We start from the raw sequence: 70,969 nt of genomic DNA, 5'->3' as shown, positions 1-70,969 counted from the left end.
TTTTAAGGAACCTGCATACTGTTCTCCATAGTGGCTGTATCAATTTACATTCCCACCAACAGTGCAAGAGGGTTCCCATTTCTCCACACCCTCTCCAGCATTTATTGTTTGTAGATTTTTTGATGGCGGCCATTCTGACTGGTGTGAGGTGATACTTCATTGTAGCTTTGATTTGCATTTCTCTAATGGTTAGTGATGTTGAGCATCTTTGCATGTGTTTGTTGTCAATCTGTATATCTTCTTTGGGGAAATGCCTATTTAGGTCTTCTGCCCACTTTTGCATTGGGTTGCTTGTGTTTTTGATATCGAGCTGGCAGGCGGATTCTTAACCACTGCACCACCAGGCAAGTCCCATTCAGGTAGAATTTTGAGGCAACAGAGGACCCAGGACAGCCTCTCCAGTCAGCAAAAACTTCTCAAAGTAAGAACTAGTGTCAGGGCAAAGATAAAACACAGGGGCTGCCAGTTAAATAACGGCGTCAGGTCACAGATCATATCAAGGCTGTAAGACCTCTTTTAAGAGTTTGTAAACATTTAAGGTTTTTCTTTATAGACCCTCTCAGATAGACCAAAGTTTTCAGAAATCTTAAGGGAGTTTTCCCACACACCCTGCCATGCTCAAGGGAAAAAGAAATCTGTTTTGGAGAGAATTATGGGTGGGTCTTTTGGGACACAGAGTAAATCCCAATAACATGCATGAGAAACTTACAAAGTTTTTGAGGAGAGTGATTGGCGAAAGGATAATCAGCCTGGACTCAAAGAAAGAGAGATCGTTCACATTGAAAAGAGGTCTTTGGGATCCAAACTTTCTATAGTCAGGAAGCAAGTCAAGAAAGTTGCTCTGCTACAGGTGATGGGCCATTTCTTATGGAAAAGGAAAGACGACTCAGAGGGTGGACCCAAGAGCACAGAGGGTAGACCAAGAGCCAGTGGATTAAGGAATTACTCCCTAGTGAAGTAGCTTTTACTGTTTTAGAGCAGGGGAAAATGGTAACATGTGCTCAGCTGGATTTCCAGATTTTCTATGGACCAGTGACTGCTACGTCCTTCCCTTTCCTCCTCTTTTGGAATGGTTGCATCTATTACGGTGATCTCATCCCTGTCTCACCCTTGTCTACTGGGTGTGGGGGGCAGAAAATTTGTCTTTTTGTTCACGAGTCTCTGAATCAAGAGGAAACTGAACTTGAGGAGCTGCCTCTGGAGAGCCTCATCTGTGCCTGTATGATGGAGATGATGAGATCCTGGACCTTAAGCTTAATTGCAAAATGAAATGAGACTTTGGGGATCTCGGGAGGGAGAAGGGTAACTTATATGCGTGATATCTGTGGCCAAAGGGCAGACTAGAGGGGATTAAGGATAGTCACGAGTTCTTTGCATCTTCTCTCATCAAGAAGTGCAGTCTACATTCCCCTCTTTGAATCTGGGCTGCTCTGTGACTTGGCTTTGACCGACACAAGGCAGCAGAAAGCCAGCCATCACATAAAGACCTCTGATCACCCTGTCAGACAGAGAAGACCTGGAGGATGAATGACAACAAAGGGTGAGAGAGAAGCCCTGCCATTCAACTCACACTTCGTGGTGCCAGGGAGTGTTAGAAAAACCATCTTGAATCCTCTTACTTTAGCTGAAGCAACTTAGCCAACACCCCATGGAACAGAAATGGGCCGTTCCCACCAAGCTTTGCCTAGTTGCAGAATCACGAGCAGACAAACATTTGTTGTTATTTTAAGACACTAAATGTTGGGTTTAACACTAACTCGGCAATAGAAAACTGATACAGGAGTTATTACCAGAAGTGGGATTTGAACCCACACAAATGTTGAATCCACCGGTGACATGTGCCTCGCTGGATTTCAAATTGCTATGGCCCGTTGATGGCTGTGCACCTTCTGTTTTCTCTCTTGTTTTTTAATGGAAGCATCTACTGAAGTTATCTTTTCCCTATCTCACCCTGCGAGGGCACGCGAGGCCATGCCACTCCTCCCATCAAAATGTGGAATCTGTTTCTCCAAACCCTTGACTCTGGGATGTCCTTCTGACTTGCTTTGACCAACAGCATGGGTAGAAGTTACACTGTGTGAGTTTCTGAGCCTAGGCTTCAAGATGCCTTGTAGTTTCCACCTTTGCTTTCTTAGGATCCAACCACCCTGTGGCAGAGCTTGAGCTAAACCACTGAACGATGAGAGTCCACATGGAGAGAGAGAGTCCCAGCCAGGCTCCAGTCCCTTCAGTCCACCCCACCTGATGTCCCAGGCTTGTGGGTGACACCCCCTTGGTCTCCCAGCTGTACCTAAATCCCAGCTGAGTGTAGCCATGTGAGTAATTCTCAGATGACACCACACAGAGCAAGAGAACTGGCCAACCACCCAACCCAAAGAATCATGAGAAATAATATATCATTGAAGATTAAGGTTGAGATGAATTTTCCCACAGTGATAGGTAACGGAAACGTACCCCAGGAATTACCCCCTGGGGTTGGGGCACATCCTCCAACAAATCCCTCTAAAGAAAAATCTTTAACCTTCAACTTTTCTACCTCTCCAACTTTAACCCTCTTATAGCTTCCAGTGGAGGAGAGGCCAAGGGTCACAAAAGAGTTTTTTGACCCTTTCATTTTTGCAAGACCAGCATAAGGGATCTAGTGCAGGGGTTGGCAAAGTATAGCCGAAATCCAGCCAACCACCTCTCCTCTCCCAGTTTTACTGAGTTATAATTTGTTTACTGGCTCATGAGGTATGAGCTACAAAGCCTAAAATATTTAATATCTGGCCCTTTAAGAGAAATTTTCCAATCTAGAATCTCCCTTTGGTATGTGGGAACAGTTGGCAGCTCTTGTCTTGGACTCTCAGCTAAAAATTAGACGGAAATACTTAAATTTCAACACACTGTTTCAGGTGTTTGACAAATAGAGCATTTGATGGCCAAATAAACTTGAGAAATGCACAGTGGAAAAAACAAAATGTAAATAAGGTTCTTTCATTGCAGCCTTCTCTCCAAGGGGGCAAAAAGAGGCCTATAGTATGTTGTTATGCTGTTTTCCTAAATATTCTGGAAACGTTTCCACTGGAGGATCTTATGTGATTTGTATTCCACGTGACACACTTTGAGAACTCCAGTTTCCCGATGCAAAAGATGGTGGACGTTCAGAAAAGTGCCAAGGAGCCAGGCTGAATTCTTGATCCTGTGTCTTCGTCTTAACCATTTTGCTCTCTTTCCTCCCTAGGGTTAACTGGCTGCCTGCCCTTCTTGATCAGAGACAGTCTAATTCATACTAGGGTATGAGAGGCTTAATGTTCTCTAGTGGCGGGGAGGCTGGGGTTGGAGATTTCGCCTTTGAAGGATGACAGGGGAGGACAAAGTTGAATCCAGAGATGCTCACTTTTTCTATTTTTCGTCGCCATCAAAGTTGTGATTTGTCATCCAGCACCCCTCCCGTAACGGTTCTGCATTTTGCTGGAGTTACTTCTGAACAAATTTCTTTATGATCAGAAGGAATATTTTGTGCCAGGAGGAAATTAATCTGCTCTGGCTTGCTGCACATCCCCCTGACATGATGGGCTCCTCTGTCAAGGGATGTTTTACCTTCCAGCTTCTTCCTTTGATTACATTCAAAAGGCCCCGACAATGCTGAGCCATCATTTCAGCTCCCAAGAGCTTTTCTCTCTGTTTGCCATCATCCCAGGAACTCCAAAAGAATTAACTTGCAGTGGAAATTGTAGAGGAATGCTCTCTTCTCTTTGTAAAGCTAATTTTGGTCTGGAGGAAGATTTATGCAGGAAGATTAGAGAATATTTTAAAAAAGAAGCCGTGACTGTGTTTATTTTCAGCCGCATTTGCACATATGACATTTGCAGATGCTCCAATAGTAGGACCTAGACACATAAAGCTTTGATGATTTATCCCCAAACGGCAATCTTTTCTTTGATTGGCATAAAATTTCCATAAAATTTATTGGAATACTGAACAACCAAGAGGCATTTTGAGTGACATACACTGCTCTATATGTTCAATGGAAGTCAAATTAAGTGAGGCTTTACCAGGGGATGGGGGGGGAGGGATAAATTGGGAGATTAGGACTGACATATACACACAACTATATATAAAATAGATAACTAATAAGAGCATGCTGTATAGCACAGGGAGCTCTACTCAATACTCTGTGATGGCCTGTGTGGGAAAAGAACCTTAAAAAGAGTGGCTAAATGTATATGTATAACTGATTCACTTTGCTGTACACCTGAAACTAACACAACATTGTAAATCAACTATACTCCAATAAAAATTTTTTAAAAAACTAAGTGAGTCTTTCTTGGCCATAGCTACATATGTGCAGCGTTTGGTGGTCCAGGTGGAATTTAATGGAATTTGGGGCTTAACAATGGAATCATGGGGGTGATTCTTGGGCCTGGGAGCCCTCGCTCTGCAAATATAGATGAGGGAGCCTATTCATATGCAGCTGACACTATGAGTGTGAGTGTGTGTGTGTATATGTGTGAGTGTGTATATGTGTGTATGTGTGTATATGTGTGAGTGTGTATATGTGTGTATATGTGTGAGTATGTGTGTATGTGTGTGAGTGTGTGTATATGTGTATGTGTGTATATGTGTGTGTATGTGTGAGTGTGTGTATATGTGTGTGTATGTGTGTATATGTGTGAGTGTGTGTGTATGTGTGTGTATGTGTGTATATGTGTGAGTGTGTGTGTATATGTGTGTATGTGTGAGTGTGTGTATATGTGTGTGTGTATATGTGTGAGTGTGTGTGTGTGTGTGTGTGTGTGTGTGTGTGTGTGTGTGTGTGTGTGTGTGTGTATGGTTGATATCAAGTCAGGAACCTGTGGTTGGGCTCCTCCCGGGCTGGTCCTGACACTCCTAACTCAGCCACCCCCCCGGAGGTGACCTTGCATCTCACCGGCCAAGATTGGAGAGGGAGCCAGGGAGGGAGCCGGATTTATCCAGGCCTCGCTGTCCACCAGGTGTGCTGTGGTGCTTTATAACTGTTCCTCCTAGGAGCCTAACAAGCTGGCACAGGGCTGCACGTTTGACTCAGCTCTGGCTGCATTGGTCAATTCAACTCTGGAGTCTTCAACACCGAGGGCCAGACCCAGCCTGTGGCGTCTGTGCAGGACGGTCAGCCCCCTGCCACTCCCGCCCCATCCTCAGAGACCAGGCTGAGCAGCTGGTGCCTGGCGCTGGAATGCGGCATCACAGCTGGGCCCACGTACAAAACTTGCTGGGCCTGAGTCTCCAGTGATGGAGGGGCCTCTTCCCTCCAGGTGGGAAGGATGCTGCTTTGGGCCAGGTGGACCTCGCTGCCTGGGACCCTGCCCAGAGCAGGAAGGGCCTCGTGCACATCCCCAAGATGGAACAGGAGTGGTGGTGGTACCAGAAACACCGCCATTAGAGCTCAAATGTAGCTACCAGGCAGGCCTCTCTTAGTGGGAATCCATGTCTGGCCTTTCCACCATGTAGGCTGCCACAGAGGGGAATTGTAAACCAAATCCAGTAAAGATGGAAATTAGATCCCTTGACTCCCAACGCTCACCCCTCCAGTGACACCCCCATCACATGTGGAAGGAAATCCCAACTCCTTCCCAGGACCCAGGACCTGCAAGCTCTGGGTGTTTCCACCCACCCTCCCTCGGACTTCACCTCCCACCCTGCCCTTCCTTCTTCACTGTGTATTCCAGGGACTCTGGTGACCCTGCTGGTCTCGGGACACAATGCCACGTGTGTTCTTACCTTGGGGCCTTTACCCTAGCTCCTCCCTCCTCCTGGAACCTTCTTCCCCCAGATACCCTACCCTCATGGCACTCTCTAGAGCCTCATCAGGGTCTCTGCGCAAAGGTTGCTTCATGCGAGAGGCCATCCCCGGCCACCAAGTCTACGGCGGCATCCAACCTTCCCCTCCACTTCCCTCTGTTCACTTGCTTTTGTTTCTTCAAGGCTCTTCGGCTGCTTGCCTGGGGATTGCCTATTCATTTCTCCATCATTTGTCTCCCCCACTAGAAAGAAAACCTCAGGGGTTTCCCCAGAACTGACGCCTGGCAAAATGAAGCACTCGATAAATATGTATTGAATGAATGGATGGATCCTTGAAAGAGAGGAGGTAACTCAATATAAATGATGTCCTGGTGGCGGGACAATGGCGTTTCTTTCTTTTTTTTTATATTTAATGAAAAAAAATTTTTTTAACATCTTTATTGGAGTATAATTGCTTTACAGTGCTGTGTTAGTTTCTGCTGTATAACAAAGTGAATCAGCTGTACATATACATATATCCCCATATACCCTCCCTCTGCGTCTTCCTCCCACCCTCCCTATCCCACCCCTCTAGGTGGTCACAAAGCACTGAGCTGATCTCCCTGTGCTATGCGGCTGCTTCCCACTAGCCATTTATTTTACATTTGGTAGTGTATATATGTCCATGCCACTCTCTCACTTTGTCCCAGCTTACTCTTCCCCCACCCTGTGTCCTCAAGTCCATTCTCTATGTCTGCTGCTTTATTTCTGTCCTGCTCCTAGGTTCTTCAGAACCTTTTTTTTTTCAGATTCCATATATATGTGTTAGCACATGGTATTTGTTTTTCTCTTTCTGACTTACTTCACTCTGTACGACAGACTCTAGGTCAATCCACCTCACTACAAATAACTCAGTTTCTTTTCTTTTTATGGCTGAATAATATTCCATTGTATATATGTGCCACATCTTCTTTACCCATTCATCTGTTGATGGACACTTAGGTTGCTTCCATGTCCTGGCTATTGTAAATAGTGCTGCAATGAACATTGTGGTACATGACTCTTTTTGAATTATGGTTTTCTCAGGGGATATGCTCAGTAGTGGGATTGCTGGGTCATATGGCAGTTCTATTTTTAGTTTTTTAAGGAACCTGCATACTGTTCTCCATAGTGGCTGTATCAATTTACATTCCCACCAACAGTGCAAGAGGGTTCCCTTTTCTCCACACCCTCTCCTGCATTTATTGTTTATAGATTTTTTGATGATAGCCATTCTGACTGGTGTGAGGTGATACCTCATTGTAGTTTTGATTTGCATTTCTCTAATGATTAGTGATGTTGAGCATCCTTTCATGTGTTTGTTGTCAATCTGTATATCTTCTTTGGAGAAATGTCTATTTAGGTCTTCTGCCCATTTTTGGACTGGGTTGTTTATTTTTTTAATATTGAGTTGCATGAGCTGCTTGTATATTTTGGAGGTTAATCCTTTGTCATTTGCTTCATTTGCAAATATTTTCTCCCATTGTCTTTTCATCTTTTTTATGGTTTTCTTTGCTGCACAAAAGATTTTAAGTTTCATTAGGTCCCATTTGTTTACTTTTTTTTTTTTTCCATTTCTCTAGGAGGTGGGTGAAAAAGGATCTTGCTGTGATTTATGTCATAGAGTGTTCTGCCTGTGTTTTCCTCTAAGAGTTTTATAGTGTCTGGTCTTATATTTAAGTCTCGAATCCATTTTGAGTTTATCTTTGTGTATGGTGTTAAGGAGTGTTCTAATTTCATTCTTTTATATGTAGCTGTCCAGTTTTCCCAAAACCACTTATTGAAGAGACTGTCTTTTCTCCATTGTATATCCTTGCCTCCTTTGTCATAGATTAGTTGACCATAGGTGCGTGGTTTTACCTCTGGGTTTTCTATCTTGTTCCATTGATCTATGTTTCTGTTTTTGTGCCAGTACCATATTGTCTTGATTACTGTAGCTTTGTAGTATAGTCTAAAGTCAGGGAGTCTGATTCCTCCAGCTCTGCTTTTTTCCCTTAAGACTGCTTTGGCTATTTAGCATCTTTTTTGTGTCTCCATACAAATTTTAAGATTTTTTGGTCTAGTTCCATAAAAAATACCATTGATCGGGGCTTCCCTGGTGGCGCAGTGGTTGAGAGTCCGCCTGCCGATGCAGGGGACACGGGTTCGTGCCCCGGTCCGGGAGGATCCCACATGCCGCGGAGCGGCTAGGCCCGTGAGCCATGGTCGCTGAGCCTGCGCGTCCGGAGCCTGTGCTCTGCAGCGGGAGAGGCCACAGCAGTGAGAGGCCCACATACCGCAAAAAAAAAAAAAAAAAAAAAAAAAAAAAAAAAAAAAAAAAAAAAAAAAAAAAATACCATTGATCATTTGATAGGGATTGCATTGAATCTGTAGATTGCTTTGGATAGTATAGTCATTTTCACAATGTTGAGTCTTCCAATCCAAGAGCATGGTGTGCCTCTCCATCTGTTGGTATCAACTTTAATTTCTTTCATCAGTGTCTTATAGTTTTCTGCATACAGGTCTTTTGTCTCCCTAGGTAGGTTTATTCCTAGGTATTTTATTGTTTTTGTTGCAATGGTAAATGGGAGTGTTTCCTTAATTTCTCTTTCTGATCTTTCATTGTTAGTGTATAGGAATGCAAGATATTTCTGTGCATTAATTTTGTATCCTGCAACTTTACCAAATTTATTGATTAGCTCTAGTAGTTTTCTTGTGGCATCTTTAGGATTCTCTATGTATAATATCATGTCATCTGCAAACAGTGACACTTTTACTTCTCCTTTTCCAATTTGTATTCCTTTTATTTCTTTTTATTCTCTGATTGCTGTGGCTAGGACTTCCAAAACTATGTTGAATAATAGCAGTAAGAGTCGACATCCTTGTCTATTTCCTGATCTTAGAGGAAATGCTTTCAGTTTTTCACCATTGAGAATGTTGTTTGCTGTGGGTTTGTCATATATGGTCTTTATTATGTTGAGGTAGGTTCCCTCTATGCCCACTTTCTGGAGAGTTTTTTTTTATCATAAATAGGTGTTGAATTTTGTCAAAAGCTTTTTCTGCATCTATTGAGACGATCATATGGTTTTTATTCTTCAATTTGTTAATATGGTGTATCACATTGATTGATTTGTGTGTATTGAAGAATCCTTGCATCCCTGGGATAAATCCCACTTGATCATGGTGTATGATCCTTTTAATGTGTTGTTGGATTCTGTTTGCTAGTATTTTGTTGAGGACTTTTGCATCTATATTCATCAGTGATATTGGTCTGTAATTTTCTTTTTTTGTAGTATCTTTGTCTGGTTTTGGTATCAGGGTGATGGTGGCCTCATAGAATGAGTTTGGGAGTGTTCCTTCCTCTGCAATTTTTTGGAAGAGTTTGAGAAGGATGGGTGTTAGCTCTTCTCTAAATGTTTGATAGAATCACCTGTGAAGCCATCTGGTCCTGGGCTTTTGTTTGTTGGAAGACTTTTAATCACAGTTTCAATTTCAGTGCTTGTGATTGTTGTGTTTATATTTTCTATTTCTTCCTGGTTCAGTCTCGGAAGGTTGTGCTTTTCTAAGAATTTGTCCATTTCGTCCAGGTTGTCCATTTTATTGGCATAGAGTTTCTTGTAGTAATCTCTCATGATCCTTTGTATTTCTGCAGTGTCAGTTGTTACTTCTCTTTTTTCACTTCTAATTCTGTCGATTTGAGTCTTCTCCCTTTTTTTCTTTATGAGTCTGGCTAATGGTTTATCAATTTTGTTTATCTTCTCAAAGAACCAGTTTTTAGTTTTATTGATCTTTGCTATCATTTCCTTCATTTCTTTCTCATTTATTTCTGATCTGATTTTTGTGATTTCTTTCCTTCTGCTAACTTTGGGGGGGAGTTTGTTCTTCTTTCTCTAATTGCTTTAGGTGTAAGGTTAGGTTGTTTGAGATGTTTCCTCTTTCTTGAGGTAGGATTGTATTGCTATAAACTTCCCTCTTAGAAGTGCTTTTGCTGCATCCCATAGGTTTTGGGTCATCGTGTTTTCATTGTCATTTGTTTCTAGGTATTTTTGATTTTCTCTCTGATTTCTTCAGTGATCTCTTGGTTATTAAGTAGTGTATGGTTCAGCCTCCATGTGTTTGTATTTTTCACAGTTTTTTTCCTGTAATTGATATCTAGTCTTATAGTGTTGTGGTTGGAGGAGATACTTGATATGATTTCAATTTTCTTAAATTTACCAAGGCTTGATTTGTGACCCAAGATATGATCTATCCTGGAGAATGTTCCATGGGCACTTTTTTTTTTTTTTTTTTTGCGGTACGCGGGCCTCTCACTGTTGTGGCCTCTCCCGTTGCGGAGCACAGGCTCTGGACACGCAGGCTCCAGACGCACAGGCTCATCGGCCATGGCTCACGGGCCCAGCCACTCCGCGGCATGTGGGATCTTCCTGGACCAGGGCACGAACCCGTGTCCCCTGCATTGGCAGGCGGACTCTCAACCACTGCGCCACCAGGGAAGCCCCCATGGGCACTTTTTGAGATGAAAGTGTATCCTCTTGTTTTTGGATGGAATGTCCTATAAATATCAACTGAGTCCATCTTGTTTAATGTATCGTTTAAAGCTTGTGCTTCCTTATTTATTTTCATTTTGGATGATCTGTCCATTGGTGAAAGTGGGGTGTTAAAATCCCCTACTATGATTGTGTTCCTGTTGATTTTCCCTTTTATGGCTGTTAACATTTGCCTTATGTATTGAGGTGCTCCTATGTTGGGTGCATAAATATTTACAATTGTTATACCTTCTTCTTGGATTGATCCCTTGATCATTATGTAATGTCCTTCTTTGTCTTTTGTAATAGTCTTTATTTTGAAGTCTATTTTGTCTGACATGAGAATTGCTACTCCAGCTTTCTTTTGATTTCCATTTGCACGGAATATCTTTTTCCACCCCCTCACTTTCAGTGTGTATGTGTCCCTAGGTCTGAAGTGGGTCTCTTGTAGACAGCATATATATGGGTCTTGATTTTGTATCCCTTCAGCCAGTCTATGTCTTTTGGTTTGAGCATTTAATCCATTTACAGTTAAGGTAATTATCGATATATATGTTCTTACTACCATTCTCTTAATTGTTTTGGGTTTGTTATTGTTGGTGTTTTCCTTCTCTTGTGTTTCCTGCCTAGAGAAGTTCCTTTAGCATTTGTTGTAAAGCTGGTTTGGTGGTGCTTAATTCTCTTGGTTTTTGCATGTCTGTAAAGGTTTTAAGTTCTCTATTGAATCTGAATGAGATCCTTGCTGGGTAGAGTAATCTTGGTTGTAGGTTTTTCCCATTCATCACTTTAAATATGTCCTGCCACTCCCTTCTGGCTTGCAGAGTTTCTGCTGAAGGATTAGCTGTTAACCTTATGGGGATTCCCTTGTGTGTTATTTGTTGCTTTTCCCTTGCTGCTTTTAATATTTTTTCTTTGTATTTAATTTTTGATAGTTTGATTAATATGTGTCTTGGCATGTTTCTCCTTGGATTTATCCTGTATGGGACTCTCTGCACTTCCTGGACTTGATTGACTGTTTCCTTTCCCATATTAGGGAAGTTTTCAACTATAATCTCTTCAAATATTTTCTCAGTCCCTTTCTTTTTCTCTTCTTCTTCTGGGACCCTTATAATTCAAATGTTGGTGCATTTAATGTTGTCCCAGAGGTCTCAGAGGTTGTCCTCAAGTCTTTTCATTCTTTTTTCTTTATTCTGCTCTGCGGTAGTTATTTCCACTATTTTATCTTCCAGGTCACTTATCCGTTCTTCTGCCTCAGTTATTCTGCTATTGATTCCTTGTAGATAATTTTTAATTTCATTTATTGTGTTGTTCATCACTGTTTGTTTGCTCTTTAGTTCTTCTAGGTCCTTGTTAAATGTTTCTTGTATTTCCTCCATTCTATTTCCAAGATTTTGGATCATCTTTACTATCATTACTCTGAACTCTTTTTCAGGTAGACTGCCTATTTCCTCTTCATTTGTTTGGTCTGGTGGGTTTTTACTTTGCTCCTTCATCTGCTGCGTATTTCTCTGTCTTCTCATTTTGCTTAACTTACTGTGTTTAGGGTCTCCTTTTTGCAGGCTGCAGGTTCATAGTTCCTGTTGTTTTTGGTGTCTGTCCCCAGTGGGTAAGGTTGGTTCCATGGCTTGTGCAGGCTTCCTGGTGGAGGGGACTGGTGCCTGTGTTCTGGTGGATTAGGCTGGATCTTGTCTTTCTGGTGGGCAGGACCACGTCTGGTGGTATGTTTCGGGGTGGTATGTTATTCTGATTTTAGGCAGCCTCTCTGCTAATGGGTGGGGTTGTGTTCCTGTCTTGCTAGTTGTTTGGCACGGGGGGTCCAGCACTGGAGCTTGTTAGTGGTTGAGTGGAGCTGGGTCTTAGCGTTGAGACGGAGATCTCTGGGAGAGCTCTTGCCGATTGATATTACGTAGCGCCAGGAAGTCTCTGGTGGTCCAAAGTCCTGAACTCGGCTCTCCCACCTCAGAGGCTCAGGTCTGATACCTGGCCGGAGCACAAAGACCCTGTCAGCCACACAGCTTTTGGGAAGTCTGAGGTCTTCTGCCACATGTATATGTATTTTTGATGTATTTGTGGGGAGGAAGGTGATCTCCACATCTTACTCCTCTGCCATCTTGAAGGTCCTCCTCAAGATATTTTACACATGCCCATCTTTTGGGGCCACCAACGTAGGTGAAAGTAAAGGTGGAGTCTAAGTATCTGAAATTGGTCAGGGCGTAGTCATGGTTGCGCTAGGGATGCTCAAGGTGGGGGGGAGCCCGACCACAGTGGCATTTCTGAATGAAGGGAGGTGCCAGGAGGCAGGGCTTGACCCTCAGCCCTCAGGACAGATGGGGCGTGGCTACTCTCATCACTCCTCACTGGGGTGCATCTGACACACTGTGTTCACGACTCCAAAGTTTAATTTAGCTGATGCCTTGGCTGTAAGCAAGAGCTGGTAAATTTAGTTGGCGGATTAAGGAACATATAAGAGGCACAGCTCCTTAAAAGGAGCTGGATGTCAGGGGAGAAGCAAAGCCGATGCATCCCGAAGTTCGCCGCGAAGGTGGAGGCAGGGGGCCTCCCCGAGCAAAGCAGGCCAAGGGGCTGCATTCGCTGAATCTTCTCAGGGGGAGCATCCCTGCGTAGGGGTGGTGGAGGGTGAGCACAGGGATGGAGCCAGTCACTGAGTCACTGAGCAACCCAGAGCAACCTGCTAACAAGGAGAAGGACAGCTCTAAAACCACCAGGCGGCCCAGAAACCATAAATAAATGGATGGAAAAATGTGACTGGAGGAAAATGTAGAACTTCTGCGAGGCAAAAAAAAAAAAATGTATATATATACAATCAAAAAGCAAACAACAAAATGGACAGAAAAATATTTGCAACACGCACAATAGAAAAGGAGCTGATTGGTGCTGCTTTACAAAGAGCTCATAACCAATGAGAAAATGATGAACAATCTGATAGGAGCAAAGGGTCCTGAGCACACACAGGACGGTAAAAGGGAAAGAAATACAGGCGGCTAATAAATGTATTAAGTTCTGCGCAGTCTCATCAGCCATAAAGGAAACACAAATCAAAATGAAATGCTTTTTTTTTTTTATCAGATTGGCAAGAACTTTAAAGTATGATCCTATCCAGCAATGGCAATGAGGAGAGGAAATGTAAATTTCCCTTTTAGGAGGGAAATTTGGTGATTTCTATCCAAATTAAAAATGCACTGGGCTTCCCTGGTGGCGCAGTGGTTGAGAGTCCGCCTGCAGATGCAGGGGACACGGGTTCGTGCCACGGTCCGGGAAGATCCCACACGCCGCGGAGCGGCCGGGCCCGTGAGCCATGGCCGCTGAGCCTGCGCGTCCGCAGCCTGTGCTCCGCAACGGGAGAGGCCACAGCAGTGAGAGGCCCGCGTACCGCAAAAAAAAAAACGAAAAAAAATTGCAAAAAAGGCAGCTTGATCCTCTTGCTCCTCCTCCTCCTTCTCCTTCCCCTTCTCTTCTTCTTCTTTTTTTCCCAAGACTGGGGTCTAAAGAATGGTTACTGCCCCAAATCAAATCTACCTAGTGCCTCACCCAGGGTCCAGCCAAAAAGGAGAAAGCACAGTTGTTTTAATAGAGAGAATTTACTAGAGGGAATTGTTTAGACAGGTCTTACAACCTAGAGGTTCATAGACGGGACCCTGGAGAACTGAGATCTGAACCCCTGAGAAGGGACACTCGCCCGCTGGCTCTGGGATCTGAAGGAAATACAGTAGGGCTAGTTTTGGGTGCTGGGAAAACCCGGAGATGGTAACAAGTGATGCCGCGGAGATGAAGGGCCATTGCTAGGGTGCAGATGTGAGGCCAGGTGACGCTCAGGAGAACAGCCAGCAGAAGGGAAAACACGAACCCGCGTCCCCTGCATCGGCAGGCGGACTCTCAACCACCGCGCCACCCGGGAAGCCCTCTTTTTTGCGTTTTTGTCCATTTTGCATCAGAAAGAACTCTTCATAATGAAGAGCTGAAACAGATCTTCTCATATGACTTACTGAGCTGTCTCCTTCCTCCTGGTTTTTTTTTACAACCCTGACAGGAAGAGTGCGAGCATAGCGAGACGAAGGTGGAGCACAGAAAGTGCAATTTCCTCACAGGCATTGGACAGGGTCTTCCCTGGAGTCTGGATCTGTCATCACCTTTACTCTGGCCTCAAGAGCTGGGAAGGGGACACTGTGATCCCTTAATGTTCCAGCACAACCAGGGACACAAACTCCTTCCTACATTTATCCTTGGAATTCAGGCAGAATCATCCTGAAACTGTCAAAAGACTTCACTGAACCCCAAGGGAGAGCAGCTGAGAAGTACACACAAAGAGGACATGAATTTAGGCATGTCTTTTGCTCAGCTCATCTCCCGGTGTTTGGAACCTGCTCGCAGCCTGTCACGCAAGAGAATCCAGAGAAAGCCTGCTTTTCTTGGGTCCCTCACTAACTAGCTCTTGGCCTACTTTCCTGGGCTCAGTGCCATTTGCCACCCTGCAACCCTGCGATGTTGATACCAAGCAAGGGCTCTTGTGCCCGAGATGCAAAAAGCCAAACACTGACAGTGGGTGTTTGCAGCAAAGTAAGTGTTTATTGCAGGGCGCCAAGCAAAGGAGTAGGAGACAAGTCTCAGATCCCCTCCAACTTGGTCTTTGAGTCGGGGGTATTTTTAAAGGAGAAGAACAAAGAAGCTGGGATGAATCGTCATCTTCTGACATTTCTTAATCATAGTCTCAGGAGTCAGGATGTCTCCGGTTTACGATTCTCTGGCCAGGTGGTCCATGGCTCAGGGCCTGTTAACCCATCCTTCCCTGGACAAACAACCTGAGTTTGTATGTTAATGATGATGTCTACAACAGCAATTTTGGTACATCGACGATGTTATCAACAACAGCAATTTTAGTCATCTGACTCCGGTTGATTAGCGTTCAGTTCGCACAAGATTGAGGTCAGAGGGAGCAAGAAAGGGTTTGGGTAGAGACAGCAATCATGAACTCGGGAAGGGAAGTTGGTTTTAGAGGGGCTCGGTTTCAGGTGATGAGGCTGCTGGTAATGGTGGGTTAATTCATGTATTAACTCATTTAACCACCCTAGGAGACAAACACTACTCTTAGCCCCATTTTATAGATGACGAAACTGAGTCACAATGAGGCTAAGTAACTTTCTAACGTCACTCAGCTGGAAGGTAGCGTGCTAGGATTTGAACCCAGTTCATCTGGATCCAGAGCCCCCTCTCAGGATGTCCCTCTGCTCCAGGTGGTTCACCCTACAGGGACCCCCTCACTGCACTTGACCAAAAGCTTACCGCTTCACAAGGCAGCCTGTCCTGTTAGAACATGCTTTATATGGAGCTGGCATTTCCTTCTCTTCTACCTGGAATTTCCTTTTAACGACACACAGAATGAATTCACATCTCTTCAAAGCCAGCATGAGTCTCTGACTTTTCTCCTCTTCTCACATTGCCTCCTAGCAGCATGACCTTGAACCAGTTACTGACCCTTTGCCTTGGCTTCCTCATCTGTAAAATGGGAATCATAGGAATAGATACCTTATTGGTACTTTACGTGTAAAGCCCCTAGAGCAGTGCTAGAACACACAGCAAGCACGCCATATAGGTGGGCTACTTTTATTGTTCTGCAGCCCCAACATTCTCAACGTTTCAAATGGGGATGATATTGAACCTTGCTCCATACACAGTGTGGCTGTATGGAATCAGCCAGGGATCTTGGGATCCTGCCTTCTGTCTGTCCTTCTCCTCAGACCCTCCCCTAGATACAGACTCAGGCTACTGCCCAGTCTTCCAGCTTCTCGTCTTGCCCTGCTCCCCGCATCTTTCCCTTGGCTTCCCTGATGTTCTAGGTAAGACGCACATCCCATCCGGTCCCTCCCCTGCTCAGATCCCTCCCCAGGTGTTCCTGGGCTGCTGGATAAAGTTCAGTCTCCTTCGTTTGGCTTTTAAAGCCCTCCTTGGTCTGTCCCCTGCTGACCTCTCCGCCTCGCCTCGCCTCTCTCTCCGCTTCTGCTCTATTTGCAGCCAAATGAACCAACTCCCAGGTCTCTGAGCCTCACTTGACTTTGAGCTGCACCTCCATCCTGCCTGACTCCCCAGGGCCCAGCACAGGGCCTGGCACACGGCAGAGGCTCCTTGGTCCATGGAGGTGCCCATGGGCTAATGCAGAGAGCGAATGCTCTAAGCCAGCGTGGCATCCGTGTCAGTTAATGTCATTATTTTTTCAGGGGTCCTCTTCAAAATCTGTCACCACTTGTCTGGTCCGAAGCAGTGTCCTGGAGGCCACCTGATATACCAGGTGTTAACCCTTTAGTTGCCGCATTGTGAGGAGGCTCCAGAATTCCGGGGGGAGTGTTGGGAAGGGGGGGCAGTGCACAGGCACCAAGGGGCAGTGCTTTTTAACTGACTGGTGTAGAAGCATATCAATATTTTGACAATGGCACAGCTGTGCCTGCTTCTCTGGAAAGCTCCCTCCCCATCCCTGGCCCTGTTTCCTCCCCTCTCCCCAGCTTCCTTGCCCAATTGCTCTGTGGCCACCTCCAGCCCATTACTATTTGGAGACTTTTATTTTGAAGACTGTACAGCATTAGGGTGACCCATTTTTTTCCCAGAGTTAGTCCACAGGGCTTGGAAGTCCTCCCTCCCCACATGGCACTGCGGACACCCATCTGGCCTGGTTCTTTAGCCTAAAAGTCCCTCGGCTGGGGGCCACACACTCAGGATGGGGGCCAGGGAGCTCCCAGCCGGCTCCCCTCACCCGTCCCCAACACATGCTACACAAACAGCAGGGGGGCATGTAAAACAATGATTCACCACCTGAGACCTCCACCCAAATAGGTCTGCAAATTGGATTAGCTTTTGAGACACACTTTAGTCACTGCATTTAAGAATGAAGGGTGTTTTCTCTCATATGGTGAGAATCGAGAGCTCTTGGATTGATGGGAGCCAGTGACCTTGTACCAGGTACTCAGCCTCTCCAGGCCTCTGGGTCTCCTCAGGCCAGGGCGGATGACAGTCTCCAAAGGGAAACCCTCTCCTATGGTTCTGTTGCTTCACGGTCTCCATGGCACCCGATGCTTGTTGGATGCCTAAGCTGGGTCTGTTGGGAAATCATCTCTGAATTTGTGACAAAGTTAGAAATGTCTGTAAAAGAAGCATCAGAAAATCGTTGAAGTCAGCCCTTCGTGGAGGGGAACTGCCCTTTGAGGATGTGCAGTTTGTCACTCTGGCGAGTCTCAGTTTCCTTGTGTATAAACGGGGACCGTCGCGGCCGGCAGTGCTGAATGAGCCAGGTAAAGCACCTGGTCTGTGTGTGGCCCCTGCATCTGAGTTCTCCATCGAGGAGCGCTCTGGGGCCCAGGCCATGTGGTGTAGGGGAAGCAGCAGGCACTCTAAAATGAGAAGGACGGAACTCAAGTCCCAGTTCAGCTCTGTGACCTGGGCAATTCTTTCCCCTCTCCAAACTGCAGTTTCCTCATCTATGAAAGAAAACAGTATGCATTGCCAATTTGTTAAATGCCTGTTATGCTTCATTCCTGGAGGAGTTGGTAACAGATGATGACTTCTTAGTTCAGGAAAATACCTTGATTAATTTTTGTGTTGTTACTAGAGAGGCCCCCGGGGCAAAGTCTGGATGAAAGAGGTTTATAAACACAAAAAGCAATAAACTACTTTGTAGAAAAAAGGTAGCAGTGTTGGATTCTCCTCCCTCCTGAGCACGAGCTGTCGTTATAGAGAAAAAAATATAAACAGTGTAATCCCACAAGGACAAAGGGAATAGAGAGGGTGCATTGAGAGATGAGAGATTGCAACACACTTTTAGAAGAGGAATTTGTTTGGAATGATGGTAACATATTTAGAAGGCAGCAGAAACCAGAGCACACAGAAGGGGACTCCAGTGAGAGGAAAACGAGTGAGCCTCCAGGACCCCAACAAGGACCGGGACTTTAGGGGCGCAGGTGGAGGGGATGATGGGGCGAGTTGAGAGCCAGTAGGCAGGGGCTTACCCTTGAGCCTCCTGCAGGAGATTTATTCTCTGGAGATGGTGGAGGGGAGACTCTCAGGACACCAAAGCCACCAGCATGGCAGAGGACAGGGACCAGACCCAGGGCTGAAAATGGTATTAATTGGAATTTTACATTCTGAGTGGTCAGAACATCCTCCCTATATCCTCTCACCCCCAGTCCACACTTGCCCACTCCTACATTGCAATCATAGGTCAGCTGCAAGATAAGTACTGGAAAATTTACTAGAGAAACAGACTTATACATGCTATCTTTGTGAGGGTTCCCAACAACATAGCTGCCTCCCTGCCCTGACACCCAAATAGACACCTGTCAATGCACATGCCATCACCCACACTTGCAGAGCTTCTGATCAGCCTTCTTAGTGCATTTGTCTTAAATACTAATGAATAACCAAAGAACATTAGACACGTGAGGAAAACCACCCATGTGAAACAGAGATACCAGACTAAAATGATAAAAGAAAAAGAAACTGGAAGAAGCACTGTCCCACTAGATTGGACTCAAGAATGAATCATTGGGGAATTCCCTGGAAGTCCAGTGGTTGGGGCTTCACACTTTCACTGCTGAGGCCCAGGTTTGATCCCTGGTTGAGGAACTAAGATCCCACAAGCCATGTAGCGTGGTGAAAAAAAAAAGAATGATTCGTTGGATCAGAATGACTCCAGTCAAGCCACAGATGTATGAGCAAAAATAAGTTGCTTATTGCTATGTGCCACTGCGATTTTTGTGGTTGTTTGTTACACAGCAAAAGCTGACGGATACAATTCATAAAACAAGAATAGGAAAATACTGAACAATCAGAGAACAAGAGAGAGATCTTGAAATTTAACATAAGGTAGCTAAAATAAGTATTTCAGTAGCAGCTTTGGAAGATAAGTCACAGAAATATCTTTTGGGTATAACAGGAAGACATGGAGATGGAAAATATGAGGGGGAAAAACAGACTTAGAAAAACAGCTCAGGAGGTCTAACATTTGACTTAGAAGAATTAAAGACAGAGAGAGAAAGCAAAGAAAATTATCAAAGAAACAAAATTTCCACACACTGAAGATTGAGAAGGTTTACTGGGAACTAGTAAAATGGACAAGAAATAATCCACACCACAAACATCATCGTGTAACCTCAGAAGACTGGACCGGAGATAAAGAGAAGGTCCCCAAAGCTTCCAAATTAAAAAAAAAAAGTTTTAATCCATTGAAACAAAAATAAGAATGGAGTTGGTATTTCTGTTTTTCCCAAGACCTACACAGGATGCTAGAAAACAATGGAAAACTGCCTTTGATATTCTGTTGAAAATGATTTTCAACAAACAAGTCTCTATCCAGCTAAGCCCAAACAAGCATGAGGATGGAATGAAGACCTTTTCAGGTGTGCAAGGACTCAGTGCATTAACCTCCAATGCATCCCTCAAAGTCTTCTTCCTTGTTGTGAAATAAGTGTCTGCATCTTTTGTTCAAACGGTGACACGTCCACGAAAAGAAGTAACAGATGCAGTCAGAGCCACTGGGTGGGGAAGAGAGTTGGAAAGGAAGGATCATCCATGGGAGAAGATTCCTGCAGTTGGCCATGCATCTGGCCCAAGACAGAGAGCCAGCGAGGAGCCTCTCACCCCTCTGGTCAGGTCCACACCTTCCACCCTTCCATGGAAGCCTGTAAATGTGGTTTGGGGGGCAATGAGGGGCAGACCCATTCCCCACATGGGACACTGCAGGGCCCAAGGGGGCTGGGGTAGGGCTGGAAGGGTATGGCTGCAGGGTAGTAGAGATAAGGCCCCTCTTCCTCCTCTTTCTAGAAGAAGTGGACTCTTGGAAAGAATCAGGCTTGGGGGCTGGAGAAGGTCTAGATCCTGCCATTAAGTGAAATGGGGAAAGGATGACCCCTCCTCTCACCACTACACTGGTTGGAGTGGTCAGAGCATCAAATGTCATTATGAAGGTTAAGCCCACGCTGGGATCTGATGAAAGCAGTAACCATGCTTGTTGCCAGCACCCCCAGGGCTCTAGGGTCCCCTACACATAACAATCATAACCTCGTCATCTGAAGCACCTACTGTGTGCCAGGAGGTACCACATTTCTAATCCTTGCGACACATTTCCTGTAGATGGTACATAGAGTCTTTCAGGAGAAGTGGGAGTTGGTCAAGCAGAGAAGCTGTATACATGCTCGGGGACCAACCTGCAATGTGGGCTGGAGTTGGGAGAGGTGGGGAATGAGGCCGGGGAGTGGATGGAACCCACAGCCAGAGAGAGTGTGAAGGGTGAGAAGGGGGCTGAGGAAGTAGATGCTGCGGAGTCTGGGATGGAGCCCCCAGACCAGGAGGAGATGCTGGAGAGGCGGTGCCAGGGAACCAAGGCTGCTTCGTGGGCATCAGAAGAGGCCAAGGCCGGAGAAGGGGCCCTATGTAAGGCCTGAGGTGGATGCACCGAGAGCAGTACCGGCCACTCTGGCAGGAGGTCCCGGGGACTCAGGGGTGGGAGCAGATTGCCAAAGGGGGAGAGGATGGAAGGGCGGTTACAGAATTTCTAGGACCTCCTGTTGCAAAGCTGTCCGATTCCTGTGTGTACATTTCCGGGGCGGCGGGGCACTCTGGGAAGCTCTTGCACGTTGTGGGCTAGGAGAGAGGAAGCGCTTCTTTTAACACAGAAGGCAGAGCCATGAGGCAGAGGAAACGTACTACCTCGGTCACCAGGGTCCCAGCCTGGCCCAGGGAGAGGGGAGTTCCTGGGACCGGAAGCTCAGTCCCAGCCGGCTGCAAGCCCCTCACCTGCTGTGCCCCTTCTTCACCTCCTCTCTCCCACCAACTCCTGTTGGTCCTGCTTTGGACATTGGAGATTCATAGATGAATATGACACAGTCCTTGACCTGAATGTGCTCGTGGTACATAATCTTCGGCAGCAAGAGGTGGAAAGTCTAGAAGACGATCTGATAGAGACCCCCAACTCCCAGGAGCTAGAGAGAGAGGCCGCCCAGCCTTCAGGGAAAGTCTTTGACCAGCTTAGGTGATGCAGAGAATTAAAAGGATGAGGTAAAGCCCTAGAGTCACAGCAGTGGGAGGAAAGTGGGGAGAAGGCATGGAGAGAAGCCAAGTTGATCTGTAGGATACAGAAAAGGCAGGAAACAGGAGGAGAACATGCCCTGGGTGCTGGGGCTGGAGGGAGAGCCTGGGCGAGGGAGGCTTCCCTTTTGGTGCCTTAAGAAAGTCAAGTTAGAGGGAAGGGGGAAGGGCAAGATACGGATAGAGTATGAAGAGGTACAAACTACTATGTATAAAATAAACAAGCTACAAAAGTATATTGTACAGCACAGGGAATATAGCCAATCATTTATCATAACCATAAATGGAGGATAACCTTTAAAAAGCACGGTTCACTATGTTATATGCCTGAAACTTATATAATATTATAAATCAACTCTACCTCAATCAAAAAAATGTGAAAAAATAAATGGAATCATTAAACAACATCAATTACCAACATCGCCAGGCTGTACAGACCACAGTCAGAGGAGCCCTTCTTTTCTGGGGCAGAGTTTTAATGAAAGGCAGTGGCATCATAGTGGCACCAAGAAACAGAAGTAGATTCCCAGGAAGGAGGTGAACTTGGGTGGGGGCAGGACAAGCACTTGGGCAGCTGCTGGGCATCATCCCCACCTGAGCTCTCCTCGGCTCTTAGGAGAGCCTCTGTGAACTGTTATCAGGGAGACTCTTGGTTCTTAAGTCTGCTGCAGGGATCTGCAAAGTACAGACCAAGGGCCGCATCTGTGGCCTCTTTTTGTAAATAAAGTTGTATTGGAAGCCGGCCACACCCATTCAATTATTTATTGTTTATGGCTGCTTTCACGCTGTGACAGCAGAATCCAGTAGTTATGACTGACCAAGAACGGCGCCCTGCAAAGCTTAAAATATTTACTACCTGGCCCTTTCACAAAACACGTTTGCCAGCACTGCTGTAATGCGTGAAGTCGGACACAGGCTCAGCTGCTGTAAACGAAGGTCAAAATGTCAGCGGCTTGAACACAACAGAGATTTCTTTCTTTCTCATGAACAGGCTGAATATGAGTTGTGCAGCATGGGTCAAAGACCCAAGCTCCCTCGCCTTTGCTGTTCAACCATTCGCTACTCTGGGCCTCTCCAGCCAGCAGGAAGGGGAGGAGGGAAGTGGAGGATACGCCTTCTTCCTTTGAGGGCACAGCCCAGAAGTCGTGCCCATAGCTTCCCCTCCCATCCCACTGACCAGCCCTTGGTCACGTGGTCACGTGTAGCTACAAGGTAGATTGGGAAATGGTACCCTTACCAGGGGGACACGAGTCCAGCCCAACTTCCTTTGGACTTTATTACCAAAGGAAGAAGGGGAACATGGATTCTAGAACATTCTGTAGTCAAGAACAAAAGCACAGAGTGAGGAGGGAGAGGAATTTGCATTCCCTGTAAGATATTGGAATAAAATTTGTAACATGCCCAAACTGAGCAGGTGTCTGTAACTAATACAAAATGCCTCCTTCCCCCACTTCCTTCCTCAAATATTTATTGAGCCCTCAATTAGATCAGGCTCTAGCTCGGTGCTTTTTACAGATAAAGAAACTGATGGTCAGAGTGGTTAGGTGAGTTGTCCAAGGGCCCGTCCTTCTGCTCCCTGCACGAGGCTCCTCCTACCTGACCATCCTGCTTCCCTGGGGACATTCTAGCTGGGAGGTAGACTTGTGGCCTGCGAGGCTGGCTGGGTGTTGGGGAAACAGCAGACAAATTATTTTAGCAGTGAGAATTTAATATAGGGAATTGGTTGAACAGATCTCAGAAGACTGACAAGGCAAAAGGGGACACTGAGGTAACTAGATAGTAACTGCTTCCTACGACCATGGGAACAGGAGAAAGAGAGTAGGGTTGTCACAACCTAGAAGCTTGGAGGAGGGAGATGGTGGAGGGGGTGTTTTTGCCCGGCTGCTGCTGGTGCCTTAGAAGCTTGGAGAAGAGGCCTTAGGTAGCTGGAACTCAGAACTTCAGATCACTGCGGAGGGGATGAGGTGAGCCTCATACTGGGAATGTGGAAAAAACTAGAAACTAGAATCGATTGTTACTGGGACCACCTACGGCTTCCAGGGCAGCACTGCTGGGTACTGTGAACAAATATAAAGGAATAAATGCCTGTCTACTCTCCATCCTTCCGGCTTCCCTCTAGTGCCCCCTAGTGGCAGAGATTACTGGGACTCAGTTGGCAAAGCAGAAATGTGGTTTGGAGACCCAACCCCAGCTCAAGAAAGCTGAGCACAGAAGGGTAGGTTTGGAGCTAAGAGGAGATAATAACTAGCCCACAGGCTACGGACGCATTTAGACCCCTGGTCTTTACAAATCCGGTGCCCCCGTCTCTGAGCCACCGTGGATCTGGAACGTTGAACATATATGCCTCCTGTTGGCTGGCTGCAGGGAATGCAAAATGCTGCAACCACTTTCTAAAATGGTTTTCTTAGAAGGTTAAATATGCACCTACCATACGACCCAGCACCGCACTCTTAGATATTTACCCAAGAGAGATGAAAACTCATGTCCACACAAGCCTTTGTACGTGAATGTTTGTAGCAGTTTTGTTTTAATAACCCCAAACTTGGAAACAGCACTGATGTCCATCAACTTGTGAATAGATACCAAATTGTGGTATATTCATACAATAGACTGCTACTTGGCGATAAAAAGAATAAATTACTGATGTACACACCAACTCTGATGAATTATACCATGTGAAAAAAGCCAGAGACAAAAGACTACGTACTCTATAATTAATTCCTTTTGTATGAAATTTGAGAAAAGGCAAAATAGAATGATAGAAAACAGGTCAGTGGTTGTCGGGGCCTGGGGTGGGGAAGGCAGGGGACTGATGGCAAAGGGGCACAATCTTTTAGGGGACCTTTTAGGAATAATGGAAATCTCCTATATTGTGATGTGATGGTTACATAATTGTCAAAACCCATTGAATTACACTTTAAGTTGGTGAGTTTTATCGTATGCAAATTATACCTCGATAAAGCTAATTCTTAAAAACAATGCTGTTAGACTATGTGTTAGGCACATAGTCTGTTTACTTCCAAGGCCACCTCCCGTGAGCCACCGTCCAAGTAGCAGACAAAGGGATCTTTTAAACATTAATCACGGCTCCCCTGGTGGAGCAGTGGTTGGGAGTTGCCTGCCAATGCAGGGGACACGGGTTCGAGCCCTGATCCGGGGAAGATCCCACATGCCATGGGGCAACTAAGCCCGTGAGCCACAGCTACTGAGCCTGCGCTCCAGAGCCTGCGAGCCACAACTCCTGAGCCCATGTGCCACAACTACCGAAGCCTGCGCGCCTAGAGCCCGTGAGGCCACTGCAATGAGAGGCCCGCGCACCTCAAGGAAGAGTGGCCCCCGCTCGCCACAGCCGGAGAGAGCCCTCGCACGCAACGAAGACCGAATGCAGCCATAAATTTTTTTTAAAAAGTTAATCATATTACATCACTCTTTTTTTAAAAACACTCTCATGGATTCTCTCTCCCCTTTGAAAGAAATCCAGAGGAAAACTGTGGCCTACAAGTCCCTCTGCCCTACTTACGGACCCCAACACTATGGGGACTGGAGCCGTAGGACAAATGGAGGCCCGTGTACCATGTGTCTAAATACATAAGGCTGCAGAACGGGCCAACAAACCGCAAATAAAACAATCCTGCCCTTCTACCTTGACAAGCAGACCTTCATGGCAAGCAGGAAGGCCAGGTTCAAATTTAGAAATCTTGGAGTCTTTTGGAGTTCTGTGCCAGAAGGTGATGGCATGGAAGGCAGACCCTAAGCCACAGCTTGCCCACCCCCTTGCCTTTCCACCCTGGCTCCATCTGAAACTGAGGATACCTGCCAGGTCCCTGGAGACATTTGTGTTTGCAACCCCCTGGGGGCTGAAGACAGCATTGGGCATGGAATCAGGGAAACCGGATTCTTAACGTGTATCTCCTGGTTTCTCCCCGTATTGTGCTTTGTTCTGTATGCACGTGTAATGTGTGGGCATGCACGCATGTGTGTGTGTGTGTGTGTCCATGTGTGCGTGTGTACACACGTCTGTGTATGTGTGTGCAGGTGTGTATGCATGCATGCATATTTACATGTGTACTTCAGCAGGAGTGTGAGACCCCTGAAGGCAGCACCTGTGCCAGATTCATCTCTCTATCCTTTCTACCTGTGAAGAGTGGTTGCTAAATGCTTGTGGAATGAATAAGTGAATGAATGGGCCAGTACAGCACCGTTATTAACAGTGTGGGTTTGGAGTCAGCCAGATTTAAGGTCAAAATCTTCCTTTGCAGCTCACCCTCTAGGTCACTTTGGTTCAGTTTCCTAATCCCATAGAGCCTCGGTTTCCTCATTTTCAGAGTGGGGATAAAAATATGACCTACTTTATGGGGTCGGTGTGAGGATTAAGTAGCAATAATCAGAGCCAACATGCACTGAGCTGCTTTACGAGCCAGATACTGTTGTAAGGGCTTTGCAAGTGCTAACTCATATACTCCTGCAATTTTTTTGGGGGGGGGGGGCGGGCGGCTGTGTTGGGTCTTCGTTGCTGCACGTGGGCTTTCTCTAGTGGCGGCAAGCGGGCGCCACTCTTCACTGGGTGCACGGGCTTCTCACCACCGTGGCTTCTCTTGCTGCAGAGCACGTGCTCTAGGTGCACAGGTGCACAGGTAGTTGTGGCTCGCGGGCTCTAGAGCGCAGGCTCAGTAGCTGTGGTGCACGGGCCTAGCCGCTTCGCGGCACCCGGGATCCTCCCAGACCGGGGCTCGAACCGGTGTATCCTGAATTGGCAGGCGGATTCTTAATCACTGCACCACCAGGGAAGCCTCACTCCTGCAATTTTATGGTGGAGGGTTAGTTAAACAGTAAACTCAGAGCATCTTGGCCGTTATCATACTTATGATCAACGGAGAGGAGATTCAGGATCCTTAAGCCTCAGGGAGCATCTTCTCATGAATCCTGCTCAGATTCTGACTGATGAGGCCGTCTGGAGAAGGCTGTGAGATCCAGCAGGCAGCGCTCTGCCAGGCTCTCTCACACAATTTGACCCTCTGGTCGGACCGGTGGTTTTCTTGCGGTTTACGACATTCTTCCTCTAGGTAGCGAGGCAGAGTGGGAACTGGGCTTCTGGGTCGCAGCGCCCCCTGGTGGTCTATTTCCGTAAATATTTTGATTAAGTGCAGAGCCGTTTCCACAACTCAAGTGCAGTGATAGTGGATGATATATATGGGGAAAACAATAGAATTTGATGTGATAAGTTTTAAGTCAGAGGGGAGCAAGGTGTGCAGGGAGAGATAGACCAAGAAGGGACCAAGACCTACTAAGGAAATGATCATCAGTAATAACATTAACATCAGTGATTTACTGCCCACCTTCCATGGGCCAGGCATTGTACTGAGTGCTTGGCGTTCAACCACCTTATTTAACACACTTCCAGAAGGTATGTATCACAAGAACAATGACTTTCATCTGGAACTTAGCACACAGTAGGTGTCTGGGATGTAGAAGGTGCTCAATGAATAAGGCAATAGTCCTATGAAGCAAATTTTATCTCTATTTAGAAAAATGAACAAGGAAACTGAGGGTCAGAGAGGTCACAGAGCTCGTGTGTGCCAGAGCCAGGGCCCCTGAGTTCCAGGCCCAGCTCTGCTGCTGGCGCGTCACAGAGGAGGGCAGGGCACTACACGTGGCCTCACCCACACACTCTCTGTCTTCAAATACTGCTCTTGAGGGCCTGCCAGGGTGGCTCGTTATGGCTCAGAGAGGAGGTCCAGTGAAGCTCCCCTCATAAACTATAAAGAGACACGTGTGGGTCAGGGCTGGGGAATTCAGGGCATGAGGGATCCCCAGGGAACTTGTTCAGTCTAATCTGAGATTTCCCTTCTCTTCCCTAAGAGAGTCACTGATTCAGGCAGCAGGCTTTTACTGCGTTCCCATGATGGGCTTCTGGGAGCATCTCCTGGTCCTGCAGAAGCTGCTCACCTCCTCCCCAGCCCCTGACCATCACCACGCTCCCTTTCCTGCAGCTGGAGCTCTTAGCCCCAACAAATGGCTACTCAGAGGTAGGTTTTCTCATTTTATCTCACACACCCACAGCACCCGAATGAGTAAGGTTTGAAAAAGGCTGTGCATTTGGTGACATTTAGATCCAGTCCTCATTCAGGCTCTTGCAATCCCTCAGGTATGTTCTGAGTGTAGTGAAAGTTTCCTTGGAGACGTGGTTATGAATGGATATTAGTAAACCTTCATAATGCAGCGATGCCCCTTCTCTGGGTGGCCCCCGGCATTTGGTCCTTGAGCCTCTTTATTTTTCATATTGCATCCTCTTTGCCACTGTCTGAATGTCACTTTACTGTCATTGGCTTCCGACTGCCCCTAGCAGTTTTCTTCCTCCTGATTCTGTGCTTCAAACCTCTGAGCTGTTAGGTTTGGGTGTACCTTCAAAGTAACCTGGCGGGAAGGGAGGGCCAGCGTGCATGCTTCTGGGAATAAAATATGTGAGCTTTACTGCCCGGACCGGGAGCTACCGATTCGGACAGCTGGATGACTTGTGTGTGAGTTTTACTCACGGGGCTGTGGCGGGGGGAGGGGGAGGGGGGAGGTTATCACAAGTCAGTTCTCGAGATGCAGGAGGTCACTTCAGGCATTTCTTTGTATCTACCCAGAAAGGCTGGATACAGATGTGCTTTGCTGGAATGTGTGAAGGGTTTGGCTTCCCTTCCTGGCTATTCCTCTGCCTCGTTCTCCTCCTACGGCAGTAGCAGCAGCGGAAGACCAGTGGTGGAGGCGGAGGGACACGGGGAACCGCAGCGGCAGCGGGACGGAAGCCCGCTGCTGACAGTGTCTGGCCTCAAATTACACAGTATCAGAGCTCGGGCGTAAAATTAGCAGCAGTGTTCTGTATACGAGGAGCCACAGGGAAAATACCCATATTCAGCAGATCCACGGGCAGGGACAGAAGAAAGGGAGAGAAGGAGCTGGGGCGGGAAAGAACTGGCCCACCGCAGGCCCCTGGCCCTTCCCTGGACATCCTTGTCCCTGACCCCCTACCGCCGAGTCAGGGCCACGGGAGGCTTCTGGGGGTGGAGGGGGCCGGGGATGGGGAGGGAAGACCTTGAGAAACCTGGGAAGGTGAATTTGAGGGCTTGTTCTACCCTACACACACACACACACACACACACACACACACACACACACACACACGTACACATTGAAAACTTTGAATAAGATTTAGAAATTCCCACATCTAGGCACTTTTCACACATTTTTTTCTTGTTAATTCTTATTACAACGCCATTCGGTAAGCCTGTTTTACACATGAGTAAAGAAAGGATGAAAAAGGACATGTTAGCTCACCCAGGTTCACATGCTGTAAATGTATTCATGTTTATGGTCATTTTGTGCCCACTTAGATTCCAGCATTTAAATATATCCTCTCTGCAGCCACTATGGAGGACAGTATGGAGGTGCCCTAAACGACTGAAAATAGAGTTACCGTATGATCCCGCAATCCCACTCCTGGGCATATATCCAGAAAAGATGGAAACTCTAACTTGAAAAGATACATGCACCTCAGTGTTCATAGCAGTATTATTTACAATAGCCAAGACATGGCAGCAACCTAAATGTCCATCGACAGATGAACGGATAATGAAGATGTGGGATATATACACAATGGAATATTACTCAGCCATAAAAAGCATGAAATAATGCCATTTGCAGCAACACGGATGGACCTAGAGATGATCCTACTAAGTGAAGTAAGTCAGACAGAGAAAGACACATATCATGTGATATCACTTATACGTGGAATCTAAAAAAATGGTACAGATGAACTTATTTCCAAAACAGAAATAGACTCACAGATACAGAAAACAAACTTATGGTTACCAAAGAGGAAGGGGAGGGCAAATTAGGAGCTTGGGATTAACATATATGCATACTAAAGATAAAATAGATAAACAACAAGGACCTGCTGTCTAGCACAGGGAACTCTATTCAATACCTTGTAATAGCCTATAATGGAAAAGAATCTGAAAAAGAATACGTATGTATATATATAAAATGGAATCACTTTGCTGTATACCAGAAACTAACACAACATTGTAAGTCAACCTCAATAAAACTTTTTAAAATAAATAAATAAATAGATACATCCTCTCAGACTCACCATGTCACTACTGTACACGTCGCATGCTTGGATAGATACAGCGTAAACACACGCACACGTGTCTACACAGACTTGTGCGTGTTTATAAACATGTTTATATACAATACGTGTTTTTAACAATACACGTATGACGATACACACAATCACACGTCAGTGCCGGATCATACTTTCTGGCTAAAATTGTTGTCACTCCCTGTCTTTCCTGACTAACTCTAGGCCAATGCCCTCCTGGACCCCAGCCACGGCTCAGCGCTTGCACCTCTTGGAACTCACAGACAATGGCCACGTCTGCCACAAGTAACCCTGTCCTGTTACTGCTCATTTAGTTGTTTCATCCTCCAGGTGAGCGGAACCCTGAGACACCAGTGACTGGGTCGGAGTCATTGTTTGTATTATTTCTGGCTCTTTGGGTGTGAATTCTTCTGTACGTTCGGTCTATAAGCTAGCTTTCATAGTGGAGAGGCTCTTTCCACAATTTGTAATTTTGGTCTGTGAGCCCACAGGGCAGTTTCATTATTGCTCTGCAGGCTCATGGACTCCAAAGTATTTTGATGTAATGCTTCAGCTTGGGAATTCTATACCGTGTGGGCAGCTTAGATCTTAGATCAGTGCACGTCTCAGGCTTGAGGCTCTGATCTGGTGTATGTCTCTCTCATTCCACCCATGGCCTGGGAGAGTATCTCAATTTCTGCAGTGACCCCAGGCTGATAGCTGAGACGTTCTATTCCTTTCGTCGGTTCTGACACTCAGTTTCACACTGGGAGCGCAGATTTGACTTCCTGCCAACAGAGCAGGACCTATAGCCTGGACCTAGTCCCAGATTAGGCATTAAAATCTCAGCCCTGTGAACCCATTTCCACCCTCGGTTTTCCCATTGGGTGTGGCGTGCCTCTCACTGGTATAGATTTCCCCTCTCTTAAAATCACACTTTCTTGCTTTTGAGCTGGACTCTCTGTGTTTAAAGTACTTAAAAATTTATTATCTAGCAGTTTTTATATGCCTGGAGTAGGATGGGAAATTTCAACTTGTGTTCACCCTGCCATGTTAGTTTATATCTATATTCTAAATGCCTTTCTTGGTAAATAGTTGTTGATTGGGTATCTCTCTCCATTTTTCTCCTTTCTTGTCTTCTCTTCTGTCCTTCTCCAAAGCAGTCCCTGCCTCCCAAGGAGTCCATAAAGGATCTTGGTTTCAGAAGATCCTTTGGCCCTGAAGAGAGGGAGGGAGATCCTCACTGGGTCAGGACTGTAGTACTGGGCCCAGAGCATATTTCCTCCTGGGGACTCTGCCTCCACCCTGAACTCTATTGGGGGCAGAAGGTCCCTTGGGGTGGCTGGATAGAGCGGGACGAGGTTCAGAGGAAGGGCTTCAGGCTCCCAGCTGCCCTTCATTCTTGGAGCCAGACAGCCCTTGGGATCCTGAGAATGGCTCGTATTCCCAGTCCCTGTGTCTGGGAAATAACAAAGGAACTGCAGTGGGAAGTCCTGGTTCCAGGCTCCACCCAGCCAGCTTTGTCTCCGCAGAACCCTGTCCCAGTCCTGGGGGGTCTTAATTCAGCATGGGTTTGGGGCAGAGGGAGTCAGAGGGGCCCATTCTGTGATGGCACAAGGCACGGTTTCTCCATCATCTATATCCTCTTCCTGCTGCCTTTCTACTTTGTATCTGTGGTGCATGAGTGTCTGTGTGTGTGTGTGTGTGTGTGTGTGTGTGTGTGACCAGTTGGGGGTTCCTGGGTGTGGCTGTGAACTTCTAGGGAGAGCTCCCTCGGAATCCAATAGCCAGACATGTTAGAGGGGCCACAGAATCACCAGCTAGAAGCATTGTGTTCATCTCCTGAATATTGGGTAAGCACTTGCAATGTGCTAGGCACTGCGCTAGCTGGGAAGACAGTGGTCAAACATAAATACACACACAAACATGAAGTTACAATAGTTCCGGATGCTCTAAAGCAAAAGTACAGGGATATGGGAGAGAATATCAGAGAGAGTGTGACATATTTAGGGTGAGTGTTCAGGGAAGTTCTCCCTAAAGAGGTGACTTCCAAGTCGAGCCCTAAAGGAGACAGGGAAGAACATTCCAGCAGGGGAACAGCATGCACAAAGACCCAGAGGAGAAAACATCTTGGAACATTTTAGAAATGGACTAGAGGCCAGTGTGGGAAGGAAACAGCCCGGGAGAGGGGGCTGGGGAAGCCAGTAGGGTGTTCAGAACTTTGGAGGCAGACAGGACTAGAAGTTTGGACTTTCTCCTAAGTGCAGGGTGAAGCAGTTAAAGTTTAAGTAGGGAATGGTGTGATCAGGTTTGTAATGTGAAGCTCACTCTAGTTGACAGCCCTGTAGGGAGGATTGGCTATGGCAGGCCCGTGTAGGCCCAGGGATCTGGGGATGAGGAAAGTACAGCCCAGAGCTCCAGGAAAAGGGGAAGACGGAAGCATAAACCAACCTTCACACTCTAATATGACACAAGCACTTGTGAGCACTAACTTCGTTGGGGGAACCAGGGAGGCTTCCTGGAGGAGGTGGCTTCTGACCTGGGCTTTTGGGAAGGTAGAGGCCAGCACTCCAGGCCTAGGGAATAGGTTGAGTTAAGTCTCAACAGTGAAGGCGTGCAGGCTGGATTTGATGAGTCAGTGGATGTGAAGTGACTCCCCAAGGTTATAAGTCCCCATGGTGGCTGAGCCAGCACTGGGACCCGATCTCTGATGGAGAGGGGGTCTCTGATGCCCAACTGAAGCCTGGCCCCAAGAACTGACATCGAGGAAGTCCCCAACACCCCCCATATCAGTGCACTCCGCAGCGTCAGCAGGTGCGCACTTCCCTGCTTGTGGTAGAGCTGGGACGTGAGGAAGAGGAAGTGTGGGCCACAGGCCAGCCCCAGAGGGCCTGGGGGAGGAGCCTCTTCTAGAGTTGAGAGAAGCAAGGCTGGGGCTTCCCTAAAGGCGGCTCCTGACGACTCCTGGGACCACAGCCGAGACGCAGGGTGGCTGGAGGGAAGTGAGGGGCAAACTCAGCCTGGGCCTGGCTGGGAGAGAACCTCCGCCACCCCCTCCCCTGGACCACTGACAGCCATGGCCGTGGCCCAGCAGCTGCGGGCTGAGAGGTGAGTGCAGGGGCGCTGCCCTCCCGGGGCCTCCTCACTCTTCCCGGCAGGCCTTGGGGGATGGAGGCCTGCCCTCCTGCAGCCCCTTATCAACGTCGAAAGTTGAGAGGCTGGAGTTGAGTCAGAACCCAAATACTCAGAAATGCAGACTCTGAGAACTGTTTTCAGGAAACTCCAAGTCATGGCTCACCTCCCTCAGGCACGGATGAAGACACTGAGGTTCAGAGAGGGGGAGTGACTTTCCCAGGGTCACGCAGGAGTGGGTGGTAGAGTCTGGACGGGAACTCAGGTGTCCTGGGGCCCAGGCTGGGCCTTGCTGCTCCACGCTGTTCAGTAATGGCTTTTCATTTTCTGTCCAGACAGAGGCATAGAATCTGGCTCTTTTCCGGGGCCTGTCTCAAATATCACCTCCTCCGAGAAGCTTTCCTTGATAGCCGCCTCTGAACACTTGCCCTGTTTCCTTTTCCTGTGTAGCCCTTACATTACAGGCACAATAGTCTATACTCACTCATCGGTTTTCTTTACCACTGGCTCCCCACTTAGAAGCAAGTTCCATAGGGTATTTATGCCTTTTGATCACTGCTATATCCCCAGGATTTGAACGATGCCAGTACAGACTAAGTGCTCAGTAAACGCTGGTGAGTGAATGAACGAAGGAATAAAGGAATGAGTGGACCCCCGAGCTGGAAAATGTTCTTAGATCCTTCTGGTCCAATCCTGTCACTGTGTGGGTGAGAAAACTGAGCCCCCAAGGAGAATAAAGTACTTACTGAGGGTCACGTGGAATGGATGGCGAGGCCGGGGCTCAGAGCACAGCCTTGTCAGGGCCTCGCCTCGCTTCTCAGGAGGCACTTTCTGAAAGTTTCCTCAGTAGCCAGGCCTGTGCTCCGAGCTCTGGGGGGACCTGAGGACACAGGGCTTGGCTCCTGCCCTCCTGGATTGGAACAGCAGGTGACATCAGAGTGTGGTAACAGTGTGGAGGTGGCTCCGAGGGTCACTGGAGATGGGCCAGGCCGCTCTGGGCCAAAGTGGGCAGCAGAGGGCCTGTGGGGGAGTCTGTGGCTGGAAGTGGAACCCGGGATGGAATTCCCGAAGGCTTGTGTGTATGGCGGGAGGGGCAGCAGAAGTAAATGCTTGGAGTGTAGTTCAAGAATGGCCTTTGAGAGCCACAGAGGGTGGTGCTTGGGGCTGGGGTGAGGTTCTCCCACCAGATCCCAGCCCCTCCAGCCCACGAGTCCTCACTGGAGGCTGGGCCTGGCACGCCAACCCAAACCTTCAGAAAACAGCTCCTGTTTGAGGCTGGTGGCACTTCCTATTTCTCAGAGCACGTGGGTCAGAGAGGGGATGCCCAGAGCTGGCCAGCCAGACAGTGTGTCCCCTCCCTCCCACTCCCCGTCCCTTTGCAGATGTCCTGGGCCCTCCACGGAGAAAAGGCGCCCTGCTCCCCTCCTTCATGGGGCTGTAGAGCCAGGCCCTGGGGTCTCTCAGCCTCCCTGCACCTGGATGCCTGTCTGAAAGTGAGCCCCCGATGCTTGAGGCCGAAGCGGAGGATGTGATGGGAGGGCAGTAGATTTCTGGCAGTAGGACTTTCTAAGACCCGAGACGTCTAAAGATGGAAAGGACTGTCATGGGGGGAGGGAGTTTGCTTCCCACCAACATGTTTTGAGCACCTACTGTGTGCGGGCAGCACAAAACCTGAACTAGCTTCTGCCTCAGGGTCTTTCCACGCCTTACTCAGCCCTTCCCGTGCAGGCCCCCAAAATGCACTTCTCATGAGCGATATGAATCTATGGGCTCTGAGTTGACTTCAGCTCAGAGGGGTCCCAGCTGAGGTGTCTAGGGGGCAGCTATTCTAGTGGGACTTGCAGCCGGGTTTGTTGCACCCCCGGCGTCGCCCTGATACAGCAACTTCCAGGCTCAGCTCCCCGCACCCAACCCGCTGGCAGCCAGACTATTTCCATGTGGCCCAAAGCGGACTTGCTGAAAGACAGACACAGGGAGTGGCCTTGCGTCTCCCTGAGCACCTACTATGTGCCGGGGCTGTTCTGGGCCCTGGGGATGCAGCAGTGAGCAGGGTCCCTGCTCTCGTGGGGATTCTCCAGCTGTGCTTGTTACAGATGTGACCTCTGAACCCTCCAGGGATGTAAATACTTCCATGGTCCCCATTTTGGAGTCGGGGAGAGGCCAGAGTGCAGAGAGGAGTCTCCCCAAGCCTGCTGACCTTGGTGATGGCAGAGCGGGAATTCAGGTCTTCATCTTTCACCTGTGCTGTCTCGCCCCATAACACACAGGTCTCCCGACGTAACCCCTTCCTCACCCCACCACCGAAGGGTGAGGCTCAAGGGCCCTTCGTGAGCAGGCCCTGCCTGTCTCGCTGGCTTCGTCCCTCATAACTCGCCTCCTCTTGCATGGCTGGGGGTCTTTGCACTCGCTCTTTCACTTGCCTGTCACCCTGGGGCCAGGTCCTCTTTACTTCTCCCCCTGACCTGGTGCCACTTCTTCTGGGAAGCCCTCCCTGACCATCCTCGATCGGAGCGCACCTTGTCCTATATACACAGGACCCCTGATTCTCTCTCTCTGATAAACGTCACCCTCATCTTAGAATTTTCTGCTTGCCAAGCTTTTTTGCCCACGACTACCAATTCGTTGAGGGAATACAATAATGGCCAGACTCCTGCTGCAGCTCGAAACATTGTGGGCTTTTCCTTCACAGCTTCTAGGACCACTGAAATTATGTAATTATTTGTCCAACTCCTCCGCTCAACTATGAGACCCAGGAAGGCAGAGGCCATGTCCTAGTGTTCTTAGAACAGGGTCTGAACTACAGTAGTACTAGCAACTTTATTATTATTATTCTGGATGGGGTGACTGAGGCTGGGAGGGGCTGCGGTTTATCTGAGTTCACACAGCAAGCTGTTGGGAGCTTTCAGGCCAGGGCCAGTGCAGCAGTGTTTGGGAACAAAATTCTGGAGCCAAATTCCAGCTTCTTTACTTACTTGGGCAAGTTTGTTAACCTCTGTGTGTCCCAGTTTCCTTGACTGGAAGAAGGTGACGCTGTCTTAGAAGGGCACCTGGTGTTCGGCGTGTGCTCAGGAAATCATTAGCTGTAGTTACTATTACCCAACCCTCCTGATTCCACGGAAGGGGCCATTTCTACCTCTCTGGTTTCTTCCTGCCCCACCCCCATCCTACTGCAGGTGAAATACCCAGGAAATGCACAGTCTCAGGGGAGAAAGTGGAGGAGGAAGCTTCTCCCATGGGTGTTACCACAGGACCATGTGTGGAAAGTGAGTGGGGAGGTTGCCAGCCGCCACCAAATTGCTCTGGAAGTGCTGGGGATTTCCTCTTCCCGCCCTCTGGCACCCTGAGTCACGTCCCCGCCAGCCTCCAGAGTCCTGAGGTAGCCTGAGATCCCAAGCAGCCCAGGTCACGTGGGGACCAGCAAGGGCTGGGACTGGGTGTGTAGACTTTGAAACCAATATCGACTGAGGTCCCAGCCAGCTCTGAGGCTCGGACGGGGCAGCCCTGCCCCCGACTCCCACTCTGTTTCCCAATCGCTGCAACAGTAACAGGATTGCTAATTGCTTCTCATTTCCTCATCTGTCCACAATCGGCTGGACTCAGAGACCCCTAGCTGTTCCTTCTCCATCTCCTTGGCGGTCCCTTTCCTCTTCCTCCATCTGTCCCTCTCAGTCCCCTCCTCTGCGCAGTGATTGCTCTTCCCTGGGGGTCTTAACCACCAGTCACAGGGCAGATGGTTTTTACCACTCCCACTCCAGTGGGGTTCAGCCCCATCCCCGCTGAACTCCAGAGCCACACACCACCTTTTGCCAGACCTCGACCTGTGTGCCCAAGGGACCTCTCAGATTAGCATGCCCCAAACTGAGCCCATCAACCAGGCTCCCCCCACTCACCCATCCTGGTCAGAGTACGGGTGACACGTGGGTGTCATTCCTGACACTGCCCTTTCTTTCATCTCCACGTCCAAACCGTCTCCAAACCCTGCTGGTCGTAACTCTGGAATGACTCACAAAGTAGTAGTGTGTCTGTCAGATATGCATAAGGCTGCAGAGAACAGAGGAACTGATAGTGGCTGAAACAAAGAGGGATTTATGTTTTCACATAATGAGAAGTCCAGACGTAGAGGCCACAACTGGTTCTGCAGCTCAGTGACTTCAGGACCAGCGTTCCAGAGATTCCTGTGATCAGTCTCATGGTTTTGCCTCATGGATGCAATGTGGCTGCTGCAGGTCCAGATGTCTCACCTGCTTTCCAGGCAGGCAGAAGGGGAAAGGGCAGGAGACCATGCTAGCCTTGTCCAATCCTCTGGATCTTGAAGTGAACACTCTCCTAGAGGCTGCTACAGCCTCTAGGTTTCCTCTTAGGTTTCATTGGCCAGAACTGCTCGTATGGCTGCTCCTAGCTGCAAGGGGGTCTGGGAAACAGCAACGGGATTAGTATGTTTGGCTCAGACCAATAGTCATCTATCACCTTGGGGCTAGGCATTGCCACCCTGAAAAAAATTGGAGCTTGATTAGCAGGAAGAAGCAGGGGACACAAAAAAGGAAGAGTGTCTGCCAAGGGTGGTGTCCCTTGTGTGTGTCCTCTCCTCCCGTCCCCACTGTCTGGCTCAGGGCCACATCTTCTCTCAGCTGGACCACTTCAGGGCATCCCAGGGGCACTCTGTCCCTTCAGTCTCTGCCCTCCTTTTCCTCTCCATGCAGCTACCCCAGTTGGCCTCCTAAAGCCGGGGTCCTTTGTGTTTTCACTCTCTTCTGAAGCTCTACGTGGCTCCCCGTTGCCTATAAAACTCCTCAGCTCAGCACTGGAGACCCTCCTCAACCTGGCCTCATCCGCCTGTTCAGTCTCTGATCACACCAGACTCCAGCCACACTAGACCTGGAACCACTCCTGGGGCTTCAGAGCCTTAGCACGTGCTGTTCCTTCTGCCGGAAGGCCCTTCCCCCTCCCCAGTCCTACCTGGTGGACTCTTATTCAGCCTTCTAGACCTGGCTCCAATGTCACCTCCTCTGTGAGGATTTTCCCAACCTGGGTATAATGAGCCATTCTCTCTGGGAGGTGTGTGTTGACTTTGTTTACCCCTGTGATCCAGAGCCTAGAACAGGGTCTGATAGGCAGGGGTGCTTGATTCCCTGTTCCCGGATGAATAACACAGCCCCAAAGCGATTTGCTAGACTCTACTATGGCTGTTGATATATGGCTCCGATTCCAAGTGCCTTCACTGTCAGGGTCTGGTCTGTGTTGCTGCCTGGCACGAGAGGGGTGTTGAACGGGGGAATGCAGGTACACGGGTTCACTTTGCACGGGGCCTCACACCCAGGGGCCACCCAACACAGCAGGGTGATGACCAGGGTTTCTTCTCCTCCCGCCTCCCTCAGCGACTTCAACCAGCTTCCCGACGACATTGCCACCTCAGCCAACATCGCCGACATCGAGGAGAAGAAAGGCTTCACCAGCCACTTTGTAAGAGAGACCCCTGGACCTTCACCCTCTGACCTCTGAGCCTCCAGCGCTCTCCTCTCTTCACTTCTATCCCAGGGGTTCTCAACAGGGCGATTGTGCCGTCCAAAGGACGCTTGGCAGTGGATATCTTGAGACAGGTTTGACTCTCACAGCTTGGGGCAGAGCATCTACCGCCTGGAGTCCGGGGATGCTGCTTCACGCAGTGCGGTGCACCGGACAGTCCCCACGACAAAGAATTACCTGGCCTCACATGTGATACCGAGGTCGAGAAATCCTGCTCTGACCCTAGGACCTGTGGACCTCTCCCCTGCTCTGGCCCTGGCCTGCGATGCCCCACCCCCTGGTCTGCAAAGGCCCACCCCCTGGCCTACGAGGCCCCACCCCTTGGCTTGCGAGGCCCCACCCCCTGGCCTCTGTCCTCCTTAGGTTTTTGTCATCGAGGTGAAGACGAAAGGGGGGTCTAAGTACCTCATCTACCGCCGCTACCGCCAGTTCTACGCCTTGCAGAGCAAGCTGGAGGAGCGCTTCGGGCCGGAGAACAAGGCCAGCCCCTACACCTGCATCCTTCCCACGCTCCCAGGTAGGCCACCAACGGGCTGCCCGAGGATGGAGCGGCGCCCGCCAGCCTCTCCTCCCAGCTCTGCGGGCGCTGTTCGGTGCTTCTATTTTAGCACAAACCCTTCTATTTTAGTGAAAACCGTTCATTTAGTCCACGGCCCCCCTCCTGCCAGCCATGGGCTGCCACCTCTGGCTCTCCGGACTTACAGCCCTTGACCCCCTGCTCTCCAATGAGCGTTACGGCCGCCCTGCTTCAGCGATCCACCGCCAGCTTCGGAGCGCATCAGCCCGGGCCTCTCCTCTTCGAGATAGGAATCCCCGTGTCTCCCACGTTAAACACAGACTCATCTTCCAGCCCTCCCTCTGTCCCCTGTGGGGGAACTGCCCTCTAGCTCCCCAGGTCCCCGTGGATCCCCCTGCTTCCCTGCTCTGCTGGGACGCTGTGGGTGCGCACCTCTGCTTTTGGACAGTCCCCTCACCCCACGTCTCCTGACCTGCCTCCCCCGCTCAGTCCTCACCTTGGACAGGCCCAAACCTCTGGCTTCTCAAGGCCAGCCTGCATGAGCCCAGCAGGAGAAAACTCCACCAGAGTGGGGGTTCGGGTACGCGGAGTGGTCTTGACTGTGCCCTTCACACGCTGCAGGCTGCATCCAAGCACCGTTCCCCTAAACAGCAAAGATACTTCCTGACCTTCGCTTCCTCAAACTCCAAACCCTGCTTCCAGCTTGCTTTCCTCTCTGCCTCAGCCAGTGCCCGAGGTTCCCTGCCTCCAGGGTCCAGCATCCAGCCCCAGGGAGGAAACTGTCTCCCAGGGGTTCGCCCATTCCCTGGCCCCGCCCCGCCCCCTCCCCCTCTCTGAGCAGCAGGGAGGAGGGGTCCCTCTTGATCTCAGCTGACCTCTCCTCCCTAACAGCTTGTTCCATGCGTTCCCTGTAGACTCACCTTCTCCTTTATCTTCTGATTCTCTGCCAAGCCTCACCACGGGAGGGCTCGGTTCTCTTCTGTCTTTAAACAAGCACGTGCCCTAAGTGGGCATTCTGGCCACAAGCCTCCTTGAGCCCCGAGGACCCTCAAAGATCTCTGCCTCCTCTGGTGCTCCTTGGAAGGCGGGCATCCTCTGTACCGTCATCCTCAGTTTTGTCTTCTCACTCCCCCATAGGCAATCTGACCCGTGCCTGTGATTTTAACCGCCCTTTTCTGGCTACTAATTCCCCAATGTCTCTCCCTACCCCAGACCTCAGACGCTACCCTCCTTACACCGCCAGACATCAGCCAGTGTGTCTCACAGGCAGCGGGCAGCAGGAAGCTGACCCGTCTCACATTCGCTTTCTGGGGGGCTCTCTGGGTGGGCAGTTCTCCCAGGACCCGCACCTGAGGCTCCTGGAGAGGATATTTGTCTTTGGTCAGCCGTCATCGCTTTCCCTTTCCCCACAAACACTCTGCCTTGCTTGTGAAGAATGATTCACCCATCCACTGCACAAATATTTATTAATTTGGGCGTTATTCTACACCATGGTTCTTAACCTTGGTGACATATTGGAAGTACCTTGAGATTTAAAGAATCCTGATGGGCTTCCCTGGTGGCGCAGTGGTTGAGAGTCCGCCTGCCGATGCAGGGGACGCGGAGTTCGTGCCCCGGTCCGGGAGGATCCCACGTGCCGCGGAGCGGCTGGGCCCGTGAGCCATGGCCGCTGAGCCTGCCGGTATGGAGCCTGTGCTCCACGGCGGGAGAGGCCACAGCAGTGAGAGGCCCGCATACCACAAAAAAAAAAAAAAAAAAAAGAAGAAGAAGAATCCTGATGCCCGATTCCCACTCCCAGAGATACTGATTTAATTGTTCTGGGGTGAGACCTATGCAATGAGATTTTAAATGCTTCTCAGGTGACACGAATGTGCAGCCGGGGTGATGAGAACACAGCTGTGAGCATTGCAAAGGTCCTGTTCTCTCAGAGCGCAGAATTGTGTGTGTGTGTGTGTGTGTGTGTGTGTGTGTGTGTAGGAACAGGCAATACATAAACAATTAAAACAAGAAAAATATCAGCTGCTGATAGTACAACTCAGAAAATGCACGTTGGATGGTGGCCACCGCAGCGCTGTAGGAAGAGGAAAGGGAAAAGCGCTGAGCCAGTGTGGAGGGTTCCTGGCCCGGGTGGGCAGCTCCGGGCCCAGAGACCACACTCTTGGGTCAGATTCCCAGGACAGCTCTTTGTGTCTCCTCAGCCAAAGTCTATGTGGGTGTGAAACAGGAGATTGCCGAGATGCGGATACCCGCCCTCAACGCCTATATGAAGGTAACAGAGGGGCCAGGCCAGGGGGCCCCTGGGAGGGCCCAGGATGCTGAGGATGGGCGGGGCCCAGGTACCATCCCTGGGCATGGCTTTGGGGACTAGGGCTGGCTCTTCTGCTCTGATGGTCCCCATCTTCAATCCTTAAAGGCCAAGCCTAGGGAGAGAAACAGGATGTGTTCTCAGGGTTCCGGGGGATGGGACAGGAGCAATGGAGAAAGTTCAGAGAGCCACACTTTGAACTGACAAATCTAATGGCTGTGCCGGGTGTCCTGGTACAGAGGAGAATAGGATCCAGTGCCTGCCCCAAGGTCCCCGCTGTCGAGGGGGAATACAGACAGGTGGGTCATGAAACCATAAAGGGATACGGTCTGTATAACAAGGGCACGGCAGACCAAGGCCCCGGCTTTCTCACATAGCACCTTTGTATGAACAGGCCACAGGCTGGATTTTAGTTGCATCCATGGGCCTTGGATGGATGCCCTTGTGTATTCCCCAACCTGTAAACTGTCTACCTCCTCAGAAGATGGGAACACAGAGGAAGGAACATCTTAAAGGCAGAGAGCCAGGCTGGTCAAGAAAGACCTTCCACCAATTAGAGCTGGGTAAGAGAAGGATAGTTTTCCTTGTGAGGTAGTGAGCACCCTATCACTAGAGGCATGCAAACCTTGGCTTGATGACAACCTTAGGAAACTGGGGAGAGAAGCCCTCTTCATAGCCCAGAGGCATCGTCACAGACAGTGAGGCCTCCCTGTTCTACTCTTACGGGAAAAGAGCACCGAGCTAAGTGCTCTGGTCTTTGCTCTGACACTGAGTGGGTGATTTAGGGCTATTTGCTCATTATTTCTAGGACTTGATTTTCTCACCTATGAAATGGAGCCATACCCCCAGCTCTCCTGTCTCACAGGAGGGGAGTGATGTTGGGAGCTATCGAGAAAAGGACAGGAAGGTGCTTTGTAAACTGTGAACCTGCTTCCAGAATGTGAGAGAGCATGACTCCTAGTGGAATGAGGGGACCCCAGGAGTATAAAGGGGGTGGGGGAGGGAGGAGGTGGCCGCCTGCCCTCCCCAGTGGCTGCAGGAATCCTGGGCTCTGGGCAGAGGAGAGGTAGGGTGGGAAAGCCCACGGGCTCCAGTACTGGAGGCATCTCCCCTCCAGGGGGCGCTGTGACAGCTGCTCCTTCTGGGCAGCCGGCGGCTCCACTCTCCTCCAGCGGGGCTGGAAGGAGGGAGCAGGGGCTGTGGAGCTGGAGCTCTTCCATCCACGCCTGGTCTTGGCAACCAACAGCCTGAAGGATCTCATCTCTGCCTGTCTGTGTCAGAGTGGGTTCCTCGAAGCTCAGAGGTCAATCAGTACTATGGTAACCTCACCCTGGGCTTGAAATATTCAGAGACGGGGAGCTCACTACCACTCTCCCCTCACCCAGGCTGCTTGTCCATTGTCGGACAGCTATTAGAAAAGCCCGACTCCCTGTGACTTCTACCCACCGGTCTCACCTCTGTGCTCATGAAGAATAGGGCTCACGTGACAATGACAATTGCCTAGAACTATGTGGAGTGCTCTGACTGGCAACAAGGAGGCTCTTGATATACATTTATTGGATAAATAAATAGGCTTATTTAATTCCCTCAATAACCTGTGAGTTCAATACTCTTATCCCTATTTTAAAGTGAGGAAATGGAGGCACAGAGAGGTAGAGTCACTCACTCAGTGTCACAGAGCAGTTAGGTAGGTAGGATGGGATTTTTTTTTTTACATCTTTATTGGAGTATAATTGCTTTACAATGGTGTGTTAGTTTCTGCTTTATAACAAAGTGAATCAGTTATACATATACATATGTTCCCATGTCTCTTCCCTCTTGCGTCTTCCTCCCTCCTACCCTCCCTATCCCACCCCTCCAGGCGGTCACAAAGCACCGAGCTGATCTCCCTGTGCTATGCGGCTGCTTCCCACTAGGTATCGACCTTACGTCTGGTAGTGTATATATGTGGTAGGATGGGATTTGAACCCACATCTCTGTGACTCCAGGGTTGTGCTCTCACCCACTGTGCTGTATTGTAATAAAAGTAACAGCAACAATGATAATACCCAGCTTGGATAGGGCCCTTGCTACATGCCCGATGCTGTTCTAAGTGTTCTGCACGTATTCACTTATTTAATCTTTACACAATTCCACAGGGGAAATAATATCACCTCCATTGTATTAATGAACATACAGAGGCACCCCTGCTCCAGGTCACCCAGATGGGCGGCAGAGCTGGGATGCTACCCCGGGCATCGCCTGGCTCTCTCTATACCCTTGAGCCCATCTCTGGGCTGGCCCCCTGCCCTCCCTATGGGACAGCCGTGTCTTTTCCAGGCTCTGCGTTCCCAGTTCCTCTGGAGAGGAGTTCCCGGCCCCTCCCTGTGCTGCTGCCCTTGTGGAATTCTCTGAGGGGGTCTGGGTGCCTCTGGAGCTGTAGCGCTCAAAGCCAATCACAGTGCTCCTGGGGACCCGTGCAGTGGGCAGCTTGGGGGGAATGACCCTGGCAGGTCCTGGGCGCTCTGCATCCTCACAGCCTGAGGGTCGTTGCGTTGTGGTGGGTGTAACCAGCACCTGATTGAGGGGCCCGACCCCACCACTTCCTAGCTGTGCCCATCGGCCCGGGCACTTTCTCACTCTGAGCCTCAGTCTCCCCAACTGTGATATGAGATGAAGTAACAGGAAGCACGTTTTTAGGCTGTAATTCCACTAGCTGTTGTTAATTTGGGTTATTTGGGGAATACTTCCCCCACCATTGTCTCGTTTTGATCTAAGGGATGAGCCTTGGTGGCAGGTGGCTCCGGGTGTCACTCGCTAGGCTGTGTGGCCCTGGGCAGGTCCCTTCACCTTTCTGGCCCTCACTCCCAGGTTATTGTTAGATGGAACGAGGTCACACCGTGGGGCACTCAGTGCAGTGCCTGGACAGTCACCACCACATCACGTTACCTGTCGTCACCATTATCGTCATGTCTGAAGGCCTTTGGGTCTTTTCCAAATGAACTGTTCTCAAGCAAGTTGGCCCCCTCCTGACCTTGAACCCAGGGGCAAATCTTGTGACGCGTTACCCTCAGCCTACTGAGATTTTAAATATGTCTTACTTGTTATCAGACAGAGGACCATTAGTGGAGAGAGGCGGGCCCAGCATGGGGGACGGGGATGCAGCAGCTGGGCTGCGATGTCGAGAGCTTTCTGCTGACCACCCCACCTGTCCTGCATGCTCCCCAAACGCAGCACCTCCTCAGCCTGCCCATCTGGGTGCTGATGGATGAGGACGTCCGGATCTTCTTCTACCAGTCGTCCTATGACGCGGAGCAGGTGCCCCAGGCTCTCCGACGGCTCCGCCCGCGCACCCGGAAAGTGTAAGTGACCGGTCCCTGCGCCCCCATCAGCTAGAGCCCTGGGCCACCTGCTCTTAACCAGGCGCTCTGTCCCAGAGGCCTCTGCTGCAAAGGCACTTATTTTCCCTGAAAGAAGCAAGGAGTAGAGACCAGGTCTCTACCTAAGCACTCCAGGGTGGTTTGGCTTGTTAGGTGAGCTTGGGAAATCAAGCGTCGGGCCTAGAGGACAGAAAGTGTGTTTGACAGTAAGGGCTGGAGGACAGGGGCTGGGCCATTGACGGGGGAGAGCTAGGTGCCTCAGCAACCACTGGGGATGGTCCGAGGGCTTTGGGTGCCTGGGGGGAGTAGGGAGGAGGGGAGGGAGGAGGAATCATTCTGTCTGCAAACACTCCTTCCAGCATCTCCTGGGATGCCTTGTCCCTGGTTAGTTTTTGTTCCATGGGGCCGGCTGTGGCTCCTCGGTGTATCACACTGGTCCCCAGGGGGCGCTGCTACTCACTCCCTTATTCCAAAGGGCCCGCAGCTCCCTCCAGCCCCTCCTAAGCTGGAAAAAGTCTTCAAAAATCCAAGCCACCGAAATAGGGCTGGGCCTCCAAACAAGAGGTTACCGCTGCTAAGAGTTCCAGGACAGGGCTCCTGAGCCCCGCCCTCCCACACAACTCCTCCGTCCTCCCTCTGGCCAGTATCTCTGAGTGTCCTCTCCGTGTGGTGCCTGGCCATCTCCCCTGTGCACCCAGGCAGCCCTGTGTCCTGGAGTGGAGCTCAGCACTTCTTGAAGCCCATTTCCTCAGCTGAAAAATTAGGGGTTGAGTGTGGGAGTAATGTGAAAGGGCTGGCAAGCTATGGCACTAAGCAAATGTATATCTGAGCCTATGCCTCCTGGTCCACAGAAGGGGATGCAATCTCCTCCAGGGCGGTGAAAGCTGTAGGGAGTGTGCTGGTCCAGAGGAGCAATTGTAGCTGCATCTTTAACACCCTCTCCCTCCCCTGCCTTTCCTGCCTCTGCTGAGGGTCTCCTCCGGGCACAGAAGCAGGAGAGGTGACAAGCCCCTCTTCTCTCTCCACAGGAAGAGCACGTCCCCACAAGGCGCCGGCTTTGACCGCATGGCAGCTCCACGAGCGGAGGTACCTCACCACTGGGCAGCAGCCTAGCTCCACCCTTCAGCCACTGAGCCCGTCCTGCTGGCGCCCACTGTGTGCCCAGGATGCGGCTGGGTACTGGGGGGTTGGAAGGACCCACAACCGTGGCCTTGGACGCCTGAGGACTCCCAGCCAGCTGAGGGGAGGGCATGTGAGGAGCACACAGAGGCAAAGGGGAATCCACCTATCCATCATTCATTCAGCAAGCTCTTCTGGGTCAGCCCTGCCTTGGGGACTGAAGCTTCAGAGGTGACTCAGACCAGGCCCTGTCCTCAAGGGGCTCACACAGCTCCCCAGGGATGCACCCTTAGAAATGGGCATTTCAAAACCAGTGTGGTCAATGCCCTAGGGGTTATGGGGGCATTGGAGTCCCCAGTGAGGCCTGGGGGATGGGGAGTTGCCCAGTCCGTGGAGTCTGGCCCCTTCCCTCTCATGCTTATCCTGGCAGGCCTGGAAGGAGCACCATTCTGGAGTCAGGGAGACATGGGTTCTAAACCCGGCTCCTCCACTAACAAATAGAGTGGCCTTGGACTAGTCACTTATCCTCTCTGAGCCTGTTTCCTCGTCTGTTAAATGGGATGCTCAAGTATGTAAAGCACTTTAGTAGGAACTCAGTGAATGTTTCCTCCCTCCCTCCTTACTCCACCTTCTCCCCAGGCCCTGTTTGACTTCACTGGGAACAGCAAACTGGAGCTGAATTTCAAAGTTGGAGATGTGATCTTTCTTCTCAGTCGGATCAACAAAGACTGGCTGGAGGTAAGGTTGGAAGTGAGGATGGAGGTGAGGATGGAGGTGAGGTTGGAGGTGAGGATGGAGGTGAGGATGGAGATGAGGGTGGAGGTGAGGATGGAAGTGAGGTTGGAGGTGAGGATGGAGATGAGGATGGAGGTGAGGATTGAGGTGAGGTTGGAGGTGAGGATGGAGATGAGGATGGAGGTGAGGATGGAAGTGAGGTTGGAGGTGAGGATGGAGATGAGGTTGGAGGTGAGGATGGAGATGAGGATGGAGGTGAGGATGGAGGTGAGGTGGAAGTTAAGTTGGAGGTGAAGTCACTTCGAGTCTGTGAGGGGATCAGAGAACATGGAGGTATCTGAGAAGGCCCCAGGGAAGAGATGCTGTCCAAGGATAGTCCTGGAGATCTGGGCAGGTGGATCGGGGAAGCCTGAGGAAATACAGCTGTGTGTGTCTGGAGCAGCAGATTCTGAGCCTACACTTGCTTTTGGTACTGACCCCAACCAACGGTCGCCTTAGGCAAGTCAGTTAACCTTCTGTGTTGAATTTCTTGGTCTATAACAGGGTGTCTCAGCCTGTTCACTATTGGCATTTGGGGCCAGGCAGTTCTCTGTTGGGGGGCTGACCTGTGCACTGCGGGGTGTTTAGCGGCATCCTTGGCCTCCATCCACTAGATGCCAGTAGCACCCCTCCAGCTGCAACAATCAAATGTGTCCCCAGACCTCTGGCCCTGGGGGGCAGAATCACACCCAGTTGAGACGCACTGCCCGTAATCTGGGGTAACGTTACTCACTACGCAGGGAGCGAGTGAAGGTGATGAGGGAGACTTGAGCTCCAGAGTCTGGCGTGACATCCTAGCTCTGTTTTTAACTAGCTTTGCAACTTTGGGAAACTTACTCAACCCCGTGGTTTCCTTTCCCATAAATGGAGTTAACTAACAGTGGCCGTTTCTTCACAGACTTCCGGGAAGGGTTGAAGGAGGCGCCGCTGTTCAGGGCTCGGCCCATAGGGAGCCTGGGTGTGTGGCATCTTGGCCATGCTTTGTCCCTGCACGCGGCAAGCGTGATCCATACAAGGGTTCATAGCATGACTGGAGATGGGGGATGGGGGTCACCGGGTGGGAGGCCTTGGCCTGGTGCCAGCTTTTTGGATTAAGTCCTATAGTTATGAAAGACTCTCTTTTCTCGGGGCTCCTGGGGAGTGGGGTGTGAAGGAGGTCATGGCACAGGAGGCAGGGCCAGCCCCCGGGGGTCCTGGAATCATTGAGGGAAGGGGAGGGTCCCTGGCATCCAGGGGCTGGAGAGGAGTGTGGACCAACCGTTGGTCTCGCAACTTGGCGGTTTTGATTTTACGCCAGTCCTGGAGTTCTGTCTCAGGCAGTCTACAAGCTGTTACAGCTGAGGGGTATTGCTGGGTCATTCTCCAGAAACAGGAAATGTTTGTTGACTTCTTGTTTTCTAGAAAGTTCTATGAGTCAGTATGCTGGCCGACTTCTGGCCTCAGATGGAAGGGAGGGTTGGGGAGGAGCGAGGGTAGTACTTCAGCCTCAGTTTATATGTCTGTAAAAGGGGGGGGAAACAATATGTCTTCCATAGTATTACAAAGATTAAGAGAACAGGTGACAAAGCACAGGCAGTGGCTGGGTCTTGGATGGAGTTTAGGAGAGAGGCCTGGCTGGAGGGAGATTTCTGGCTGTCTGGTCTAGAGCAGATGGAATCCGTGGACAAATGAGTGAATTGGCCCCACCCCTCCCTCCTCCCTCCCCCCACAATTTTCTTCCTGAGCGCCTACCACCACCTGAGTCCCCGTGAGGGCCACCTGTTTACCTGTGCATTGTCTGTCGCCCTCCATCACACTGGAAGCTCCAGGAGGGAGGGCAGGGATTTTCATCCCTTCTGAGTGCCCAGAGCCTGCTCCGTAGCTGGCACTCAAGAAGCCTTTGAATGAATGACTGAGTGAATAAATGAATGAGGTGAAAGCAGCTTTCCAGATAAATTCAGGTCTTGTTCTAAAATGGACGCCTTGGGGTGAACAGCTTGGTGACCTTGCCCACTTTTTCTCCTCCCTCTGCCTGAGGGGACCCAGAGCTCATCCGCCTGTCCTGTCATTATAAAGGGGCGGGTCCCCGGGGCATGGCCCCGCTGCCTCTGCTGATACCAGGCAGGGCAGTGCCTTCTCCCCCTCCCGCCCCCGCAGGGCACTGTCCGGGGAACCACAGGCATCTTCCCGGTGTCCTTTGTGAAGATCCTCAAGGACTTCCCGGAGGAGGAGGACCCCACCAACTGGCTACGCTGCTACTACTATGAGGACACCATCAGTACCATCAAGTTAGTGGCCTGCTGGGAGGGAGGGGCCTGTCCAGCCTCCCTGCCCCTCCCCACCCCTCCCCCACCTCCATATCACACTCTGGGCTCTAAGACCCAAACCAGATCGCATGTCCCCCCACCAAACACACACACTTAAAAGCCCGCAGGGGCTCCCAGCGCCCTCCAGATAAGCCAAAAGGCTGTCACGGGGTGTCAAGGTCCAGCATGACCCGGCCAGCCTCATCCGCCTCTCCCCCTTCCAGCCTGCTGCCTCCTCACCCCTGCCCCTTGTCCCCTTAGGGACATTGCAGTGGAGGAAGACCTCAAAAGCACCCCACTCTTCAAGGACTTGCTGGAGCTCATGAGGTGAGGGGCTGGGGTAGGAGGCGCTGGGGGCGTCAGACACCCTGGAGGAGAGAACAGAAGGGGAAACGGTGCATTCAGGGGCTGGGCGTTCTGCATCTATTTCACCTTCTTGTTTTATCCACAGCCCAGCCCTGAGGGGTGGGTATCGCCTCTCCACATTAGAGATGAGCGGGGGTCTGCAGAGAGGTAAAGGGGCTTACAGTTTGTGGGCCTGGATTTGCTAAAGTCTCTCTAGGTTCAAAACCTTGGACTTGGACCCTCCGCCCTCAGGGAACCACCACCTCCCAAGATCCAGTTGAGTTATGAACAGTTATTTTTCAGAATGGAAATAGCATCGTTATATTCCTGGCTGCAAAAGCGATATCTATTCATTATTTTTTAAAAAGAATGTCAGAAATCACAGAAAACATAAAGCGGTGAAATCCCCTCATACTTTGCTCCTCTCATTATCTGATACGCATTCGGATTTCTTCAGCACCCACCCCACCTGCACCCGACTCCCCCTTAAATGTTCTTTAATCGGCTACACAGCATCGTCCTGTGGACGCACCGTAACTAATGTAGCCGTCCCCTTCTGTTGGCCATTTAAGTTACCTTCCACTTCTTTACTATTGTGAATAGCACTGGGATTCACATATTTGGTGACTGGCCTGATTCTTTCCTTAGGACGATTTTCTAGAAGTGAGATTTGGGGATCAAGGTGTTTGCAAGTCTGATGAGACTTCTGACCCATTTTGTCAGATTACCTATGGAAAATTGGATGGCTTTTCGCCCATCTACCTGCACCCCAGGTGGGACGGTTCCAATCCTTAAAAGGTTCTTCTCCATAGCCACACACAGGGGCTGTCGCAGGGGCTTTTTTCTGCTCTACTCTGCGCCCGGCAACACCCACTCTTCTTCCCTATGACAGTTCTTAAGTCTTCAGCCCATTTATGCACAAGACATTTCAAGCTGCGCCACTAATTTGTTGTGAAAGTCCCGTTGTCCCCTGGAGGTCTCAGTTTCCCCATCTGTATAGTAGGAGGTTGGACCACTCGGATGACAGGGCTGGTGTCCAGCTCTGACCTTTTCTGATTTTTAGATCCCGGCCCTAAAACTCCTTCTGTCCCCTCTCCCTGCCCCCACGCTTAGGCCTAAGGCCACTGGACCTTTCCTGAACCCTGATCTCTCCCACCCAGGCGGGAGTTCCAGAGGGAGGACATCGCCCTCAATTATCAGGATGCCGAGGGGGATCTGGTTCGGCTGCTATCAGACGAGGATGTGAGGCTCATGGTGAAGTGGACCCAAGGCCTCCCCTCCCAGAAGCACCTCTTCCCCTGGAAGCTGCATATCACCCAGGAGGACAACTACAAGGTCTACAACACAGTCCCCTGAGCCAGCGGCATCCCTGGGGCAGTGAGGGGACACCTAGCAAAGAGCCCTCGGAGAGGATTAGGACCAAGAAAGGCTGGGAGCACGGGACACACTTCCTGGTTCTGCACCAGATGGACCTACTGGCCTTGGCTTGTACCATCTCTACATTTGGTCTCTGAGTTAAATAAACCATTTCATCTAAAGTGCTGGACTGAGGAAGGTAGTGTCTTTTGAAGAGAGAGAGGTGAGAGAGGAAAATACCCATTAATGAGCATCACTGAGGGGTCATTTATATACGGAAGGGGGCCCTGGCTTTGGTCCGCTAATCCAGCTGCCCTGTTCCCTCGCCCTGTCCCCATGTGTGGTGAAACCCAGCGACACTCATGTCCCTTCTGGTCACTCCCTTTTACGCCCTTTCCCAGGAGTGGCCGCCTGCCTCACGGATGGAAGTCATACTCCCCCGGGAGCCCTCTGGGTCAGGCCAACACCAAGCCCTCTGCATGACCAGGGTCGAGGGCTTCCTCTGCCTTATTGCTGCTGCTCTGTAGAGGGGCAGAGACCTGGGTCGTGGTGTTGGTGGTCTCCATTGTAAGTAGGGGGTGAGCTGAGGGAAGACTCTGGCCCCACTGGGGAGGAAGAGGAAGCAGAATGACGGGATCTTCCTCTGTGAGCTGAAGCTTTTTCTCTCCTAAGCAGCTAAAATGGCAATAGCTGTCACCTCCAGAAGGGCGGCAGGAGGAGCTTGGCGGACGCCCCTCCCCAGTGACACAACCTCTTAACTGATGAAAGATCCTAAAAACCAACCATTGAAAGTTTCTGGAAATTGTTCTGAGGGCATACAGGAAGTGGAGAAGCATTTATTCTAGAAAAGCCTACTAAATCTCAGTAAGAACAATGAGTCTGTGGCATTTGAGCCTCCATGTGCTCCCCTCCCTTCCCCATCCCCTGCTCCATGTGACGGAAACTCTGCTCCAGATGCTCTATCCTGAGTGAATGCAGCCGAGAAGATGGGGGACCCCTCTCCCCTCAGCTCCCCGCCTTTTGCCATTTCAGCCCCAGAAAGGGCAGGCGGCCAGTGCCTCTCATCCCCACAGCCCTGTGTTGTGGAAGCGCTATTCCAGGCCATCACGGCCCCCTACATCTGTGTGCTGGGGCCGCCGTAACGAAGTACCACAGGGATGTCCCTGGCAGTCCAGTGGTTAAGACTCCACGCTTCCACTGCAGGGGACACAGGTTTGATCCCTGGTCAGGGAACTAAGGTACCACATGCCGCCCAGCGAGGCCAAAAATAAAATTAAAAAAAAAAAATAACCACAAACTGATGGCTTTCACAACAGAAATTTATTGTCTCACAGTTCTAGAGGCTAGAAGACTGAAATCAAGGTGTCTGCAGGGCCATGCTTCCCATGAAGCCTGCTGGGAAATCCTTCTCTGCCTCTTCTTAGCTGCTGGTACTTTTCTGGCATCCTTTGCCATCCCTTAGCGTGTACACACCTCACTCTAATCCTCCATCTTCATGTGTGTCTTCGCATTTTTCTTCCCTCTTTGAGTGTCTGTCTCGGTGTCCAAATTTCCCCTTTTTATAAGGACACCAGTCATATTGGATTACAGCCTACCCTGATCATTTTATTTTGACTTAATAACCTCTGTCCAGACCCTATCTCCATGTAAGGTCACATTCTGAGTCACTGGGGGTTCATATCTTTTGGGGGAGTACAATTCAACCGTAAGAATGCACTAGAAACATCTGTTTAAGAATCATTAAACAGGGCTTCCCCGGTGGCACAGCAGTTGAGAGTCCGCCTGCCGGTGCAGGGGACACGGGTTCGTGCCCTGGTCCGGGAAGATCCCACATGCCGCGGAGCGGCTGGGCCCGTGAGCCATGGCCGCTGAGCCTGCGCGTCCGGAGCCTGTGCTCCGCAACGGGAGAGGCCACAACAGTGAGAGGCCCACGTACCGGGAAAAAAAAAAAGAATCATTAAACAGACCATGCAAACTATGTACTGGCAAATTCCATTGTTTGACTTCTAACATGTTGCCTGACCAGACTCGCTGAGGGACCCTGCTGCTGCAAAGCATGGAGACCCTAGATAGCACACACTCTTCAAAGAATCACGAGCCCGATAAGAAGTAGTGGTTCTCCAATGACCCTCCCACCCCACCACCCACCCCCACTGAAAAAAAATCCCATGATGAGAGCTGGGGCCAGAACCCACAGCATCTGGGAGATTGTTCCGGAATATGCAAAGGCAGTGCTGCTGTTAGAATGCTGAGCCCCAGGGGAGGCCGTGACATGGGGAACCTGGACCAGGGGCTTTGGCGTTGGTCAAGGTCTGTGGATAAGGGCTGAAGTGACCCTGAGAGAGTGGTGTCCCCGTCTCCAAGCAGAAGCAGAAGAAAGTCCCCCCTCTGGAGTAAAGTGTCCCCAGTTGAGGTTAACAGGAGTCACTCAGATTCACATGAAGCAAAAAGGGGACTTCCCTGGTGGTCCAATGGGTAAGACTCCATGCTCCCAATGCAGGGGGCCCGGGTTCGATCCCTGGTCAGGGAACTAGATCCTGCATGTGTGCCGCAACTAAGAGTCTGCGTACCACAACTAAGAATTCCCCACACCACAACTACAGAGGATTCCGCGCACCACGACTAAAGATCCTGCATGCTGCAATTAAGACCTGGCACAGCCAAAATAAATAAATATATAAGTAAATAATAATTTTCTTAAAAAGATGGGGACTTCCCTGGTGGCGCAGTGATTAAGAATCCGCCTGCCAATGCAGGGGACATGGGTTCAAACTCTGGTCAGGGAAGATCCCACATGCCGCGGAACAACTAAGCCCGTGCGCCACAACTACTGAGCCTGTGCTCTAGACCCCACGAGCCACAACACTGAGTCCATGTGCCACAACTACTGAAGCCCGAGTGCCTAGAGCCTGTGTTCCGCAACAGAATCTCAGAAAGAGAAAATACAGAGAATGGCAAAGAGGCAACATTTAAATAGACGGCAGAGGCACTGTTTCAAAACTGATGAAAAACTGAAACCTATGGATACATGAAGCTTGTCTGGATAAGCTGGGTAAATTAAAAGTGGTCACAACTGGCTGCAATATTTCAAAACTACAGAACATGGAAGTGCAAGGGAAGATCTTAAAAGCAGTCAGAGAAAGCGGCGATCGCTACAAAATAACAACAATTAGAATGAGAAGTGGACTTTTCAACAGCATCAATGGAAGCCAAAGCCAATATAATTGTATCTTCAGATTTTTGAGACAAAATAACTTTCAAACTAGAATTCTATGCTCAGTAAAACTCTCTTTCAGTAATGAAGGTGAAATGAAGTCAAGTGTGGATACAAACTGAGAATCTGCCATCGAGATACCTGAACTACGCTGTACGTCAGAAGTTAACACAACATTGTAACTCAACTATACTTCAATAAAAAAGAAGAAAGGATACCTGAACTAAAAGTATCGTTAAAGTACATGCTTCGAGAAGAAGGAAAATGGCCCTAGAGGGATAGTCTGAGATGCAAGAACAAATGATAAACAAAAAGGTGAACATAACTTTTGGACTTGTGTTGACTTAGCTAAGCTGGAACTATATTTCCAAGAACTTCCTTCCCTGCATGGATCCAGGTTAGCGTGGGCCAGAAGAGACATTTTGCAAGAGACTTTTAGAAAGCAAATGTGAAGCAGCAGCCCTTTTCAGTTCAAATAAGAAGTGCTGTCCAGACAAACCAGACAGCATGGATAACCAGAGAAATATCTCCTAACAATTAGTAACTGCTTGTGCCCGGGGTGCATATTCAGTGCAGGGACGGGCGGAAAACAAACAAACAAACAAACAAAAACACTGGTGAGATGTTACCATCCTTCCTGGAAAAATGCTATGCACGCCCCCTTCCTGACCTTCTAATGAAAAGCAGTGTTTCACATGAAAGAATGCTCAACATTATTAATCATTAGAGAAATGCAAATCAAAACTACAATGAGGGCTTCCCTGGTGGCGCAGTGGTTGAGAGTCCGCCTGCTGATTCAGGGGACACGGGTTCGTGCCCCGGTCTGGGAAGATACCACATGCCGCGGAGCGGCTGGGCCCGTGAGCCGTGGCCCCTGAGCCTGCGCGTCCAGAGCCTGTGCTCCGCAACGGGAGAGGCCACAACAGTGAGAGGCCCGCGTACCGCAAAAAAAAAAGACATTGTAAAGCAATGGAAAAGAAAATGGTGTGATATTGGGACAAGGATTGACAATCTAGCAACGGAGCAAAACAGACAGCCCAGGAATACCATGCATACATAATATTTGATATATGATAGAAGTAGCTTTACAGATCTGTAGGGGAAAGGAGGAAGAAAATCAAAGAATGGTACTTGGGCAAATTGCTCAACCGTACGGAACCCCAAACAAATGAGACTGAATCCCTAAGTCAAACAATTCCCAAAGGCAGTTTTAGATATATTAGGTTGTAGGAAAGAAAAGCAATGCTTTGAGAAGATATATAGAATACTACCTACCTAATCTTGGAGTAGGGAAGAAATCCTTAAATAAATATTAATACATTTGACTACATTCTGTCAAACATACAAAGTTCTGTTCATCAAAAGATGCATGGGAAAAGATAAGCCAAAAACTAAAAGATATTTGCAAGATATATAAATGACAAAAGATTAGTGTCTAAAATATTAAAGAATTCCCCCATCTTGAAAAGAAAAATACAAACAATTCTATAATATTTAAAGTGAGCAACAAACATGAATATGTATTCCACCAGGGAGGAGAAAATAAAGGGCGAATTAATATATGAAAAGATGCTCAGTAATAATAAGAGGAATGTAAATTAATTCAGTTTCTTTGGAAAACCATTTTCCATTATTTTGGAGAGTTGAACATTTGTGTATTTTATGATCCAAGAGTGAACTCTTGCATGGGACCAGGAGACGGCAGCTCTCTTTGCAATAACCGCCAACAGAGGTTATCCATCTAAACTCTCGTCCAGAGAATAGTAGGTTCGTTCATTGATTAGAGCACAATGGTGAAACACACAGCAACACAAATGATTTTTAGAAACATAACTGAATGAAAAACATCAAGTCTCAGAAGATAGGATTCTATTTTTATAAAGCTCAAAAACTATGAAGAAAAAATAGCAAACACAAAATTCAGGATAGAAGTTGCTTCCGGGAGGGAGGCAGGGAATACATAGGGGAGGAAGACAGCTGGATACAGATGGTGGGTAATGTGTTGTAGTACTCAGGGTGTGAGTGGTAGGTTCACAGCTGTTTGTTATACTTTGTAGCTTACATACATGTTACACATGTTCTTTTCTATGTACCACTAAGACATTAAGGGTATATTAGAGGTTAAAAATGTAAGAGGGGGAGGGATAAATTAGGAGGTTGGGATTAACATATACACACTACTATATATAAAATAGGGAACCAACAAGGACCTACTGTATAGGACAGTGAACAATACTCAATATTTTGTAATAACCTCTAAGGGAAACAAATCTGAAAAAGAATATATATATTCACCTGAAACTTTGCTGTACACCTGAAACTCACACAACATTGTAAATCAACTATACTTCAATTTTAAAAAGTTTAAAAGTCAGTTTCCATGGGAGATTCATATTCTCCAGTCTTCAGAACTTTGCGTTCATTTTGTGTTAATTATTTGATCTATTATGCTAAGAGAGCATTGGCACCCTCCCTTGGGTCAATTTGTACATTTTTGGAAATGAAGAGAGTCTCCCGGCTCCAGAATGGCCATGGCAGGACTGAGGGCTGACATTTCCTGTCTCCATAATAATTGGAGGAGGAGGATTTTCTGAGAGGGAGTGACTTCTATGCTTTGCAGTGCCCAAGGCTGCAGTCCGTGAATGTGACCTTAATATGTTTTCTCGACTCTTCTGGCTGACGGACGTGATAGAAATGGGGTTTTCCGGGATGAGGTTGTGGATTGGTGAGCCTGGCCTGGGAGAAGAAAGACCAAGGCAGAAATCCAAGTAAGCGCTGTTGTGGCGAGAGACTTGGAACCCTCTTCCCAACCTGTAAACTTTGGGACTTTCCTCCTTTGAAATTCTGCCTAATGTTCCATTTCCCCAGAAGCTGGTGCAGTAAACCCGCACAATAGTCCTGGTTTGGAGGTTTGTCTTTAGGAGCAACAAGGAATGGACAAAAGGAAGGAAGGGGGGCCAACCAGGAAGGGAAAAGGGGGAGGGGGAGGAAAGTGAAGCCGGTGACAAGCTGGGGGGAGGCTGTGAAGAGAGTGAAAGCAGGGGAGGCGCCTGGCGCAGTGAGTGAAAACATGGCTCCTGTCTCCATCACTTCCTAGCTGGGTAACTTGGGTAAAAGACTCAGTTTCCTCCTGTATAAAATGGACTCACGATAATAGTACCTCCCTTTGTCATAGGGTTTGTGAAAATAAGGAAATATATCTTGTACATTCCCTGGCATACAGCACGCACCCAAAAAATGCAGACTTAATAAAAAGAAGACCACCTAAAAAGAAGTCACTAAGCCTTAACACAAACTCTGAGCATTTGAGCTGGGGCCCATGGTCCAGCGGGGAATGGGGTGCAGTGCAGGTTGGCTGGAGTCTGGAGGGAATCGCAGACACTGTGATCATATTTTCCCACCCCACTCCACCCACCCCGTCCTACGACAATTCCCTCAAGGAAGAAAGATGCCCTTATAAACATGAAACCGCCCAAGCACTGTGCTGGAGACGCGGTTATTACTGTTAAGTGGACTTTTATGAGCCATGTCCTTTTCCTCTCCTGCCTGTCCAGAATACATCAGGAGGTTTCCGGTAAGGCTGGTTTGACTTTTTCACCCATTTGACATTAAACAGTGTACACTTGGACCCAAATAACACCCGTTGGGATGTTTGGTGGCGTTGGTCCGGGGCTTATGTCCTTCCTGTTTGGAAATTGGGGGCTTTGAGAAGGAACATTAGCTCCTGTGGATGCTGAAGTCTTATAACCTCAGAAACCTGGGCGACTGGAATCCTGGAATCCCCATGACTGAGTCACAGAACGTCTGAAGATCAGGTTGGTGTTTGGAAGAGGCGGGTGGGGCAGAGGCTTCCCAAACAACAAACCAACGTGGGACGGATGAGATGAAAGTCGTACAAAAAGGACAAAATATTTCTGCAACCTGAAGCCAAAAGATACCTGGTGATGTCCCATCAGTGGTGCTACCTGCCCCCTTGTCCCAGGGAAAGCAGAGGTCATCTGGTAGGGACCACTGCTGCCAGCCTTCTGGGAATGGGTGGCCAAAGGATGAAGCCAGATGAAGCCAGATGAACCAGACTTTCCTCTGAATATCTCGTCAAGGCTGTTAGCACCTGTCCTGCAGAGTTAAGGAAAGATGCAAAGGAAGTCAATGGAAAGTCTGCAAATATCAACAGCTGGAAAGTGTTAAGATCTCTTCCCAAAGGCGAAAAGTAAAGTTCTTTTGGAAAAATATAATTTTTTTGGTAATAAGTAAATAAAAATAAGTAAAATATTTTTTCTATGCACTGAAAGCATCCACTTCTATCAGGTGAATGGTTCAAAGATTAAAATATACTTGAGGAATAGCAAATGATTTGCTTGACTTAATCTGACCGTATGGAAAAGGTAAATTTGCTCCCAGTCAAAAACATCAAGGATATGGACCTAGAGATTATCACACTAAGTGAAGTAAATCAGACAGAGAAAGACAAATACCATTCGATATCACATATATGTGGAATCTAAAATATGAACTTACTTACAAAACAGAAACAGACTCACAGACATAGAAAACAAATTTATGGTTACCAAAGGGAAAAGGGAGTGGGGGAGAGATAAATTAGGAGTTTCGGACTAGCAGATACAAACTACTGTATATAAAATAGATAAACAACAAGGTCCTACTGTATAGCACAGGGAACTATATTCAGTATCCTGTAATACACCACAATGGAAAAGAATATATATGTGTGTGTGTGTGTGTATATATATATATATATGTAACTGAATCACTTGACTGTACACCAGAAACTAAAACAACATTGTAGATCAACTATACTTCAATTTTAAAAAGGCTGTACTGAGATATACACTCAAAAACTGTATAGACAAATCAAAATTAAATTAGAGAAAATTCTAGAATGTGACCTACAGAAAAGGAAGGAAGAAAAAAGACAGAGAAACAAAAAATAAAATAAAACCGAAACAAAAACATCCAGGATCATATATTGAGCACGTCCTTCTGCCCAGGGCCAGCTCTAAGCACATTCCATGGATCACCGCACTGAACTTTCCAAGTGGTCCCGTGTAAAAAGGAAAATAGCACCCCCAGTTTGGAAATGAGGAGACGGAGGTATGGAGAGACTGAGTAAGCCGTTTGAAGTCTCGCTGACAGCAGCATTTGGACCCAGGCAGTCTGTCTCTTTCTTTTAAACACTCCTGATCGTACCACGAGAGCATCTGCCTTTGTTTTTGGAATCCAGTTCTTTGAATGCTTCAGTTCCTTCCAATATTTTCCCTTAATTTTTGAAACATCATATTTTCTCCTGTCAAACTCGAGGACTGCACCATTCCTGGGTTTCTTGACATCGTGATGGGGTTAGAGAGAGGTCCACTGTAATTCCTATAACGTTGAGTTGTGGATGCTTGCCATGTTTGGACCAAGTTCGAGATCTTATTTTTACCTCTGGTCTAGTGTCAGAATCTCCTTGGTTAGGCAGAGGAGGCTACTGGCTTCAAATCCACACCAAATGTGCTCTCGTGGGGAATGGCATCGCAAAAGGGCTTCCTCCAACTGTTCCTTGGAGTTGTTGCATTTGAAGATCATGAAATTTAAAGAATATCTTGACCCTTGGGCTTTCAGTAGCGTGTCAGAGGATAAACCTACCTCCAAATACTTATCCTGGTCTCTGCATGCAGACACCCAGAAGCCGGGTGGCCCTTCTGGTGGCACGTGGGTCTGTTGTAGGAACAGAAATAAACCAGAGAAATAATGATCACGATGAGTATTTCTTGAACTTTTATCATGTGCCTGACACTGATCTAAGCGCTTACCATCCATCAGCACCTTCCCTCTTTGTGACACCCAGTGAAGTTCAAGAATTGGAGATATAGGGGTCTGTTAGGAGTTTTGCCCCCAGTCTCAAGCTGGGGAGCAAATGGCTCCAGGGGAAGAACATTTCTCCTTTGTGATCCAGTGTTTCTTTCTGTCTTAGAGTTCTGAGAATTTGTTCTTTTGCATGGAGGATGAGGTTACATTACCTTGGGGAATAAACTTGTCTTTGATGACAACTCCAGGCAGTGGCTGGAACTCGCTGCTTCCTAGGGGCCCGAGGTCTTCCATTAACTAGCCCAAGTGGTGGCCTCACGGGTCAGGGTAGAGAGCAGTGGCCCTGAGAGCCAGAAGCTCCAGGCCAGACCACGCTCCCTTCCCCCTCCTCGTCACCTCGGCTTATCAATTTACAGCAAGAAATATAATTGCGGGGACACGAAACACTTGCAATCTCTATCCAGTATTCTCTCCGAGCCATCCTGGGGAGATGAATTCTAATCCTCAAGGTCTGGAATGGGGAGATAAGTGGGTGATTAGCATGTTTAATTATTTAGCGTGATGGTTGATGGTGTTCATCTCACAGGAGAGATCTGTGCCTTAGTTTCCCCAGGGTCCAATCCTCTGAATAGGACTTAGATGGCTTTGGACTCCATAGCTGCCCTTGTCTGTCTGCCCTGCCAAGGGCTCTACGCCTCCTTCCTGATGGGCCCAGCTGTCTTTAGATACATTAGCAGTTTCAGTGACCAGGAAGCTTTTGGTTCTCCTTTCTTGCCCTGTTCATAAATAATACATATTGAGGGCTTCCCTGGTGGCGCAGTGGTTAAGAATCTGCCTGCCAATGCAGGGGACATGGGTTCGAGCCCTGGTCAGGGAAGATCCCGCATGCTGTGGGGCAACTAAGCCCGTGTGCCACGATGGCAGAGCCTGTGCTCTAGAGCCCTCGAGCCACAACCACTGAAGCCCGCCTGCCTAGAGCCTGTGCTCTGCAACAAGAGAGGCCACCGCAATGAGAAGCCCGTGCACTGCAAGGAAGGGTAGCCCCCGCTCGCCGCACTTAGAGAAAGCCCGTGTGCAGCAACAAAGACCCAACGCAGCCAAAAATAAATAATTAAAAAAATAATACATGTTGAAAAATGAGAAACTACAGGGGCTTCCCTGGTGGCGCAGTGGTTGAGAGTCTGCCTGCTGATGCAGGGGACGCGGGTTCGTACCCCGATCCGGGAAGATCCCACATGCCGCGGAGCAGCTGGGCCCGTGAGCCGTGGCCGCTGAGCCTGCGCGTCCGGAGCCTGTGCTCCACAACGGGAGAGGCCACAACAGTGAGGCCCGCGTACCGCAAAAAAAAAAAAAAAAATTAGAAACCACAGCTAAGCAAAAGAGGTAAACAAAAATCACCCATAGTCCTAGCCAGAGAAAAAAACTTTTGACATTTTTTGATGTATGCCCTTCCAGTCTTTTCCTTTTATATTTTTATATTTCCTCTTATATTTGCAAAAATACATGATTTATAATTTGAGGACAAAAAGTATTATTTTTCAACCAGCATTTTCACTTACCAGTACATTGAGAACATATTATTATTCATGAGTATGCCCCATAATTGATTGACAGGGAACTTTGCACAATACTCTGTAATAACCTAAATGGGAAAAGAATTTGAAAAAGAATAGATACATGTATATGTATAACTGAATCACTTTGCTGTACACCTGAAACTAACACAACATTGTTAATCACCTCTACTCCAATATAAAATAAAAATTTTTTAAATAAATAAAATTTTAAAAAATTTTTTAAAAAATAAAAAAACAAGGGATTCCCTGTTTAGGATTCCCTGTTTAGGCTAAGGATTCCCTTAGCCATAGGAATTCAGTGATGGTTTTTTTTTGGGGGGGGGGGGGCAAGTAGGCAAGATTTTTTAAAATTGTATCTCCTTCAAATATACAATAAATATATAAAATATATAGGATATAACTTGCCATTATAAGTGCACAATTTATTGACATTAATATGAAATTCATCTTTTGATTGGACAACCCAGCCCCTTTCCAACCCACCCTGCCACACACATTTCCTTATTTTCCTCCTGTATCGATGACCTGCCTGTGCTGGTTATTAAGCTATTGTCTCTCAGCAACAAATAGGTCCTTCTGTCCTCTGCTTTGTTGCCATTTTGAGCCTGGGACTCCCCAACCACATTTCTGCTTTTTCAGCTGGTACCCTCTTAGTGTCTGTTAACGGGGACCCAAGAGAGATGCTTTGAGGCTGGAGGAGGAAGAAAGGACTTGCCCCTTCCTGCCTCCTAGCTGTTCTCATGAGCCTCACTCTGGGGACTCTACCTCACCCCAGCCGTGGCAATTCTTTCCTCTCCATTTTGTGGTTTTTCCAGCACTGGCAGGACCAGCTTCATTGGGCAACTCTGCCCCCGACCTCCCAAGACACTGGCACCAGCTGAACAGTGTCCCTTCTTCAGGTGTCTGAGCTTCACCTGAATGGGGTCCCTTCTCTCAGTTCCTATGTTTTTATAATTCCAAGCTCTTCCCTTTTTTCCCCAAGCACTTGGGCTGGTAGCTACATTCTACAGTTGCTACCTCCATGATACCTTAAAGTTCTCGCTCTCTCTTTTTAACCTCTTAGTTACCAGGTTAACAACTTTATACTTAACAATTATTTATGTCAGATTCTCTCTGGTCAAATAAATCGTGTGATTTCTTTTTTTTTAATTTATTTTAAACATTGTAAAGCAACTATACTCCAATAAAAATTAATTAAAAAGTAAGACAAATGAATCAAAATAAAGTTTATTTTATCGACGTATAGTTGATTTACAATGTTGTGTTTGTTTCTGCTACACAGCAAAGTTAAATATGTAATTTCTGTCTCTGGATCGGACCTTGACTTATACAATAAATATAAATTAATTTTATTTATTGCATTGTCATTTTCTGGGACTCAGAAAGTCTGTATTCCAGACCTGATTCTACCATTAGTATATAAAGTAGCTAGTATATAAAGTATATAGCATATAAAGTAATTAAGTAAACAATTCCTCCGCTTGTCCTCTCACTCTGCTGTCATCCTCTTGGGATACAAAGTTCTACCTACTAGACTGCTCTTATTTCCAGGCTATATTAATACTAATACTAATACTACTCATTTATTATGAGTTTTTTATGTGCCACATAGTTTCTTAGTTGAATGTTCTAATTTAGTCCTCAAAACAGCTTCATAAAGAAGACACTAGTCTTTACTTTATAAACAAAGACATTGATACACAGAGAGGTTAGAAGATGGCAGCGCCCAAGGACTCACAGCTCTAGGTGGCAGGGACGGAAATCAATCCCAGGTAGATGGACTCCAGAATCCAGGTACTTCACCTGTTGGCTGTGGGACTGTAGAAAGAAACAGGCTCTGAACCACAGCTCTGCCACTCATGTGATGAGTGACCAAGAGGCTGAGGTACTGGATGGATTGGATCTTGGAAATGATGCCCTAAGGAGTGGAGGGAAGGAGACAGCAAACCAGGTCCTCAAGCCATCAGTGATTGACAGGGGTCGATTGTAGCATCAGCAGATGCCAGCAACATGGAAGGAAGCTGGGTAGAGTCTGATGCCGTGAACTTCAAATGAGCTGGGGATTTTAGAAGACAGGAATGGGAGAAAAAGTCCTCTGCTGGAGAGAGCTGGAGAGGAAGCAAATGTCCTCAGGGGAGGGCAGGCTTGAGTCAGAGCTGGACGGGTATCATCGTTTTCGGGACTGCCTTAACACAGTAGCATAGACTGAGTGGCTCAACCAACAAAATCTGTCTTAGCTCTGGAGGCCAGAAGCCTGAAGTCAAGTTATTGGCAGGGCTGGTTCCTTCTAAGGACTGTGAAGGAAGGATCTGTCCGGGGCCTCTCTCCTTGGCTTGCAGATGGCAGTGTCTATATTCACAGACTGTTCTTTCTGTATGCATGCCTGTTTCCAAATTTCCTCTTTTTATGAGGTTACCAGTTCTATTGCCTTAAGGGTCCATTTTGACCTCATTTGACCCCTAATGACCTCAGTTGAACTTGATTACCTCTGTAAAGACCCTATCTCCAAATAAGGGCACATTCTGAGGTCCTGGTGGTTAGGACTTCAGCATATGAATGGGGTGGGGGCGGGGTTGCAATTCAACCCTTAACAGGAATTAAGGGAACAGTCAGAGAAGAGAGCCTGAGCTGTTGCTAGACCAGGAGTTCCCAGGAGTGTAGGGTAGGGTTTGGAAAGGCTGAGGGATCAGACAAGGGGTCCAATTAGGAAGCATACAGAGAACTTGGGAATGAATTTCTGGGTCACAGGGGAAGCCTTGGGAGCCTGGAATTCTGGCAGTGACTGGGATGAATCAGAAAGTCAATGTGCTGCGTCTGGCCCTGATGGTCTCTTGGGGAAGATTGTAACCAGTTCCAGCTGGCCTGGGGCCACCAGACAGCTGACCTTTCTTCCATTCTTGATAGTTCAGGGCCAAGTTGGGAATGAAGGCCTCCTCAGGGCCCTCTCTCAGGCAGCGTTGAGGCTGGGTGTGGTTTCTCCTCCTAAAAACAAAAGGACAAGGGATCTTCCGCAAGGCCATCAAAGTTGAGATAACATCACTGAGCACCACTGACAATTCTGTGCAGAGGAATGTCCGTGGAATTTCCAGAACCTTTGTGACTTCTCTCAATGAGCCAGATTCATTACCCCTGTCAAGTTTTATCTTGTAATCAGCAGGGAAACAAAATCCTAAGAATGTGGAACGCCCTTATGACAGTTTTGAGGCCTCTTGCCTTAGTGGGTGTTGAGGGAGAAGGAGGCTGCAGAGGGAGTGGCCCCTTGAAGAGAGACAGTGATGCAGAGAATCTCTGAAGCCTACAGGAGAACTAACTGCATGGAAAGCCACCCCATCGGCCAGGCTGGGAGGAAGGATCAGAGCTGGGGGTCAGGTCTTGGGCAGCACCCAGATGGGAGAGGCCCTGATGGCCTTGTACCCCAGGGCTGATGAGCCCATGCAGTCTGAATCTACTCAGCTCTCCTCATCTGCCTTCCCACCAAACTCCAAAGCTCCCCCCTTACCTGAGACAGCCTGGTGTGAGAGGACCCATGTGTCCCGTCAGCTCCCCCATTCCCATGCTAATCACCCCAAAACACATGCTTGCCATTTCCTCTGTCATACTCAAGAAACCATCAATTCAACAGAATCAAATTATGCAACAGAGAGAGCAGCCTAGAGATAAGACTAAAACCACAGTCTAGAGAGAAGCAGAATCTCATGCAGAACCCCGGGGAAGATGTGTCTGAATCTAGGAACAGAGTCTAAGCACTCCCTGAGTCTTGGGCAGGTCCCTGCCAATGGTGGGGTTGGATGGCGGTCCCCAGGATGGGAAAAGGAGGCCACGTTAGCCTTGAACTCCCTCCCATCTCTCTGTTGGCTCCCTCAACCAGTGCCAGTGCCCCATGTTCCCCAAGGCTGTGCGGGATCCCAGCCTAGGCTGCCATCAGTCCACACCCACCTCTCCTGACTGTTCTATCAGACTTCTGCCTTCAGAATGCCCTCGATCAGAGGGAGCTTCATGCCTCGTGTCACACTCACAGGATCTGTTTGTCTAGGCCTCTCCCCAAGATGCCTCCCAGGGGTCCCTGCATTCTCACCTGGAGCATGCCCTTTAACCTCACAGGTCAGTGGTCTCAGAGATAGTCCCAGTTCCTCCTTTCCCCAAGGCTGAACCTCCTCACTCCCCAGCTGGAGGCTCAGATCCATCCTCAGCCCTAGAACCATTCCTAACCCACAAGAGGAGGAACAAACAGGGTCACAGCTCTTCCCCACCCCTCCTTGAGGCTCTGTTCTCACCTCTGGGTCCAGCCTTGTTTCTGAAAGCCGGGGCTCTCTTATGCCTGACAGCTGAATTCCTACGTTCCTCCCCATGACAGAGTCTCTAACCTAGAAAGCTCAAGATGATCCTCAACTTGTTAAAGAATATCTACCAAAAGCCTACCACTAGCATCACACTAATGGTGACAAATTCAAAGCTTTCCCACTAAGATCAGGTACAAGGAAAGGATATACCCTCTCACTACTTCTTTCCAACATTGCACTGGAAGTTCTAGGTTATGCAATAAGACAAGAAAAGAAAATAGAAAGGTATACAGCTTGGGAAGGAAGAAATAAAACTGTCTTTGTTCGCAAATGGCGTTATCGTCTATGTAGAAAATCAAAAGAACTGACCAAAAAAAATCTCCTGAAAATAATAAGCAATTACAACAAGGTTGCAAGATACAAGGTTAATATACAAAAGTTGAAAGTCAATCACTCTCCTGTATATCAGCAATGAAAATGTGGACTTTGAAATTAAAAACACACTATCGTTTACATTAGCACCCCCAAAATGAAATACTTAGATACAAATCTAACAAAATATGCACAAGATCTTTATGAGGAAAACTCTGATTAATAAAATCAAAGAACAAAGTAAACAGAGAGATGCTCATGGATAGAAAGACTCAATATTGTCAAGATGTCAATTCTTCCCAACTTGATCTATAGAGTCAGTGCAATCCCAATCAAAATCCCAGGAAGTTATCTTGTGGATATCAACAAACTGATTCTAAAGCTAATGTGGAGAAGCAAAAGACCCAGAATACTCAGCACAATATTGAAGGAGAAGAACAAATTGGAGGATTGACATTACCCAACCTCAAATCACTGTAAAAACTACAGTAATCAAGACAGCACAGCACTGCTGAAACAACAGACAAACAGATTAATGCAACAGAATAGAGAGCATAGAAATAGATCCACGGAAATATAGTCAATTGATCTCTGACAAAGGAGTAAATGCAATACAATGGAGCAAAGATAGTCTTTTCACAAATGGTGTTGCACAAATTAAATCTAGACACAGACCTTACATCCTTCACAAAAGTTGCCTCAAAGTGGATCATAAACCTAAATATAAAATGCAAAACTATAAAATCCCTGGAGGGTAACACAGGAGAAATTCTAGATGACCTTGGGTTTGGTGATGCCACCAAAGGCACAATCCATAAACGAAAAAATCGATAAGCTGGAAAATTTTTAAAAATCTGCTCTGGGAAAGACAGTGTCAAGAGGATGAAAAGACAAGCCACAGAGTGGGAGAAAATATTTGCAAAAGACACACCTGATAAAGGACTATTATACAAAGAACCTTTCAAACTCAACAATAAGGAAACGAACAACCTGATTAAAAAATGGGTCAAAGACCTTAACAGACACCTCATCAAAGAAGATATACGGACATCAAATAATACGTCGTCAGGGAAATGCAAATTTAAAAAACAATGAGAGGGTTTCCCTGGTGGCGTAGTGGTCGAGAGTCCGCCTGCCGATGCAGGGGACACGGGTTCGTGCCCCGGTCCGGGAAGATCCCACATGCCGTGGAGTGGCTGGGCCCGTGAGCCATGGCTGCTGAGCCTGCGCATCTGGAGCCTGTGCTCCGCAACGGGAGAGGCCACAACAGTGAGAGGCCCGCGTACCGCAAAAAAAAACAAAACAGCAATGAGACATTATTACACACCTATTAGAATGGCCAGAATCCAGAACACTGACAACACCAAATGCTGGTGAAAATGCGGAACAGTAAGAATGCTTATTCATTGCTAACGGGAGTGCAAAATGGTACAGTCACTTAGGGAGCCACTTCTTCCAAAGGAGTTGAAACCTTACGTTTACACAGAAACCTGCATATAGATGTTTATAGCAGCTTCATTTAGAGCTGCCAAAACTTGAAAGCAATCAAGATGCTCTCCAGTAAGGGAATGAATAAGTAAACTGGGATTCATCCAGACAATGGAGTACCATTCAGTACTAAAAGAAAAAACGAGCTATCAAGATGTGAAAAGACATGGAAGAAACTTAAATGCATATTACTAAATGAAAGAAGCCGATCTGAAAAGGCTACATACTGTGTGATTCCAACTATATGACATATTGGAAAAGGAAAAATTACGGAGACGGTCAAAAGATCAGTGATGGCCAGGGGCTAGGAGAGGGATGAATGGGTGGAGCTCAGACGACCCTTCGGGCAGTGCAGCTGCTCTATGAGATACTGTAGTGATGGATACACATCTTTAGACATTTGTCCAAACCCAGAATGTACAACACCACGGACTTTGGGTGATCATGACGTGTCAGTGTAGGTTCATCACTAGTGACTAAAGTCCACTCTGATGCAGGAGGGGCAGAAAGGGCATGGCAGTTGCACTGCAGTCCCATTGAGGAGTGGTCTTGAAAAACCAATGAAAAATCCTCCCAATGGGCATTTTTGAGCAGAGCATTTGGCTATCTACTTAGTATGGAAAGAGAAGTGGCCCAGGGTTAGAGTAAATATAGACTCATGTGTAGGCTGTGGTTGTGTCAGCAGCGGAGCTCAACTTCTGCTGTTAGTCTTGCTTCCTGTCCTTCCCTCTTACAGGTTTTGATCCCAAGGACACATCTTAATAAACACCCCACAACACGCTAAACACCAGCTCAGCGTCTGCCTAACAGGATCCCAGCCTAGGACACAGAGAGAGAGAGCAGGTGAGAGAGACCCTGCGATGGAAGAGCCCGTGGGAGCCATGAGTAATACAGGGAGTCGGGCTGAGGGTGCAAACAGGCAGGGACAGGACGGAGGGGGCAGAAATAGAGGGGAGTCGTCACAGTGGTGGTAGGTGCTACTGCTGGACAGCTGACAGTGTAACCAGTCCCTAGAGCTGTCTCAAATTCTCAGCCGCACGCAAGTCCCCATCTACTCTCCCAGTTCTGCAAAGCTTGGCTCTATGGGCTCCTGAGGATTCCCATCACGCAGCAGAGGGCACAGACTGCTCATTGTCCCCCAGTGTCTGTATTTCCCTTTTCCTAATAAAATAATTTGTGCTGGATACAGAGTGTAGCGGGTTCCCCAAAAGATATGTCTGCATCCCAACCCCCAAAACACGTGAATGTGACCTTATTTGGAAAAGGAGTCTTTGCAAACGTAATTAAGTTAAAGATCTTGAGATGAGACCATCCTGGAATATCCAAGTGGCCACTAGATCCAATGACAAGTGTCTTTATAAGAAGAAGGCAGAGGATAGACACAGAGAGAAGAGAAGACCATACGAAGACAGAGGCAGAGACTGGAGTTTTAGAGCCACAAGCCATGGAACGCCTGGAGCTGGAAGAGGCAAGGATGGCTCCTCCCTAGAGCCTTCAGATGGAGCACAGCCCTATGACACAACAATTTTGGACCTTTGGCCTCTGAAATTGAAAGAGAAAAGATTTCTGTTATTGTAAGCCACAGAGTTTGTACTCATTTGTAACCACAACCCTAGGAAACTAACATACATAATTGCCATGAATAAAGACTGAGTTTCCCAGTTTCCCTTGCAGCTGAGTTTGGCCATGAGACAAAGCCCCATCTGTGGAAGTAAGCAGAAGCAATGTGTGCCTCTCCCGAGCTCTGTTTCTACCAGATGAGGCAGCTTTGAGAAACTTAGAATCCAGGAATAGAACAAAGCTTACCTGCAGAGATACCCTCACAGGAAGAGCAACAAACAAAACTGTCCCCAAATTTGTGGCCCCGATCAAGCTTTCACCTGTCTGAAGTGTAATGGGGAAAATTAAAACAATTGTATTTAAAATTTATGACTATTTATTCTGAGATTATATCCTTTCCTTAAAAAAAAAAAAAAAAAAAACCCAAAACAGAAAACGTTCTTTCTCTAGTGAAATCAACAGTGGTAGGTGGTGTGGTGACTGGTTTTGACTTTTTTAATTCCATAGTTTCTTTTATTTACGTAACATTCCAGGAAGGGAACTAGAAAAAAGATGAACATCCCCAATGTAAGAATCAGGAATTGATGGCAAGCTACACAAGCAGCCTTGAACAAAAAGGGAACTGACTGACCCGTGGTTGCTTTTGAAAATGTCCGTACCTAGCACCGCCCTTCCACCCAAATACTGGCAACCCTACAGTGGTCACTATAATAATTTGGGGAAAACTGGGATGGGAAGCTTTATACTGGTGTGTAACTTTGCAAAGTCTAGACGTCTGAGGTAGAGCACAATGTAGGGCAGATGTCAAGGGTCTGACAACATCGTATTCAAGGAATCCACGTCCTTAGAGAACAGACTTGTGATTGCCAAGAGGGACGGATGGATTGGGAGTTTGGGGTTAGCAGGTGCAAACCATTGTACATAGAATGGATAAGCAACAAGGTCCTACTGTATAGCACAGGGAACTACATTCAATATCCTGTAATACACCATAATGGAAAATAATTTTTAAGAGAACGTATATATATGTATAACTGAATCACTTCGCTGTACAGCAGAAATTAACACAACATTGTGAATCAACTATACTTCAATAAAAAAACCCAAACAAACAAAGAATCCATGTTTCTGTGAGGGTTAAAGATGGGGAAACCTGTCTGGGTGGGGAATTAAGGAAAGTTTCATGGAGAAATGGAATGAGTTTGAAATGGGTTTGAAATGAGCTTTAAGGATGAATAGAATTTATATTTTTTGTAAATATTTTGAATAGGTAATACAATCAAAAATTAAAATTATATTTAGTGAAGGTTCTCACTTGATCTCATAACAATCTCCTTCCCACCCGAGGTGATATTTAAAAATTGAGTTTTATTGTAATTTTTAAATGATTTTAAGAGTAGTATATCCCCACAGAAAAACTTGGAAAAGTCCATCTAGTGTATATCTTTCTACCTGTCTAAGTACCTCCCCATTCCATTTCTCCTTGGAGGGAAGAGAGAGTTTGTTTCTTCTCTGGAGACGTGGGAACCCAGGACCACTGTCCATGCCTCCACACGACACTGCCACGGTCACGAGGCCATGCTGGGTCCTAAGGTTCAGAAAGCCATTTGCAATGTAGTGCTTTGTCCTTCAGGGGAAGAAAGCATGGAAAAGAGTGGATATCTGGGATCATATCAAAGTGAATGGCAGGCTTATGACGCTGCCCATCTTGTGCAGTCCTGTCAAAGTTTCTCGGCCGGACATACTAAGTGATCAAGGAGGATACCCCCAATTCCTTGCAGACACACAGTTACTTCCTCATAACTTCTTGGCTGCCTGTACAGAAGCAAAATTTCCTGTTATTTTCTTTTCTTTGGCTTTGTTTTCTTTTGTTTATTATATTTTCTGGCCACACCTCGAGGCATGCAGGATCTTAGTTCCCCGACCAGGAATTGAACCCATGCCCCCTGCAGTGGAAGCACGGAGTCCTGACCACTGGACCGCCTGGGAGGTCCCTCCGGTTGTTTTCAGATTGTAAGGAAATTATGATCATAGCTGCTACTTCATGGCAATGTTTACCACCGATCAGCTCAGACATCACGCAAAAGAGCTGAATGCATGAGAAGCTTCAGATACCAGAATCTCTTCAGGAATATCAAATTCATACACAGAATTTCAGGGGAACGTTTTCAAAACAAGGGAGTTTTTAAAAAATGGTGTCCCTTGGGTAGACACTGGCCTGTAGTCATGCCCCACGGCACCTTTGCACAAGGCTGTGTGGGAGGCTGAGTTGCTGGAGGTCTGAGGCTCACAGATGGGGGTGCATCTGAGCACCAGACACGAAATACCAAAATGTTAGGGGGATGCATGGGGTATTGATCAAATGGAGCTGTCTGTGATAGAAAGCAAGGAAAAGCATCAAGTTAAATAGGTAAATTCAGTGGTGTAAGTTAAGCACCTTTAAGTTAAGGAGTTTAAGT

General features: G+C 48.2%; 1 protein-coding gene and 1 long non-coding RNA gene across 3 annotated transcripts; one reads left to right on the top strand and one right to left on the bottom strand.

Annotated features, from left to right (window-relative positions):
• Positions 1-32,390: 32,390 nt before the first annotated feature.
• On the top strand, positions 32,391-50,390 carry NCF4 (neutrophil cytosolic factor 4). Of its 2 annotated transcripts, XR_004351749.1 has the most exons (11): positions 32,399-32,604; positions 38,004-38,088; positions 38,515-38,668; positions 40,867-40,937; positions 44,187-44,314; positions 45,361-45,418; positions 46,091-46,189; positions 48,362-48,492; positions 48,772-48,837; positions 49,504-49,628; positions 50,016-50,152. XR_004351749.1 is itself a non-coding variant. In XM_032645422.1 (10 exons), exons 1-10 carry the CDS (start codon positions 32,573-32,575, stop codon positions 50,209-50,211), a joined length of 1,020 nt encoding a protein of 339 aa, XP_032501313.1. In that variant the 5' UTR covers positions 32,391-32,572; the 3' UTR covers positions 50,212-50,390. The 2 variants fall into 2 exon arrangements, 1 of the variants encoding a protein (XP_032501313.1); XM_032645422.1 differs by lacking the exon at positions 49,504-49,628 and having other exon boundaries at positions 32,391-32,604; positions 50,016-50,390.
• A 5,355-nt stretch (positions 50,391-55,745) lies between these two features.
• LOC116760720 lies at positions 55,746-62,605 on the bottom strand. Its single transcript, XR_004351819.1, has 5 exons — positions 62,549-62,605; positions 60,793-60,875; positions 59,446-59,744; positions 59,072-59,143; positions 55,746-57,541 (listed from the first exon to the last, which is right to left on the bottom strand). It is a non-coding gene; the product is annotated as an uncharacterized LOC116760720 (long non-coding RNA).
• Positions 62,606-70,969: the final 8,364 nt, after the last annotated feature.

Source organism: Phocoena sinus, chromosome 10 (assembly GCF_008692025.1).
Source record: "Phocoena sinus isolate mPhoSin1 chromosome 10, mPhoSin1.pri, whole genome shotgun sequence".
NCBI lineage: Eukaryota > Metazoa > Chordata > Mammalia > Artiodactyla > Phocoenidae > Phocoena > Phocoena sinus.
The sequence above is the reverse complement of the archived record's forward strand: the minus strand, read 5'-3'. Positions and strand labels throughout refer to the sequence as shown.

Coding starts and splice junctions, on each gene's coding strand:
- NCF4 (XM_032645422.1), top strand. CDS start 32,573: ATGGCCGTGGCCCAGCAGCTGCGGGCTGAGAG. Junction 44,315..45,360: donor CGCCCGCGCACCCGGAAAGT/GTAAGTGACCGG, acceptor CTCTCTCCACAG/GAAGAGCACGTCCCCACAAG. Junction 48,493..48,771: donor GACACCATCAGTACCATCAA/GTTAGTGGCCTG, acceptor TTGTCCCCTTAG/GGACATTGCAGTGGAGGAAG.